Here is a 72,089-nt window from a genome sequence, read left to right on the forward strand (position 1 = left end):
CATCTGCTGTTCTGTTACTACCAAACCCAGTTAACCTGGGTAGATAGAGAGACTGTTTCTTCTTCCTCTGCTCCTAGATCCCATAAACCCAGACATCTTTTGTCACACAAACCTCCTTTACAGTAACAATTTATCCTTAGTGGCTTTCATAGGCAGGAATAGATCTCATGCAAACAGCCGACTGAACAAAATGAGAACATAATAATAATGCAGAAAAAAAGCACTAGTGAGGTTAATTTATTTCTATTTTATGTTGGAAGGGATATGCCATCTTGCAGTCTGCATTTCCATTTGCTGTCCATTCACTGTTCAATATAAATTCTGTTCAATTTCAGGCTTCATGTTTCACACAGCCTGTCATTCCTTATTCAGTCACTCTCTTCAACATCAGCATTGCCAGGCACATGAATAAGTAATCGCACATTTTAAGGCATGTCTGTGGGAGGGCATGAATGAGTTACGACCTTCTTTGATTTACAGTCAAGAGCCTCCAAAAATTCTGCTTTTAGAGCACAAATTCTCCCTGTTGCTAGGACCTAGCTCTGAGGTAGCAAACCTTAAGCCTCCAGTCTGAGCTTGGTTTACTTCCCTTAATCTAGATTTTTCATTATCTCCACACAGAAAGCTGTCTCCAAGCCCCAAATAAAATCTTTTCTTAAAATAATAACCCATTTTTCTTTACTAATAAATCAGATTACTTCTCTCTGTCTCCTTCAATCATAGCACATGTGGACAACAATTGCTCATTGTCTATTTTGTAGCAAATTTTTACAACCAGAATGCTGTCTTTGTATTTTTTCTCAGTTTTTTTTATAGATTAAATATATCCAATTCCTTTAAATCTTTCATTTAAGTCATGTTCTAATTGTTTAATTATTCTTGGAAAGAGTTCTGAGAGAAATTAGATTTTGTCTACATTTTACTTAAACATGGTGTTCAAACTCTATGCAGCATTTCAGTAAGGCTTAGTAAATGCTTAGCAGATGAGAAAAACCCCCAACTCTATCATATAATTTCCTCTTCTATTAATTCACAATACAGCTTGTATCTCTGGAAAAAAAAACATTGCACTGTTCCTCAATTTCTTTGAGATGGTAACCTGTTGGGTTGGTTTCCGATTTATTGCGCCCCTAAATCCTTTTTCAGCTTCTCTTCAGCTGGGTTACTCACCATTTTTAAGTTTGTGCATTTGATTTCTTCTTCCTAACAGTCATTCTCCATGATTACCTGCATTGAATTTAATCTTGTTGATTTTAAATTTCGTTCTCTCCAGTTTGCTGGCATCCCCTCACTTACAGAAACCCTTGTAGGCAATTTTTAATGGTGAAGTTCTTTAATGACTGTAGAGCGAACTTCAGTAAGTCTGAACAAATTGTATCCATCTAACTTATCTAAATGCCTTTAATCTTTCTCTACTCTATCTGGCTCTGCACCTCTATATTGTCATTAAAACTAATTTAAGTAACTGGTGACGGCTGACATTGCCTTTTTGCATTGGCTCAAATGAAGCACTGCATACCTCCATCATTTGTAGCTATCACTCATATGCACCTCTTCAATGTTCCCTCTTTTTTCACTGCAACCATGGTGAAAATACACAATGAAAAAACACCTTTCAAAATGAAATTTAGCCCTGATATCACAATGAGACGTGAGCAAGCTGGAAAGCATTTCTTTATTCTAGTATGCTTAAAATGTAAGCAAGGTCAGACAAGAAGATATATAATGATGGCACTTTCTTACTTAGCATAGTTATTCCCCCTATTGAGATTAAAGGATCCTAACTGGGCAAAATATCTTCTTTTTCTAACTAAGCTGCATTAGTTCTGGTGTAGCAAGGAAGAGAGAAACACATTCAGCTCTCCTTGACTAAAACAAAATTCTAATTAAACTTTTTTTAAAATGCAGATAATGAAACAATAAGAAGGCAATCTCACTTTTTCTTTTTTGGAGATTTTGAGTTTGTTGCCGGCAATCAGACGCATCATTTGAAATCTGAAAAACATAGGAGAAGTATGAAACAGCACACAAGCATATTATATGTAAGGGCTCTTATGCCCATTACTGTCCTGATTCAGTAATGAATTAATCATGGGTGCATTTTTGTACTTGAAAAATTTACATTACTAGGAAAGTAGCTGTGGGCTAGAGCAACAAATCAGAGTACTAACTCCAGGACAGTACTTATTGTAGAAGATAAATGTATGAGAATCTCATGAACTCATAAAATAATTCAGGTTGAAAGGGACCTCAGAAGGCCTCTAGGCCAACCTCCTGCTCACAGAAGGATCAGACCATGTTATTCAGACTTTCATCTCACCAACTCTTGAAAACTTTTGATAAACCACATGCTTGAACTTCCCAACTTCTCTGGACAGCCTGTTCCAGTGCTGTCATCATCTCAGGGAAGTGTTTCCTGGTGTTCAGAAGGAATCTCCTATGTTTCTGTTTGTGTCCACTGCCTCTGGTCCTGGCACTGGACCAGAAAAGAGCCTGGATGCATCTTCCGAGGCATCACCTCCCTTCAGCTATTTATTGATATTGGTGAGATGCCTCTAAGACTTCTCTTCTTCTGAAGAGATGCTCATTCCTTCCTTATCCCTTGATTGGACTCTCTCCAGTGTGTCCATGTCTGTCCTGTACTGAGCAGCCCAGCACCCAACAGCACTCCAGACCTGGACTGATCAGCACCTAGGGAAAGGATCACCTTCCTCTCTCTGAGTTCACTCCCTAATGCAGCCCAGGATGCAGTTGGCTGTTTCTGCAGCAGAGGCCCATTGCTGGCCTACATTCAACCTGGTGTTCAACCTTTCTGCCTAGTTTTCTCCCGACTGGGTGGCCCCCAGTATATATTGGTGCCTGGGGTCATTCCTCATCAGGTGCGGGATTTTGCACTTCCTTTTACTGAACTTCACCAGGTTCCATTTCTCCAGACCATTCAGGTGCCTCTGGGTGGCAGCACAAGCCTCTAGCATATCAGACACTCCTCCCAGTTTAGTGTCATCAGTAAAATTTTAAAGGTACATTCTGTCCCAGCATCCAGTTAATTAACAAAATTGTTGAATAAAACTGGAACAGTGTTAACTCCCAGGGTACATCATTAATTAGTGGCCTTCAACTAAATTTCCTGCCATGATCACAGTCCTCTGAATTCAGCTGTTCAGCCAGTTTTCAATCTATTGTATTATCTGCTGGTCTATGCCCTCTCTATAAGAATGTTACAGAAGAGAGTATTGAAAGCCTTTCTTCAACAGAGCCATAGTTTCGCACCCTCTCCTCATGTTTCTCCTCCAGTGACTTCTCCTATTTTAATACACTGTCAGGTTACAGCCACTGCCCCTGAGGTTTTCTTGTGGATGGTTGGGGTGTTCGGTTGTTCATTGTCACTTTCTGTTTGTGGAACTGCACTACATTTGAGCTCCACCATGATTTTACTATGTAAGGTTTACTATGCAAATTTCTTCGGTTTCAGAGGAGTCACTCTTGTGGTGAGCCTGTGCACATTACAGCACTGGTTCAGACTCTATGCAACAAGTCTCTAGCTCTTTGCCTCATGTTGTCTGGACTGCACTTGTGTCAAGCCATCCAATCTTTTCTGCAGTCATGTTGAACTTTTGCCAGCTACCGGATTTGGAGGTGGAGACTTTTATAACCTCATGCCTTTCCAACCAGTGGCCTGTAAGTTTTATTGCAAGTGAGGTGTAAAAACTGCGTGTTGGCAAAGGAATGAGTGACAACAAACACTCTTGAAGGAAGACAGACTGGAAAAAGATTAGAGAGGATAAATACACTGACATGATCACAAATTGAGCTGGTACTAGCAGTATAGAAGATACCAAGGTACAGATGAAGAACTGCGTGGTTTGGTGACCAAAATATGTTGAATCGTGAACAATGGAATTCTGGGTACCAACCACCTAATGAGAATTTTGTCTGAAAGCTGGGAAGTCATCTACTGGAAGCAAATGAAAGAGATGAAACTGCTTATTCTTCAGGATACGCATAAGCCATCAAAGTGAAAAAGAGCATCCTGCAGTAAATCAGTCCAGGAGTTTCCCATATGGAGCATGAAGCATTGCATAAGATGTGACTCACGCAGAATGCTCCCTATTCATGTCCAAACATGAATTTGAATTTGAAAAGCTGTAATGAAAAGTTAGGACAGTGGAGGAAATATGAGTACTCTTAAAAGTGGGTGTTGTGTGTGACATGAGGTATTGAAATGTGATTGGAGTGATATAAAAATTAGATTATTTTGGTACAACTTTGGGGACTTTCCTACTTTCATTTTCAGTATTATCACATTCCCAGAATTATCAATTATTAGCATTTTTAATTTTCCAATAATCTTTGGAAAATTCCATGGAAAGAAATAAATCTCTGAGAAGTAATCTTAACTATTCCTTTAAAGAGATAAAAGGTTAGGCAATAAGGAAAGGGAGACATATATGCTAGGAGAAAAATTGCTACTTTTTTTTTGCATGTTTAAATCTTTTAATTATGTGGAGTGACTGTCTAGTATCTCCTACTCAGTGGTAGTTGTTTGACTTTTTGTAAGAATGGAAGTAACTTTTAGGGAAGTACTTGAATGAAAAGAGATGTGTATACTGTTAGGTAAGTTCAGAAAAGCATTCCTAGGGCAGTAGATAGAACTTTCCAAACAGCTCTGTTATGCAACTAGCAAAGGAAAAACTTAACAACTGAGGAGATGAAATATCCAGAAGTGACAACATGATGCAAAATCCTAAAGGTGTAAGTAGAATGACAAACTCCATGAAATAAAAGGGAAGAAAGATAAAACGGGATTTTGCAGATAACAAGGCAGGGCTATTTTATAAGTTAAAATATGACTTCTGTAACTACCAACAACCACAGATCAGGAATCCAGATATCACTCTTGCTCTCTATTCCTGTTCTCATTTTATCAGCACTGAAGATTCAATAACTAAAATCCCATCATTTCCTCACTGACTGATGAGGACAATGAGACTCCAGCTCAGTCTTCCAAAGCACTGAAGAGTCCGTATAGTAAAAGTTGCTAGCTTGCTGCCAGAAGAAAACAAAACTGGTCCCAAAAAAAAACGTATGGTGGGTGTTAAAAAGAACATTTGTAAAGTCAACTTTTTGGTCCTGTTGCAGTCTTGAATTATTTTCATGTGCTTCCTTGTTGGCTACTTTTTCTGACACCTCTCATCACTCTTGCTTTCTCATGTAAATTGCACCAATTCATTAGACTCCAATTTTCTGTCATGTAAAAAAGCTCACTAGCTTCAACAGCACCTCTGAACTTAATTCTGCCTGACAAGAAAAAGTCACAGGCACATTGCGTGTGGTGGAGACAGAAAATATAAATGCCCAAAGCAGCGTGATATATCACGTGGTGATAAAGCAGAGTTAACAGCTGCTTGAACCCTCAGCAATGAAAGCACAGCTATGGCCTATCAATTTTCAGAAGACCTTGGGAGCGCTTTTATGTCCACAACCAGCAGTCCTACAGAGGGGAAATTTTTATCTATTTGGTTTCACAGTTTTTGGAAAACCTTGAAGCAGTATTGTGTACACTAAGGAAACTTGCAAAACCATATTAAATGGTAGACTTTTTGTACTGTTGTGTGCTGCAATGCTGGGAGCAGATCAGAATGACAGAACTCAGAGCTCAGAGCAGAGGGAGTTGTGTGCCTCTTCACAGAGAGAATTTAGCACAGTAAGCCCCACAATACCCTTGTGATCTTTCTATTGTATGCTCAAAAAATTAAAGCTGGAGAAGAGTCAACAAGCAGTAATAAACTCCCACTCTGTAGTACCCTTTAAAAAACAGAGTTTTCTAATAAAAAAATAATAGCCTTTCAGGATCCATCCTAATAGCCATTTTGGTGAAAGGAAGAGATGCTCTTGAAGAAACAGGAATTCAATTTTTTTTTTCTGATCCAGCTGCTGTCTAAACTCTGCAGCTAATATATAGGTACTGTACTCCCTATGCACCTACTACATGTAGGGGCATCAGTTTGTGAAAATGGTTTGTGACTAAACAGATTAATTGCATGAATTCTGCCAGTGAAAATACTGATCTCTTGTCTAAAGGTGATTCCTTAATTTAAAAAAAAAATCTTTTTAGCTTATTAAAGCATATACGAAAGAGCAAACTAGGGTATGTAATTTGGACATCATGTCTCTGCTCTGAGGGATTAAGGTCACTAGAAAGAGGACCATTTACTTCTTGTCAAGGTATTCAGTCACAGTCAAACTAAATCATATTCAAACACAAATACTTCTTTGCTGCATTAGAGCTGGTGCTAAATTAAGTATTAAGAAATCTGCAATGTGACAGAAGTTCTCTTTCATTTTCTCTTTCAGTTAGTGCTTAGTTCCAGCCTTTAAAAACTATGGGATTTTTTTAACTGAAAATCCTGTTTATACAACAGGGGTTCTGGAAATCAAAGTGAGGTTTGTCCCAGCTAATCACAGTCTGAAATAATTTCAGAAATGCCTTTATGGGAAGACAGGGGACTGTCAGAGCAATTTTAGATGTAGTGAAAAGAACACAGTGTGGTAATGATAATTTCAAAGAGTTTTCTGTATTAGCAGTGCTGATAATTATATAGTCAAGAGCCCCATTGACTATGAGAGACAAAATCTAGCTTGCAGGACTAAAAATCAGATTTTTTGTTTGTGAATTCAGTAGATCTGCTGCTGAGTCACTGAGACACAGAAATATGGCACCTCTTGGTATTTTTCTCATAGTCATTTTTTCAGCCTGAGCATTGTAAGCACTTAATGGATTTGATATAATGGCACTTGGAAAGGGAACATAGATCAAAACTGTGTTACAATCTGTATATATCCTACCATTATGTCACCAGAGTAAGTTTTGCTTCTAGAATAGTCAGAAAGTAACACATGAGAGCAATTGTACCATGCAACAAGACAGGTGTGACTATTATTAGCATGGTCAGAATCAAAGCTAAAACATTCTTAGTGATGGTTCAAGCCCATTAGGGGTAATATGATCTCATTTAATAATTAATAGCATGGTAACCAGTATCACTAAAATCTGTCTGCAATAGTCTGTGAAACTGATGAAGGAATTAATGTACCTTCAGCCATTGTCTTGGTTTGGGAAGACAGGTATCTACCAGGGAAAAACTGGAGTTCCCTTGGAATGGAGAATGCAAACCACCACCCCCCCCCCTTTTTTTCCAATTATAAATTTGCAGTTAAAAGCTTTTAGGCAAAAGATTTGGGAAATAGAAATAGCAGTTCTTTACTAGTATGTATAACAAAGCAAACAAAAACACTACAGCATTGATAACAAAACAGTACCAAAGACCTCGGGGACTTTGCTTCACAAAAACCCAGGGCAGTTTGGTCTTGGAGCCTTTGTAGGATCCTCAGAGCACCAAGCTGGAAACAGTGGAAAAGTCCCAGGCTGGCAGTTGGGATGGCAGGATGACCCAGCAGGCAGGGGCAGGGTGTCCCAGCAGGGCAGGGTGTCCCAGCAGGGGCAGGGTGTCCCAGCAGGGGCAGGGTGTCCTGGCAGGCAGAGTGTCCCGGCAGGGCAGGGTGTCCCGGCAGGGCAGGGTGTCCCAGCAGGGGCAGGGTGTCCTGGCAGGCAGGGTGTCCCAGCAGGGGCAGGGTGTCCCAGCAGACAGGGGGTGCAGGGTCACACCGTGGCAAGAGCAGCAGTGCTGACCCAACCGCGAGGCAGGGCTGGCCCAGCTCCTACAGGGTGGCAGAGAAGCTCAGAATTCCAGAGAGAGCAGATGATGGTAGATTTTCCAGCGCTGGACTCCTCCAGAGAGAGTGAACTCTTCAAGCAATGAGCAGAAATCCAGCCGTTCTCTCTCCCCAAATGCTGAAAACCAGAGCACCAAACTGCCTCAAGCTCTGTCCTTTACCTGCCCCAAAACTTACTTATCTCTCCCCCTGAGCTTTGACCACCCCTTTGTGTTTTGTTAAATAGTCTTAAGTACAACACTTGGTTTCCTTGGTAACTTATGGGGAAAAAATTCTTTAGAGTAAAAAGGAACAAACCTATCCCCCAACAGCCATTCATGGAAACTTACAGATTTTTTATGTGGATACTCCCTGAATACTGATCGAAAAACAAAAAAAAAATCACTTTTTCACATTGGTTATGAAGTCTCACACCTCTTCAGATTTGTATTGCACTAAAATACAACTTAATCTGAAATTAACCTTCCTTTGCTGTTTGTGGACATGCTGCATAAATAATGTGTGAAAGCATGCCATTTATAACCAATCAGTTACACTCCCAAAACTTGGGAATCGCTACCCCAGCCTACATCACTTCTGACAGCCCACTCCTGATCACACTGACAGGAGGGAAGCAGGTCAGCAACCTGCTGAAGACAGAAACAGCCCTTTGGTCATATTTTATTCCCTTCTCTGAGATCAGACTCTAGGGCCTCTTTGCAGACCTTCTGCCACTCAGCCTGATTCTGCTGGGATGTATTTTTCAAGGCAAAAAGTGACTGAGAAGACATCAGTGGCAAAGAGTAGCATCTGCCAGTCCTAGCTGTGAGACAGTGTCCAGGCAGGACCAAACATTTGCTTGAAGCTGCTGCACAACTCAGTGTTGCAGGTTTAGGTTTGAGAGCATCCCTGTAGTGCTGTTGGACTGGAACATGATGAGCCTCATTGTGAGGATACCAACACTTCCCAGATGCTTCGAGGCAAATGCTCAAGTGTACTCAAATCACCTTGATCTGAGGGTAGGAGTCCCCTGGGTTGGATTGGATGATCTTGGAGATCTCTTCCAACCTAGTGATCCTGTGAGGAGCCATTTTAGAACAACAGGCTTAAATTTGGAAGAATTTACCAAAGAAGCGTCAGATTTGGCAGATAGGAATGTGGCTGTGAAAAGCAGGAGGCTGTTTCTTTACCCTGTAAGCTTAGATGGTGTAAGGTGGCTAAGTAAATCTCCTGGAATGTTCAGTGAGAGGTAGCAGAATGAGAGAAAACCAGAAGACAGTACCAGAGATGCAGGTTTCAATTCTAGAATCAGAGAAGCTGCTGACCCCCACCTTTCTTCTGCCAGGGCTGATTTAAAGGACAAGTGAAACACATAGCGGCCCTGTAAGCAGAGTTTCAAAGTCAGAACAGGTTTGCTACAGCTCTTTGGAACACCTGAAACACCAGGATGAAGAGAGACATAGTGATGCAGACCAGTCCAGAGTAGGCACTGATGATAATAACTGTGCTGGGAAAGCTGGAGAGGAACTCACCACAGCTGTATTGTTATTCACCACACTGTGCATTATTCCAACCCCAGCTCTGACAGACTTGCAGAGGAAACCAATAGCTCTTTTAAGCAACAATACTGTAGTAAATGAGAGGGGATGGAGATGAGAAAGTGAATTGCTATCACAAAGAGCTGAAATTCCAAGCAAATTAAACCAGTTAGAAAAACGGCAGTGCTCTTAAACAGGCATACCTTCATGGAATAATGGGTTGAATGGGGGAAACTCATTAGGGTAGCAGCAAGGGAACAGACTTAGAGCAGCAGCAACCACTGAATCACTCTAGGAACCACTTCTTTGGCTGATTTAACACGGAGGTTCCAATAAGCAAGGAAAATTTTGAGAGATGAACAAAAGGCTCAAAGAGATAAAAAGCACAGGAATGAGCCAGAGCTTTAACATTTGTTGACGATGACCTGCAGCAATCGGACTTAAGAAAGAGGGATAAGAGTGAAGCATTTTATAGGAGTGCCAAATACAGTACAAATCCCAGAAGCAGAACAAAGGGGAAGGGGAAGGGGAAGGGGAAGGGGAAGGGAAGGGGAAGGGGAAGGGGAAGGGGAAAGGGGAAGGGGAAGGGGAAGGGGAAGGGGAAGGGGAAGGGGAAGGGGAAGAGGGGAAGGGGAAGGGGAAGGGAAGGGGAAGGGGAAGGGGAAGGGGAAGGGGAAGGGGGAAGGGGAAGGGGAAGGGAAGGAAAGGGAAGGAAAGGGAAGGAAAGGGAAAGAAAGGGAAGGGAAGGAAAGGAAAAGGGAAGGAAAGGGAAGGAAAGGGAAAGAAAGGAAAGGAAAGGATAGGAAAGGGAAGGAAAGGGAAGGAAAGGAAAGGAAAGGAAAGGAAAGGAAAGGAAAGGAAAAGGAAAGGAAAAGGGAAAGGAAAGGAAAGGAAAGGAAAGGAAAGGAAAGGAAAGGAAAAGGAAAGGAAAGGAAAAGGAAAGGAAAGGAAAGGAAAGGAAAGGAAAGGAAAGGAAAGAAAGGAAAGGAAAGGAAAGGAAAGGAAAGGAAAAGGAAAGGAAAGGAAAAGGAAAGGAAAGGAAAGAAAGGAAAGGAAGGAAGGAAGGAAGGAAAGGAAAGGAAAGGAAAGGAAAGGAAAGGAAAGGAAAAGGAAAGGAAAGGAAAGGAAAAGGAAAGGGAAGGAAAGGGAAGGAAAGGGAAGGAAAGGGAAGGAAAGGGAAGGAAAGGATAGGAAAGGATAGGAAAGGTAAGGAAAGGCAAGGAAAGGGCAGCATCAGCTCCGAGACTCCTCCAACCCTCATTCTGAAAAGTTTTGAAAAAAAAAAGAGAACCACATAGAAAAGAATATCCAACTGCTAGAATAGCTAAAATGTTTAAAACTGCAGAACCAGACAACCAAATGCAATACAATTAGAATGAAAATGAGCCATTCAAATTCACAAAGAGTATTGTTAAATTCAGTGAGGCATGCGAGGAGGTGCATGAAAAAAACCTGGGGGAGGGGAGTCCATTGTCTACAAAACCAACAGAAAAATAAAAAGGACAAACACCAACAAAGTGCTACGTAGCACATGTAAGTAATTAGCAGTTGAAAGGATGGTGGATTAGGTGTGATCCTTCAATGGGAGAGAGAGAGGTATTAGCTGTTTCATAGAACTTAGAGAGATCTAGCTCTTGAATACTGAAGTTAACACTATAATGTCTGATTTTAAGTAACATGTGAAAAACAGTACTTTTCTCAGAGTACAACTAAGGAAATGAAAATAAAACAAAACAAAATGTGCCAAAAAACCAACAAAACAAAAGGAAAAGAAAGGTTGTAGAAGCCTATGCATATATAAAAACTACTAATTTAAGATAAAACAAACCTATCAGTTATAAATAATACATAAGAAATAGATATTAAAAGTTAATTAAGTACATATAAAAATAGTATAGCCATATTACCTGATGAATTGTGAGAAATAAAAAAGCAAACCTGCAGGTTATCAGGCCTTTAAGATCACTAGGAAATCCGATGGAGAGAGATACTTAAACTGGAGTAACATGGATAACTATTAATAACAACCCTTAAGCTGGAGTAACTCAGATAACTATTAATAACAACCTTTAAGCTGGAGTAACTTGGATAACTATTAATAACAATCCTTTCTGTTTTATCTGCCAGACATAGAACAGAAAAGGAATCTATTCAAACACTACGAACATATTTAATTATAAGTTGCTTGACTTCATTTCACTTGATTTTCATTTCATTTTATTATAATATCTGAAATGGGGTAGATGTTACACTTTTGTAGGTCAGTTGTCTTGTCTGGTGTTATCACTGATGAAGGATACATCTTATTCTATTAACAGGAATATGATTAAGAGATCATCATCTCATAAAGATGTGTATGTAATATAAAAATGCACATTATACGATTTTGTCTTTTATAGGACTTAATTTTCTGAGTGTTGAAAAGCAAAGGTGATTCAGTCAGATACACAATACTTGTGTTTTAAAAGACTGTATGTTTATGTAGTGCTACAGCCAAGACTTTAAAACAGTTATGAATAAAATCATGGACCTGGGGTAGAACAAAAGACGGGATTTTCTGGGTAGCCTCTACAGAAGAAAGACAGCAAACACCAGGGCAAGGCAGGCATTCCATTCAGGAAGATAACAGCTTTCTGCACCAAAAGTGATCAAGAGTGCCTCTGGAACTGTCCCATCCATATCCAATCAATCTGTAACTGCCTATGCAGGCTGCAGTGGTCTTTGTGTGTGTTTTGTGCCCAGACTACCATAAGCTAATCTATAATATGTATGTATGTGAATATTTACTGTAAACTCTGTGGAAGGATATTATTTCTTAATATATTTTTAAATAACACTTATAAATGAAATTACTGCAAATGTGTGTTATAATGGGCCAGTAAATTTTTGGGGTGAATTTTAATCAATTGCAATAAGTGCTAAGTGTATTTAGAATGTGAGCTGAGTCGGACTCGATGCCTGAAGAATGATCAGGGTGACTTTGGTGATTGTGCAAATTGTGTGGACTACAGCAATTCAAAGCTTAGCAGGCTGGTACACAACCAGTGCTAGAAGGTATCAATGGGCTGTCTTTGGACTTCTGCAAGTTCTCACATCACAAATACAATAGGAAAATGTGAAAGCCTTGAAGAAGATCCATTGCCCTGTCCTGATTCTGACCTCAAGTGCAATGATTTAGAGTCTCAATATTAAAAACTATTGGTGGGAACTTTGTCTCAGTAAAATGTTTACTTTATATAAATATGAATTTCAGAAAGACTTTGCTAACACAAACAAAAATTTTAGAGGCACATCCTTTATTTTAGTCTAGCATTTGAATCTTTTTTCCCCAAACAATTAACATTCCTAACAATTCTGCTTTAAACTTGTTATGTGATATGAGGTAGCAGTAGCAGAAGTATAAATAGTATAGAACTAGCAAAATTTAGATTAAGGCTCATAGGCACTATTACTCATGTGCCAAAACCTCACAACACAGGAGTATTGGTGTACTCCTGCAGGCATTACAAATGTCAGTATTTCGGTAGGAGACTGAAAAATACTGACTCCAAATCCTGGAGACTCCTATAAAACAGCAGTGTTAGGCTATTTTTTCCTTTCTTTTGAAGCCTTTCCAGTCTCATGGAAGACAAGAAGATTTTATATCAGTGAATAAGAGCATATCTTAGACTTAGGGGTGTTGGTGGATGGCAGGCTGGACATGAGCTGGCAACACAGAGAGCCAATCACATCTTGGGCTGTATCAAAGCAGGGTGGGCAGCAAGGCAAGGGAGGGGGCTGTGACCCTCTGCTCTGTCCCCATGAGACCCCACCTGCAGTGCTGTGTCCCACTCTGGGGTCCCAACACAACAAGGACATGTAGGAGAGCCATGAAGATGATCAGTGGCCTGGAGTACTTCACCTCTTATGAATACAGGCTGAGAGAGATGAAATGGTTTAGCCAGGAGAAGAGAATGCTCCAAAGAGACCTTACTGTGGTCTTTCAATATTTAAAGTGGTCCTACAAGGAAGATGGGGACAGACATTCTAAGCCCAAACCATGAAATCCTGACAACTGCATAACAAAAGACATGGGGGCCTGTGACCCATCCAGATGACCAGACACTTAGAAACACATCAGGATCTGAAGGATCTGGAGGAAGAGCTGAGACTTGGACTGTGAGGGTGTAACAGCCCCAGGAGTTCCTTTGTTCAGGGCCCCTTCTCGAAGGCACCGGCTCAGGTTGTTTCTGTGTCACTGCACCATGAATAAATTGTTTTATGGAGTAAAGCAATTTATGGGACTCTGCTGTGGAAAACCTGGGGTCAATTCTGGGGTTGAAATCTGTGGTAAGGAAACCCGGTCTGCCTGTGTGTGAGTGTGAAGTATGTCTGGAGTCAAGCAGGGTCCCACTGGGCCACTGGAGCTGCCTGCTATGAAGGGGCTTCAGCCCCAGCCTCTGGTGTTGAGTGTGACTGCCAGAGAGTCTCAGGAATGGCCAGACTGGGAAGTTTACCACCATCCAACCCAAACTGTTGTATGGTCTTCCAGCATGCTCCTTAACCTTTCCAATTAGTTTTACTTTTCAGTGCTTGGTTATGTTTCAGTGACACAATTTTAGTTTGGACTGCACAAAGTAGCGTAAGTGCTGCCATTCCTACTAGACCTATTAGACTATCCTCCTCCAGCTTCACCTACTTGGTCCCATGGTCTCTGAAAAAATGCAGCCTCCACAATCATAAAGGCAAAACTGAAACAGGGAACTTATATAAGAGTGTGAGCCATCATATTTCAAACACAGGGGAAAAGACAGGAAAATGTTTGTAATTTCAAGGGTCTCTGAGGAAGTCTTTAGAACAGCTTTCTAAAATTATGCCAGTGTGGAATCAGAAAAAAAAATAAAACAAGATTGGAAAGTTTTTAATAAAGGAAATTCCTGTAAAATTATGAAAGCTTCTTCAAACATTGAGACACAAATTCGGGAATGAAGAAACTCTACTATAAATATAGAGGCAGAAGGACTGTGGTGCCAAGAAATTGTAATCATAGCTACTAAAAAAACTGACTGAAAGAAAAGGTCCAGTTTGTCCCAAAGGGTGGCCAAAAAAGAAAGAAAGAAAAAAGCTTTTAAATGGCAAAGCAGAAAGACATATACATATATGGATCTAAGACTGAAGATCACGGACATGGTTAGGCAGACACTTGGGAGAGAATGCTCTGGAGCTGCTATTCTCTTCTACTTCCTTTTCCCAGAAGATGCAGTAAGTAATCTAAAAACTCACCAACCCTTCTGCTACAGAACCTCAAGAAGATATCCAAATCCCACCATGCCCCCTGTTGCTGACACATCCTGTGGAACTGAGCTGCTTGGACTCAAATTTCAGGCTAAAGTCATGTTGTCTCCAAAGTTACAGGGCAATCCCATCCATAGCTTCTATTCTCCCTTGATATGTATGAGCTTTTGTCAAGTTTTAATGCTGACTAAAATGGGGGAATCCTATTTGCGGGAATCCCCCCCCAAACCTGCAGAGATTTTTCTCTCCACTAGAGAGAAAATATCACCTTAGCAGAGTGGTTGAATGTATTTCATTCCCTTCATACAGCTCACATTGACCTGACAAGGTTCAGTCAAAAGCTGCTTCCCAAAGTCCTCTGTCCTGAGAGTGACTGGACCAGGTTTATGACTGGGAATGGGAAAAAAAGACCCCTAAGTTCTCATTTTCCTTAAACCGTGTGAGGACCCTTACAACACACAAAATAATTTTCCTTTGCTTAGTCTGGAGAGGACAAAAATCTGTCCAATGCAAGTCAAAAGTAGGACATAGCAAGAGGAGCCAGTCAGGTAGGACAATCTGCCTGGCAAAGCTGGTAGAGGGCCCAGCCTGCTCAAGAAGCCTAGGCTAGACTTTCAGAAATGAAAAGCAAACAAAGCAGTAAGACAAGACAACATGAGGTACAGATAGGTACCTGGGGAGAGAAAAACAGAGCAGCAGCAAGGGAGAAAGAAAATGCAGGACTGATTGATATTAAAGCAGGAAAAGGGTGGTGAGATTGGGAAGACATAGGAGTTGGGGAAAGGGTGAAACAAAACTTCCACGGTTTTGAAAGGAGAACCAAGCTTTTTTTAGGCATGGAGACTGCCTGAACATCAGGAAAGGGAAGTCCTGGGATCTCAAAGAAGCTTGCAAAGGGGATACAAGGACTGTCTGAGAAAGCAAATAGGAATGAAGCAATGAGGGGGTAGAAAAAGAGATCAAAGTAGGAATAAGGTGTGATACACTCAAAGGGAGAAGGTGTGGAGGAACTTGATAGGCAAGTTTCCTTGATTTCCTTTCCCAGATTCCTGAGCTTCTTCTATCTTCTGCTGAAATCAAATGGCCATGAAATTCAATAGCTTCAGATTAATTTAATGCTGATGAACAAAAAGAGAATGACAACAAATTGTGATGTCATCAATTTGAAGAGAGCTGTAGAGAAGATTTAAATACATAATGTTCACTATCAGTGACAGCCCACAGGAAGGTCAGTAATTCTGAATGACAATGTTCAATTTTGGGGTTTTTTCAAAAAAAAAAAAAAAGAAAATCTAGGACATGACAAAAGAAGAATTCCAGGAAACTGCAGCTTAATGTTGCTAAGTCATGCGTCAGACAAATAGTAAAATCAATGTTGGTACAGTCTGAATTCAACATTTTTTGTGTCACCCTATGTCACAGTTGCGGATGACGACTTACTATCTCTAATGGACAGATGTGTTCCATAAGTGGATCAAGTTTTGCCTACACCAGTGGGTGGTGAAATGATTATTAGGTTTCTCCTGACAAAAGAATGGCGTATTGTCAATTCACATATCTCAGTGGTGTACTGGTGGAGTTTTTAATGTGGCCCCTTTGAAATTTTGAGTGGAAAAGACTATATATTCTATTGTTCTTCATATTCTTCTTTAGAGACCTTAACTTCAAAAACTGGAACTGGTATTAGTTTTCCTTCCCTTCTGCAAAAGCTTAAAAGTAGGATTGTGTGAATTGACTAACCCCTTGTGATAGAGGTGCATTTTTCAAGTACCCTGTGTTCAGTAATTTACTAATTAAAATTCAAAAGTAGGAAAAAGAGGCTATTTTTGTTATGTCTTCCTTTCCAAATTTTCATCCGTGACCCATACCATTTCTCCATAACCCATGCAGCCCTCATCTACTGCCAGCCAAGATTCACTTTGTAAAGCAGATACACTCCTTTCCTTTATGTTAGTTTTAAACATAATGATGTCACAGCATGTTCCAAATTGCTTCCTGAATTCTTCCTTTGTTGTTCTGCTTTCAGTCATATCCTGCATGCCAGCCATACCAACCCTGACACTATTTACTTTCTTATTGTTTGAGCTAATAATCACACTGAGGTAAAAAACAATTCAGAGCTACTTCCACAAACATACCTCCAGGCATTTTGTACAGTTAATGAATTCCAGTCAATGCATGAATAATTAACATTTACCATAAATGTAGCTTTGTCCTATATGATTTTGTCCTTTGTGCTAGGAGAAAGACAGAAGAAAAGCATGGTTATTAATGCACACAGATGAAAAAGTAGTTGGAAATTCTTTTGAACTTGACGCAATAAAATCCTAAACTAGACGCATATTTTCAACATTAAGAAGAAGACTAGTTCAGTGAATGACTTAATACACATAAAACCATCTCAATAACTTTAATAGATGAAGCTCACCTGGAATGAAGGCCATCACAAGAGCGTTGCAGCTCTTAATGTATTACAATAGTGTTTTCCTCTTATAAACTACTAGAGTAACTGAAGTGATGTTTAGCCTTTATGCTGTTTGCCACTGAAGACAGACACATGCTTTGCCCCTGAACAGCAGCCATATCTCAGGTGGTAGATCATTCACTGGGTCAGTTTTTTTTTATTCAGGCAAAGCAATGAATCAAGACAGTAAGTTTCAGTTTACACAATGACCTATTGGCCTCCCAACCCTGAGAAACAGGACCCATCTTACATTGCAACTGGATGGCACCCCTAAATCAGCTACTGCTGACTTGCTGGTGGTCCAGTTGATTTTCAAAGTCAAAGGGCCAGACTGTTGCTACATCCGGCTTGCATGGCCACGTCTTGGTAGCAGGGGGTGACAGGGTGGCTTCTGTGAGAAGCTGCTGTAAGTTCCCTCCATACCCAGCAGAGCAATTGCCAGCCAACTCTCCAAGATGGATGTGCCACTGGCCAGGACTTGGTCAATTAGAAATTATGGTAACACCTCTATGATAATATATTTAAGATTTAAAAAAAAAAAAATGGTATTGCACAGAGATAATTGTGGCCAGAAAAGAGTGGAAGGGTGAAGCAAGAATATGTGAGAGGAACAGCCCTGCAGACATCAAGGTCGGTGGAAAAGGAGGGGAGGAGGTGCTCCAGGCACCAGAGATGAGATTCCCTTGCAGCCCATGGTGGGGCAGCTGTGACCCTGCAGCTCATGGAGGTCCACAGGGATGCAGAGATCCATCTGCAGCCCTGGAGGAGCTGGACCCCAGACTGGAGCAGGTGGATCCCTGAGACAAGTCTGTGAACCCATGGAAGACCTGTGGTGGAGCAGGCTGCTGGCAGGGACCCGCAGACCCATGGAGCAAGGAGCCCATGCTGGAGCAGGTTTCCTGGTAGGACTTGTACCCTGTGGGGGACCAACACTGGAGCAACCTGTCCTTGAAGGGCTGTACCGCATGGGAGAGTGACCCACATCACAACAGTCTGTAGAGAACTGTTGCCTCCTGGGTGGACTCACAGTGGAGAAGCTCATGTAGAGCTGTCTCCTGTGTGAGACATTCTATGCTGATCAGGGGAAAGACTCCTCTTCCTGAGCAGGGGCAAGAACAATGTGTGATGAAATGACCATAACCCCATTCCCTGTCTCCCTCAGCTGCTGGAGTGCAGAAGGTAGAGCTAGGAAGGAGGGAGGGATGGGGAGATGGTGTTTTAAGGTCTATTTTTACTTCTCATTATTCTGCTCTGATTTTGTTAGCAATAAATTCAGATAATATCCCAAATTTGAGTCTGTCTTTGCTGTGATGGTAGCTGGTGAGTGATTGCTCTTGGTTCTTACCTGATCTCATGAACCTTTCATTATATTTTCTCTACCCTGTCCAGCTGTGGAGAGAAATGGTAGAAAAGCTTTGGTGGGTGTCTGGCATCCAGCCAGGGTCAACCCACTACCTATGAATCATAGGTAATAGTGGGAAAACAAATTCAGCTCAGGATGTAATTTGGTTGGTTTGATGGTGGTTATCAAAAAATTATATATTCTAATCAAGCAATCACCAGGTCTGACTCATATTTTATTTCCATAGGTCTATCATGTTCCAGTTCCAGTCCCAGTTATTTCCCTGGCAGAGAAGAACATATGTGAGAAGAGCAACAGGTGGATACAGCTCGTGGAAGTCTTGATGGAAATGTCCTATTACAGAGTAACTGTAACCTAAACTTCCCATGAAAATTGGACTTAAGATAATCGGACCCTCTATTAATGCATCTGGCCTGTTCTTAGCCCCTCTCAGCAACTTCTAAACTTGCTGAATTGCACCAGATTTGAGGCCTTTCCCTCATGCTTTGAGGTTGTTATACTTCTAGACATTTTTTGAAAATTGAAAGCTGGGAAGAGGAGCCAGACTTCCACTCCTTTGAGAAAAAAGCAGCTGTGTTTTGTGTATCAGCCTCCTGACTGGTCCCAGGTGATCCCTCACATTTCAGTTGTTACCTACATACCATGAGAAAGCCTAAGACAGCACAGTTCATATTGTCTTGGGGACAACACTGGTGGGAACTGGTAGGGAAGAATGAAACATGACCTCTATCCTTATAAAAAGAATCGTATGTAAGTTTTGAACTCATTTGATTCACCAAACTAAATTATTCCTTGGTTCCAAATTTCAGCTCATGCCGATGCATGGCCAACCCTGGGAAGCAGACCATCCGTTACTGCTGGTATTGGCAGAGAGCTGTGGCCTTGTTTTTATGCAGCTTAGACCATTTGTGACAGCTTTGCACTAACTTTAAAAAAAGACAATAAGCTGCATAGCAAAATTAAATTTATTTTAAACATTAACAAATCCACTCTCAATTCCATTCCAAGAAGTACATAACAGACTTTCCTTAGCCTCATTTTAATGCGACAAAAGAGACAAAGGAACAAAATTAGTTAGTGAGCCCCAGTCCCGTGATAGATTCATGGGACAGTCACCACCAGGACTTCAGAGCCTCCTGATTGCCAGTGCATCGCTCCCTCCCCAGCTTGTCTAGGCCTTCTGGCTGTGACAAAACTAGCAGCTGCTTGCAAAAAACAAGCTGAAGGACAGAGATAACAGCACCTGAATGCTACATAAACATAGGGATTGTGGTAGCTCTCTCTAATAATATAAACCAATTATGTTCTTCTGGCTCTGGTTTCCATCTTAGAAAGGATTAGTCATAGGGTTATGCAGAATAAGGGAATTAGCCTTTCACCTCTGAAAAATGTAAGTTCAAATATTAGCTGAGGTCATGAATCAGAATCAGTTTCTTCCACTCTAGCTTGTAGTCATATATTAGGAAAGCACAACACAAATTGGCAGAATAGTCCCAGGAGAGGAATAGCAACAGCAGCTTGTGGAATACACAGGGTGTGTGCACATATATTGTATACAAAGTACATATACACATACATCCACTTACACTAAAGAATAGGGAAGGTGGAATAGGAGAGCATGTTTACACATAGGACGGCTTTGAAATGCTTTGAAATTTAACACTGAGTCCAAGTCAAGAGATCTGACGTGTAGTTTTAGTCCCGCGTCCTGCAATGACCCTTGGAGTAATCTTCCCCAAGCCAGAGTCCCCTTTAATCACCTCACAGTGCAGTACCTGCTCTAAGCTAGTCCTCAAGGCTCCTCTTCAGTTTTGGCAGAAAGACATGCACAAGGTTTTCTATTCCTCCTACTTCCCACAACCATCCAATTATCACAGGGCAGTAAATGTCCACAATCCTTTGGAAGCTGATCTCAATTTCTGTCTCTCCCTTAGGTTGAGATGTACTCAAACTAAATTCCTTCCCACTCCACATCTCTGTTTTGTCCAATCTATTGACTGAAGCTTCACAAATGGGTGACTCTTTTCACTGAAAATTCACAGCAAAAGGATCCTCTTACGTGCCATGGAAATTCAGTGTGACTAAATCATCAATAAATTATTGAGACTGGGATGGCAGATCTCATTTGATGGGCAATTTCCAGCAGGTAAAAAAGGGGTTGGAAAATTATGGACCACAAAATAACCTTCCTCTAACTAAGGCTTCGATTTCTACATTAAAATAATTAACATTGCATGGAAAAAGATGAAACCCAGACCAGAAAATGTTAGTAAGTGAATCCTCTATTCCTACAGAAAAGAAAGACCTTTCTTAATCAGAAAAGATACACCATTTTGTAGATACAGTCATTTTGCTCATGACTGCAGAAGACAAGAAAAGAGACTTTCATTTAAACAGTGGGCTCAGGTTGACTTAAAAATATAGACATATATAAAAAAACCCAAATTGTATAGAAATGGAAGAAGTGTAAAATGTATGAGACTCCAGCCCCTGCCATGGTGTCAACAGTCAACTCAAACTGAGTTAAAAGTAGGAACACTCTTTGGAAACTATGCATTTTAGTTCTAAGTGCCACTTAAGGTTTTCTAGAAATGTGTGCTGAAATAACTAACATAGGGGAGGTATAATTTCCTCTTCTGTGGAATACCAGAAATTCAAGAGATTTTGCCAAAGGGATCCTCTGTCCTGAAATTTCATTTGTGCTCATTAAAAGTTTTGACTTCTGTGATGAGTTACAGATTCAAAAAGTCAAATCAACAAATCACAGAAGGCAAAGTGCTTGAATGTATCTCCAGGAAGCAGTCATTTGTCTTCAGAATAAAAAAAAAAAAAAAAAAAAAAAGACACTAGAGTTTAGCCTCAGGCAGCAGAGCAATGCATGGAATATTTGATTGCTCCACCATTCAGGCAATTCCTGGCCTTACTCTACAACATGAGTAGAGTTTGCCTTTAGAAAACTTTAGATTGCTTTCAAAATGAAACACAAGACACAGTTAATTTTCCTAGACATAGAAGAAAATTTCCCCAAATTTAAAAATATAAAGGTTGTAACAATCCAGCTGTGAAGAATGTATCTCTTTCTTTGAGATGGAGAGCTTTCTGCAACAGTGAGTTATTTCATATTAACTACAACAATCAATAGGCCTAAATATCCATTTCACTTTCAAAAAGAATTTGGTTAATTTGAAATAAATTAAAAAAAATTTATTTGAAATAAATTAAAAAAGCTGATCTTACTCAGCTACTAAAAAGCTGAGTAAGATCATCCACAGATGGTTTAATGCAGCTTAATCAATAATTTTACAAAGCAAATAAGATTAGCATTTATAATTTATCATTTTACAAACATCTCTAAATAATAATTCCAATCTATGTTACTGATACTAATGAAGAGAGTGGAAATTCAGAGCAGATAAAGAACATGCTCTTTACAGGATGCTGAGGCAGGAAAGGCAGGAGTTTTATTCCTACCTGCTTGTTTTTCTACTGTCAAATGCAAGTGCATCCACAAAAGTCAGACTCCTGTTCCAAAGCCAGAACGCTCACTGTGTTTCACATCTTGTGGCAGGTTCCAACTTCAGGCCAAGCTCAGCCCATAGCTTTCTAATTTTTCTCTAAATCACTTGGCACACTTCTGGGAGTTATAAAACAAAGTGAGCAATGATACATAACAATTGTGTGTGACAGGTAGAAATACACTGTCCCTCTTTTGGGGACAAACTGCAAACTTGGATGATGCCAGGAGCAAAGCCTACCTTGAAAAGCCACATTTATGCTCAGGGGCAGTTTAAGCTTTTGACAAACAGTTAAAGATAACTCCTACAGTAATGACAGACAACAAAATGGTACAGTACTCCTGAAAGCACTTACACAGATTCTGGAAAGATGCCCAGAAAGAGCCTGCGGCATGAAAATAAATGATAATATGTGTAAGTTTTCCATAACAAGTCTATAAGTCTAGAGTAGTACATAGATAATGGCTAGTGAGAATAACAACTTTCTGAAAGGGGAAATTGGAACAGAGGCAGATAAAGGGAAACACTGTAACACAAAAGTTATTCTCCAGATATTCTTACAGATCATTATTCATTACTGAAAAATCCTCCTTTGCACTGATGAATACAGAAAATAGGCATTTCCTTGGATCAGCTACTTTTTCGAATTCTGGAGAAAGAAAAAGAAAAATTAAGTGAACTTTCACTTCTATCAAGAATGAGCCTGTCCTGTCAAGTGTGCAACTATTACTTTCCTATGTCAGAACTGCAAAATAACTATTTAAGAGTGGTAATTTTCAGAAGAGGGTTTTTCTTTGGTTCAAGCCATGAAGCCATGATAACTCCAGCTGTAGTTTGAAAAGGATCATGATGCCTAAAAGCATCTGAAGTAGGGTTGTTTTCTTTTTTAAAGAATCGGTGTATTTTTGTGCCAGTGTAAATAAGACTGGCACAAAAATACATATGCACGATTCTGTGTTCATTCCAATCAGGCAGTTTATCTAAAATTGACTAGGAATTTTTGACCCTCCCCAAAAAAGCCCACAAAGTAATTTTTAGCATTTTGATTACACGTCAAGTCTCAAAGAAGCAATGTGCCACAGTAAGTTATTTGCCGTTAGACAAGACAGAAACTTGTCCTAGCTATCCAAACTAACTCCACATGGCAGGTTACCTCAGGATCTAATTCTTGAAAACCTGAGGGGCGTACCTTCCTCTGAAAGCAGGACAACGATACAGTGTGACCTGGATGGCCTGAAAACAACGTGAAGTAGGGCAAAAAACCCAGAGTTACGTCTGCCGAGAGCAGCCCTAATTGCGGGCACCCGCCGTGTGAGCCCGGTGTCACACTGCCGGCGACACGGCGACACGCGGGCCGTGTCCTCCTCTGCCGCACGCGTCTCGCTTGATTATCTAATGCAAATGAGCATATGGTAGCTGTCGCTTTGAGGGCACAAAGGAAACGATATGTTTCAAGCGTAATTGCACACTGAAGCCCGTCGGTGCCCTTCTGCCTGCCGTGCAGCTTGGAAGGAAAATCCCCCGAAACGCGCCCAGCGTCCGAAGCCGACACCGGCGCGGGCACGTCCCGTCCGTGGCGCTCGCAGTTATCACCCCACGGGCGCTGCCCTTAGTTTCGACCTGACCGCTGCGTTCAAACACGCGGCACAAGGCCACGGCGAAGGCAGCGTACAACCCCTTCAGATCTGCTGCCAGGCCGACGGGAGGAATGTGCCAGGAACACCCGTCTGGGCGCACCGTGTGCCTGGCGGCGGGAGAGGCGGGGGGAGCGGTGGCCTTGCGCTGCCGGGAACACCGCGGTCCGAGCCGCGGGGCAGGGAAAAAACAACCGAACCAACTCCCCAGAACCAAAACACGAACAACCGCCAAACAAGCGCTCTCCGGATAGGTGGATAAGCCCCGGGGCAGGAGCAGCGCTTTGGGACACTGGCTTCTCCGCCGCCCTCCTCGCCTGTCTCCGCGGCTCTCCGGCCACGCAAGCTGTCACCGCGGATGGCCGAGGGCGGCCGCCGCCACTACCCGCGGATGCTGCCCCCGCCCCGGCAGCCGCCACCGCCGCCCGCTCCGCGCCGCGCCGCCGCTTCCACCGGCCGCCCCCTCCCTCCCTCGGCAGGCGGGGCCGTGCCCGCCCCCGGGCTTCCCCCAGCGCCCGGGAAAAGGGAGGGGGCTCTGGCCCCGCCTCATCCCCGCCCCTCCCGGTGGAGCGGCGCCCGGCGCGCCCCTTAAAGCCGTTCCCGCCCGCCCGCGCGGTCAGTCCGCGGGGCCGCCGCCGGTCACCGCGGGGAGGCGCCGGGACGGGGTGGCCGCGATGCTGGAGAACGGCTCCCTGAGGAACTGCTGTGACCCGGGCGGGCGCGGCCGCCTCGGCTTGGCGGAGCGGGAGGCGGCGGCGGCGGGCGCCCCGCGGCCCGCCTGGGTGGTGCCGGTGCTGTCCAGCGTGCTGATCTTCACCACCGTGGTGGACATCCTGGGCAACCTCCTGGTCATCCTCTCCGTCTTCAAGAACCGCAAGCTTCGGAACTCAGGTAAGGGCTTGACCCCCGCACCCTGCCCCGGACAGGGAGTAGCGAGTGCCCGGAGTCCCGCCGCTATCCTGATCCTCGCTTCCTGCTGTCCGGAGGAGTCCAGCCCGCTTGTCGAGTCCGTGCGGGCCGTCGGCTGAAGGCGCGGGACCAGAGCCCCTATCCAATGGCTGCTGCCCGGCAGTGTGTGCAGGGACCCCCAGGCGCTCCGTCAGCCTTCCCTGCGCTCCCCTGGCGCTGCGTCCTGCTCTCCGTCCGGTAATGCAGGTCGTTCAGTGGTTCCTAATGAGGCATTATGTTGTCTCTATGGAGCTCCCGAGGCCGCGAATCAGTGACATCCGCTTAAAATACCGGCGAAAAAAAGCGTGCCCAAAGCGGTCGGAGGAATGAAGGAGGAGCTTTTAAAACTTGCTCGGGAGTCCTAAAGATACGGTGCTGTGCATGCGTGGGGAAGCGGCTCAGCCCGCTCTCTGAAGCCGGCATCAGAGTCCACGATAGTCCTTCACGAAATCGCCTTCTTGTCTCCTCATCGCATATCCTTCAACCAGAACGCAACAAATAAAGCGGGTATTGTCTTCGAATCGTGTCTATAGTTTCTCCTTGTGTGTGTGCTGGGCTGTTGCTCTGCGGCTTTTACTTGCTAAACTTTCTGGCTTTATCTCCTCATCTCTGCCGGGCTGGTTACACGTGTTATAAAACTACAAAACTGTAGTCTCACCGACTACTGTGATTTGCCTCCTTGCCAACCTCCCCGAGTCGCGCACGTCCCGCTGCGTGCGGATCCTACACCCCCTCCGGCTCCCCGCGTCGGCGGAGCCCATTGCTGCCTGATGCACGGAGCTGGGCACACCTGAGCTCAGCTGGATGCTGGGTGTCGGCGCAATGTAAAGCGCTACCCCCGAGACTGTGGTGTATCTACTGCAGTTCTTATGGTACTTAGCTGTTCGCGGAACTCCTCATTCCTTCGAGACTCGAGCTCCCTCGTTTTGCCATGCGCACGCAGGTCGGGGTGACCAAACTTTTCTGGGGGCTGGCAGAAGTCCCAAGCACTCCGCTCCCCGCCCTCGGAGGCAGAGGGCTCTGCCATCGGTCCTCTGTGTCAGCGGGTGCTCCCTGGCCACGGGGAAGGAGGGACAGCTGCTGGCTTGTTTCTCCTGGGGCTGGAGGGGGTGTTGGTTAGGGGTTTTTTAACCAGTGTCGCTTCCCAAGCGCTGTCGTGTCTCACGTGCGGTGACTAGAGCCCCTGCTAACGAGGAGTAGGCGCTCGTTCCCCCTTCCTTTAAGTTAAATCGCACTTAGGGGCAAAAGCAGTTTATGGAGGGGTAAGTCCTGCGCTCCCCAAACGCTGCACGTCCAGCTGCAAGGGGGGATCGCCGGCAAGTCCCGTTTACATGGGGCCGAGGGGTCACACCCCACGGAGCAGCACCGAACCTGGCAACGTCTGGGAGGGTGGTTTGACTGGGCGAGGGAAGACGCGGGGAGACAGCTGCTGGTCCATGCGCTTGTGCTGTCGGTCCCAGGGAGCCAAGCCGAGAGAAGCAGAGCCGTGCCCAGGCCGGTAGTGCCCCGGAGCCCTGCGCGCCCCGAGCGGGACCGCGGCCGCCGAACAGCGCCGGGCGCTGCCCCGGGAGAGCGGAGCAGGGCTGGGCTGGGGCACGGAGCCCCGCGGGACCCGCCGTGACTCACCGGCGCTCTCCCGGCCCCCTCGGCGCCGGAGGAAGGCGAGTTCCCGAGGGATTCGCGCCTGGACTCCGGGGCGAGAAAGCGCCCAAGGAACAGGCTCTCGCTGGAGAGGGCGGCCGGCCCGAGGCACCAGATCCCGTCCAGGGAGAGGAAGAGAGGGGCTCTCTTCTGAAACGTTCCCTTCTCCCAAACAACAGCAAAGGGAGGGTTTGGACTGGAAGAGAGTGATGCCTGGAAGAGTAAGTTTCAAGATAGGCATCAAAGTACTCTGTAGGATCCTGGAAGTACTGGAGGAAAAAAAACAACAACAAACAAACCAACAAAAAGACCCCACAACACAAAAAATCAAACCAAGCTTTTCTAGTTCAAATACTTATTAATTGATCTCCTTCTAGGATCATCCTTAATCTGATGTGGCTGACCCTGTCTCCTAAAGATCTCTTTATCTTTGATAAGTACTGTGAAGAACAGCAGGGAATTCTTTCTGCATATCTTCATACGGTTAAATACCTTTTAAATTTCCAGTTCTTAGTTTTACATCAGGGAGACAGGACTCTTGGAGGTGAAACTGAATGGGCATATTTTGGTAAATGTCCACAGAAGTCTTTTTTAGGTAAAATTTCTTAGGGAGGAAGCAGAGTGGAAGAGGACTGGAAACTGATGTGGGTGGAGTGATAGAGGGGATGGGAAAGTGGTGGAGAGCTAAGGCAGCCCTTAGCCTCTGACAAGAAGACGGAAAAGCAGGTGGACTTGCAGGTTTCCTTTCTGAGCAAACAAGAAATGATATATTTGTACTTGCAAGGGGAGTGAATGCAGTAGAAAGTGAAATGGTGAGGGAAAACGACATGAAAGGAGTTAGACCTTGTCAGAGAAGAAAAAGATGAAGTTAGAGGAATGGTTATAACAGGAAGTCATCTAGACGATCGAAGGAAAAAGGAAGAGCTACAGCATCACGAGCATTCGGTTCCCTTTGAAGAACTAATGAGAGATTTTTCTTGGATAATAGTTTAGGACTTGAAGTAAGTCACAGGTGTATAAGGAATAAATTATCCACCTCTGTCTACTTCTCTGGCACAAGTAATCCTACCTTCAGAAAGCTATACAGGACTTTAGCAGTTTTTCCAGGATTTATCAACACTCTTCTGTCCTAGACATCACAGAGAGATCTGATAACTGCAAACAATGTAATTATGCATGCACTCTCCTAGTTTAACCTTCATGCACTCTGCTTAAAATTAAAGCATGACCAAAAGTAAATCTATCCTAATGCTGTTATTTAATAGAAGGTGCAAGAATGGAGTGAAATAAAAAGACTTTTTAGCCTTTGGGCTTGTACCTATTATGTTAAGCAGGAGAGAAATAAAGAATGGGTAGGATTGGTGTTTCTGGACATTGCTCATTCAGTCTTCAAACACGGGAATTTTGCCAGTCTTACAACAGAATAATTGTTTCAGATCATACAGAAGCCTCTTTCCTACATTTAAAATTAGTTTTGGGGAAAATCTGTGAAGACTCTTCCAAGTAATGCATAGCATAATTGGTATGAATCAACATGCTTGTCTTACATAACTGCACCCAGACTTTCTGTGAGAGGCTCAGCAACTTCTCAAAGTGATTTAATTAACAGAAATTAATGCTTTTATCAGTTCTAATTTGGGAAGAGAGTAATTTCATCTAACACACTACAAAATTAAATAAAACTTGCTATGTGGAAATAATAAAATTAAACCAGCTTGTCTTTCTATTTGAAATGTCAAATGTGTTCTGAATTTTCAAAAAAAAAAAAAATTGATTTTACATTAAATCAATGCCCAGTTGAAGACAGCTTTTACATTGCTGAACTTTTGACATGTTAAAGTTTACATGAGCTCAACAACCACTGCTGTATGATCAAGTATCCTGAAGGTGCATCAAGTAAATCAAAGCCACTCGATGCTTTTAAGAACTTTGAAATTGCTTTTATACAGCCATAGCTATAAATGTAACATCATGGGCTGGGGTAAGAACCTGGTAGGGAGCACTCTACAAGGTGGGAACCTGCAAGGCATCTCCCAGAGGACAGAGATAAAGCAAACCCTTTATACTTCATCGGCCCTAAAGCCAGCCCAAAATTAGTGAGAAGTGAGAATTAGGCACATTAACTCAATATCATTTCAAATAGTAATGAGGACTCGGGACCCTTTGACTTTTGGCAGAATATTAATATTAACCTTGGTACATTGCCAAAGAATGCATTAGTGGAAAGTGGTATTTTTAGTGCATTTTGTCAGCCCTCCTCACCCTCTCAACTATTTTCTTTTCTATATATATCAGCTAACACAGCACAATGAGACTCTGATTTCCATTTGAATAGTAAGGTGCTGTTGCAACACAAATTAAATCAAAATTCATGTTTCTTTTACCCGTAAGAACATGGGTGTATTTGCATGTTTAGTTGTGTCTAATGTGTATGTGGCTCTAGAGATGGACAATGCTTCTCATATGTACATCTGTACAAAATAAACATGTAGAGTTCTAATATTGGGACTTAACCGTCTACTAAATAAGCATGTTCAGCAATATAAGCAAGCCTTGTAGTCTTTTTCCAGCCTCTTTCCCTTCTCATAGCCTTCACTCCACACCTCTATGATATAGCTGAAGGTAAGTTATCCTCATTGTTAAATGCTGTTTTCAGTTATTCTTCATCTCTTTGGCCACACCAGTTTTCTTTCCTTCCTTTATTCCTCCCCTGTTATTTTTCCTGTCCACTGGGGTACAGGATAGTTGTTTCCTGTTATGGACTCCATCTCTTACAAAACTGCAGTGGAGAAACCTGTTTCTGGAACCACTTGGAAAAATTATCCTTTAATACCAGCACTGATCCTGACGAGAACATATTTTGACGAGCAGATCATGAGATCCCACTCTGATGGTTTCAGCTTTTGTACTCCTGACTTCTTGAACCCTGGATCCTTGGAATTCTTAGCTCCAGGACTGGGTGTGTTTGGCTTTCATATTCTCTCTCACATTCAGCTTGAAGGTGCTCGAAGCTAAGAAATTGATGAGAACGTAGCTTCAACATTCACAAAAGTTCATTGAACCCAACACTTAGAATAAAGCTCTTCTATCTCTTACCATGATTCAAATTCATAATGGTAAAATTTTTACTTTATTTTAACTTTGTGATTATTACTTGCTTACTTAGAGTGGATATCTTTATTTGTAGAATTGCAATTCTCATTCAATTTGAATGGATCATTTTTCCACCTGTTGAGAACTTTTGTGCAATATTAATGGGGAGTAAACACATGTTTAGTCCTCAACTTTTTTTTTTTTTTTTTTTTCCCCCGTAGTAAACAAGTAAAATATTTTTAGTATCCTCTAAGTAGTGGCACTCTTCATTTCCCTAGGATTTTTAGCCCTTTCAGATCATTTATCCAAACTTAATGAATCTGTCTTAAACAGAAAACTGACCTGTTCACAGTAATGCAGATGAAGCACCACCAATACCCTCAAGAAAATACTAACATTTTATTCTGGTCTGTCCTTTCCTGGATAGACAAAATGGACCTGGTATGCCTTGAAGCCACATTTTGCTTTTATGTGCTAGCATCCTATAGGTTACTGTTCTTGGTGCAGTCACTTGCTGATGCAGCTCTTCTTTTTCTTTTGTTACACAATTATTCCTTCAGTACCTGACCTCATATCTCATGTTATAATACCCAATCCACTTTCTGGTATTTTAGTCCTCAAGCAGAAAAAGATCTTGACATTTCTATGTATCAGTGTAGGCTCTCAACTTTGTATTATCACAAAATTTCATTAGTTCTCTTTGTGTTTTGTGATGTAATACTTCTGAAACAGACAAATTTAGTTCAATGTAGGTTATCTCCCTCCGGTCCAACAATTTTCTTTCATCATTGTCCAGGCAGTGGTAGCAACAGAATGTAAGTGGTACCCTGGTGATTCCAAGGCTAGATCTTGAATCCAGCTCCAGAAAGTCCAAGTCCAGCTTTTATTAAATAAAGATGATCAGATTAGTTGGTATAGCCATTTTGCAAAAGTCATATTGACTTTTATTCCATTCGTCTGTATATGCATCTTTAATTTTCCTATCCCTCCAGGTTTGTCTCTCCAGCCTTGGCTACAATTAAGAGCCCAAAGATTTCTCAATTCATTCTTCCTTTTCAACAATTTCCCACCTTGAATACAGGTGCCATGTTAGCACACACTCTATGGTAGACAAATAAATCTTCCAGAGGTGGCAACACTGTTTTACTGTTCTTTTTACTCTCTAACTAATTGCTTTTCCGACTGCGGGCACCATTCATGCAAGAAGAAACAGCATTTGTGCAGCACCATAGCAAAGGAGGAGGAAATGGGTAGTAAAGTGTGAGAGCACCACAGCTGCAAGTGAGTCATGGCAACACTGCTCTTTGGGATGCATGTGGGAGCCAAGCTCTGAGAGAAATCAAATCACTCAAGCCTGAGAGAAATCTGCACTTCCCTACTGGCAGTGAGGACTAGAGAACATTTCAGCCCCTTTTTACAGGTCCCACATGTAGCTCTTGATACTTTCAGAACACAACACTATCTCTGAGATAACAGATGTTAAAAAATTCCTGCCATCAAGTATATTCAGTATATTCTTGCTGATATTTTTGCTTTACTATAGATATGCTAATTCTTCACCTGTCAGCCTGCCTTGTCCCCAAGACCACCATTATTGTTCTTATTAAAGGTCTAGCAAAATTTTTCTTCAAACCAGGAGCCATTTTAACTTGGTTTTCAGGGTACTCCTTCACCAGTAACTTGTTTTTCCTTTCCTCTTTTTTATGTGCCGAAAGGGCATTTTATAATTTTGGAAGTCTTTGCAAAGTCAAAGAAGTTTAGGGGGTTTATCGGTTTCTATTTAATTCATTTTTGCTCTCTCTACCAGTTTTCTTTGGCAGACATATCTTATACTTCTAGCCTCATTTCTTGCCCCCAGTGTCCTTGCTGAGACAACTCCTTCTCCATCTAGATCTGGAACTTTTTCCTATATTTTTTCCCCTTTTGGTTGCATGTTACAGAGAATATTTTTGTACCTTTAATATGAAGAAATGCCAACCTTCCTCCACATTCAAGTCCCTGTGCGCCTCAATACAGCTGATTTCACTTTGCTAATTAGCTTCTTTTATTTATCAAAATGTGCAAGTCTCCTTCTTAGTTATGTCTGCTTTGTTTGTTCTTTATTTAATTCAACTGAAAGAATCTCATCTGCTTCCAATACAACCTTATTTTCTATGGCAGGCTCTTCAGGGATGTCTTTGTTCTTTATGAAAACAAAGGCTGGGGTATATTGGCAAATAGACTCTAAATTGAAGAAATCTGCTGGCTGTATGTTCAGAACTCAGCTGCCATTTTTGGCCTTATTTTCCCCTTTACCTATGAGGACTTGCATTGTCCTGGTGTTAAATTGGCTCCATTAGTGTTTTTCTGCTAAAAGGGAGGTGTTCTCATCCTATTTCTGGTTTCTGCATTCTATGTTGCACACTGTCTTTACAACTCTTTCCCAATGTAATTTTGGTTTTTAACAGGATATTCACTCTTTCTCTTTCTCTCAATTTCTCTCTTCATTCCTCTTCTTTTATGAAGACAATAGACCTTTTGGTTAGTATTCCTCTTCCCTGATTACTGGTGCAATTCCATTCTAACAGAATTGTTTCCATAAAGTTTTATTTTTATTTCTCACTGGGTTTGGATCCCCTGTTTTATTGCATAGGTTCCTGGCACCCTTTAACTGACTCTACTGCTTTTTATATTACCACTTCAGTTGAACTCCACAATGTTTGAGCTCCTATTTTCTATACTTTTTGCCACCATCTTCCTGAAGCCAAAATTCCCTTGCCCTGGGTGTTAAATCAAGGAACTACATGGTTTCTTCTCAAGCTCTCTTCCCATCTCTCAACTTCAAGGTTTTTTTATTCATTCTGCCAGCTTGGTTTGCAAGCTGGTATCCCATATGCTTAGGTGAAGTCTGTCCATGAAGATATGAAACCTCTTCCCCGAAAATACCTCCAAATGATCAATACTCCCAATGTTTCTATATAACTTCTAGAACTATTCAGTCATGTGCCCATGACTCATCTCATACTTCTAATTACGCTTCTATTCTCTTCTTGCAGAGAAAAGAGAATAAGTTCATCACCAATTCCATCCTCTTTTCCGAGATTTGGTTCAAACAGTAATAAAATGAGAAAAAAAATCTTCAAAGTTACTTATTAAACGATAACTCTAAACTTTGTTAACCTGTAAATAATTCCAAAAGTAAAAGAACAAATTGAAAAGCCAGTATTATTAGTTTGCAAAATAAGAAAATTTCTTTAACAAAAGAGGTGGATTTTGCAGGTAAATTTAGAAAAAAAGTGAAAAGTAGAAACCTAAGATTATTCTTGAAGAGAAAAAATAATCTAAAGGATACAGAACTTTAAAGTATTTCAGAAATAGAAAATTTGTAAGGTAATTATGAGCCTAGAGAGACTGAAAGAAGTATTTATTTAGGAATACAGAAACTCCATAAAGTAGAAAAATAATTTTTCTATCAATCTGTATCACAGGGAATCCTGTTTAGGGTAAAATTGTGACCTGAGGCAGGTTATTCTGCAGCCATAGGGTATTTTGAATCCTCCTTTGAAGCACTTGGTAATACATTATTGCCAAGTTATCATTGTTCTAAATTATTGTTTACTTTTATCCTGTACAGTATGTATTCCATTTATTGATAAGCAAATAGGAAATTTATTGCCAAGATAAATCCAATATACTTTTATTTTAGAATACAATATTAAGTCCTATTACACATACTATGGGGAGCAATTGGTATGCTTATCTTTAGAGGAAATAGAATTATAACAATTTATTTGAGTTGCAGAAGTATGTTTACTTGAACTTGTAAAGAAGAATCTAAAGGTGTATTTATGTTGTATATTTAGTTTGGCACAAGTCCACTCTACCCATGTTTCAAAGGAAGGAAAACCGAAGGGTGCTGTTAGTGTGATGCTTTTCCTGCAACATTATATTCAGGCTCTCCTAAGGCCTAGTCTAACACAGTCACATGGCTGTTTGTTGCTTCGTTTGTTATTTCTTGGGGGTGTTTTTCAGCTCAGAGTATGAATTCATTTCCATTCATCTTCTTGAAATAACCAGTGCAAACATACTCTCAGACACAGGAAATTAGAAGGAGCTCTTAGCAGTTGTATTATGGCAGTGTCTTAGGAGCACTCCCTTTCCTGCCAGCTCTCTCCTGGACTCTGGACTGACGTTCCTTTTGCAAGACTCACTGACTGCATGAGGAATGACCTCGGCATTAGAGTAAAGCTCTATTCTTGGATGGACCAGCAGAAGGAGTTCAAGGATTCATGGAGCTCTTTGGCACAATCACCAGAGCTAAGAGACCAAACCTCCCCACAGAGCACTAGGAAAACTCATTTTAAAACACTCATTTTTTTATTTTTTTTATTTACTCTTAGCAGATATGTATTCACCAGGCGACTTGAATCATTGTGTTGAGGATGTTATAGGAGACAACTCTCATTCTATTAAATTTGTGACAGCTTGGTCTCTGCCTCTAGGAGTAAATTCTACTCCTACTCCAATTCAGATCTATTATGATACCACTACCTGCAGATATGCTTCAGATTTTAGCTTCTTAGAATTTATCCTTTACAAGTGCATGTTGGTACCTTGACACAGACTGGCAAGTACATTGCCTTGTTCCCAAGAATACATATAAAAAAGCCAGGTTAAAACAATTTTTTTCAAAGGAATGCTAACACTATGGCAATTTTAATCTTCCTAAAAATCAATGCAAACAGTTGTTCTGCTTTTTAACCTTCCACCTTGATATGGGCATAAAACAGATATCCTGACTGCAAAATCCCACAGAAACATATCAAAATCACTTGGGTGCAGCACTGTGGTGTGTCCTCCCTAACAGCAGTAGCTGCCTTAGAATCTTCTGTTTTACTTCTGATCTCCATACTGATACAGACTGAGCTATATCAGAGTCAGCATTTTCCTGACATTTCAGCTGCATATGGAGCAGATGTCTTGCAATGAAAACAGATAAAACACCTTAAACACATTCATCAAATAACTACAATCTTGATTGTTGGGATTAATTTTAAAATTATTTGTTAATTGTAGAGGTATTTGATTACACTGTTTAATAAATACTGCTTAAATTATGTCTGCAGAAAAAAACATAACCCTTCTGACATGCTAATTTTTTCATCTGTTTTTTATGAACTTGGGTCTGTTTTGATGTTTAAATATCTTATGAAGATGATAATAATTTATATGATAGTTTCATAAATACTGTCCTCTTTTTGCTTATAGAACAACATCTGCTTACCTGTTGGTTTAAATTGCCATATTTGCACAATGCAGGCAACAATTGTTGTCAGAAGATATCACATTAAGCTACTGGAACTAACAGTCTGACTAACAGGAAAAATATCCGCTTGGTATCTCAGCCCTTGCAAATATAATTATGTTAACTAATTGTGAGTTTAGAACTAGCAGCAAATTGTAAACTATATCACTGCAAAGAAGACAGGAACCAGTAAGTGGCATCCTCATGTCTCTATGATTTGCTCCAGTACTGCCTGAAATTCTCAGTGCCCTCTCATTCTAAAGCCAGTCCCATTTTTCCAAATAATTTGAGTATACACAGCATTTCATTGGAGTGCAAATAGGGAAAAGAACCTTTTGTGAGATGGCTGTCACCTATGAATATATGTAATAATAATCAATCTAGATATTTTTATGTCCTACTTTTTATTCAAGTAAAAATAACTTACTTATTGAATATTATCTACATAGTTTAATGAAAAAAGTGTCTATTCAAGATGCCCATTCTGTGCAGATCCTGTCCATGGTGAAATTCATTGGAGTTGTGATCCTTAGGACTTTTAAAATACAATTTTAGAAGTAGTCAACTCTAATCAGATTTTCTACTGAAAAATAAAAGGCTGCTACATTAAAACATGCTGCTTTTCTTCAAGACAAGTAGAGACATTCAAGTGGCATAGTCAATACATGCCTACTGGGAGTTGTCCATCCCTCCTTTATGGGAACTGTCACTTAAGGTTCTTTAGAGTCTTGGGAATATATTCAAGAGACTAAATATTCCAACCAGTTTGCTTGAAATCAGTTGTTACTCACTGGAATGTACAGGGTGTAATTTTTTGATTTTTACAGAGCAAAAAAATTTGATTAATAGGGGATTAATATCTTCGTATGACTTTGTCTTGTTATGTTAGAGGTCATGACAGAAAGAACATTTAAAATTCAAACCTCCCTGCCACAAGTCAGATAGTACACCATTGTACTACAGGTATTTTACTGGCATAAAATGTAGTGTCAGAAAATGAGTGTTGTGCTGTGGAAATTCAGAGCACTCCAACTCAAGGACAAGAAGCCTCCCTGCGGTATTTTTTAAGTGACTGCAAAAGTACTTGTTATTAGATTCAAAGGTGGGCTTAGAGCCCATGGACAAAAGATTACTTTCTGAATCAGTTTTCATGTTAAGCAAAACTTTCTTTTTTTTACTCTTCCCCTTGCAGTCATTAGAAGCAAAATGCGTAAAATATTAATCAGATGTTGAGGCAGGCCTTGTAAATATTGATTTGCTGAGAAAAAATTATCTTCTGGTAAGTGAGTTGAAAGAGTTTATGAGATTTTATGTATGATCATGGCGCTGGGTATGAAACCTCAACTACACAATCCAGAGTCCAGTTGCAGCACTGGACATCTGTTGTTTCAAACTAGAAGAAAAATAAACTAATTTGAGGCCCTGTAATTATGCCTTTGGTTAGATAATCTGAAAACAGTACAATCATCTTTAGTCACTCTTATGAAACACCTGGAAGCTAGGACCATAAAGACTGTAAAACTTGCTGTACAGTCAGCTTCCTGGTTAAAGATGAGGCAAGAATATCTGCTCTGCTTATGGAGAGCAAACAAAATAGTGAAGTAGGTGACCTTCAAACATCCTCAAATATTCTCATGTAGTATATATATAGTGATTTCCATTTGAGCCTGACTCAGTAAAAATTATATTGGTTAGGCGCAGTTTGCAAGTGTATTCATGGAGTAAAAGAGGTGTGACTCAGTAGGTTAGTCAGACAGAAGTCACCCACAGCTCTATTTCTGGATCACAGGCCACCAGGCCACTCACTGGGGTATCAGCTAGAACTGCCACAAGGGGTTAGTCTGAAGGGCTGGTTGCAGTCAGCTCTCAGTGCTCAAAAGTCATCAAAGTAGCACGTGGAACAGGATTCTGCAGCCAGGGTAAGCTGAACCTGGTATGTGAGTATCTAGATAAGAAGGAACACTCTCTCCTTGCTAAAGCCAGTGGGAATGGCTTTCTGAAAATTATTTTGCTAGCAGTTGGTGCCTCCTTCCTCTTTCTGTGCAGCCCTTACCACGCTCCACACTCTACCCCCCAGAGTTCTATACCTTTACTGGTCTGTAAATTTACTGGTCTGGAAACGTTTCTTGGCCCAGGTTCTCTGTTTGGCTCAGATTATTTTGTCCAGCCAAAGATTGTCCAAAAAGTTCTGCTGTCACAAAAAATTCAAAGACAGAAGTTCAAGAAAAACAAAGTCCCATCTATTCTAATCTACACTGAGGCCTCTTCTTCTGACCAAGCAAAAGTCTAGGTCACTGTTAATGACCTTGTCTGGTCTCTGCATGCAGAGTAACAGGTATGATCTTAAGTACCCTCTGCTATTTAGTAGATTATGTAGACCCCTCATCTGTTGCAAAATTGACAGCATCTTGCCACTATTCCCTAGTGAAAACAGTAAATATCCTGTACACTGATTCCTTACTGGAACAGGTCACCCTGAGAGGTTGTTGAGTCTCTGTGGCTGTAGACAGTGAAAGGCTGACTGGACGTGGCCCTGAACCCACTACAGTTTATTCCTCTTTCAGTGGGAGGGTTGGACTAGGTGATCTCCAGATATCAATTCCAACTTTCATGATTCTGTGGCTATATTGGTTGCATGCCTACCACCCCTCATTTACCTGTCTCAACAATATCATGACTTGCAGGCCCAGCCACAGCTGAGTTCTCATCTTGTCATTTTTCAAGGCTTCTATTGGCTCTCAGAAAAGACCTTGATTCAGCAAATATATACACACTTTATAGAGTCTGTATAGAGTTGGAACAAAAAGCAGCTAATACTTCAGAAGAGAATACACAATCATCTTCTGTAAAGGCATTTTATTTATTCATCTGTTCACATGCTGTTTACAAACCTATGAGTATCATTATAAGATGAATCTTATGACTGTACTTTGCTTCAAGACCTTGTTTCCAAAAGAAGCAGATGGCAGAGACTGGCAACAGCTTCTGAAGACATTCATCTCCCTATGCATGTACACTAATGAGGCCTTCCAAAAACTCAGAACAGAAAGGGTAAGATTTTTCCTTACTGAAAGGTTATAATGGCCATTTTTGTCAAGTATCATCTATTTTCTTCCTTGGTGAAACAGGAAACAAGAGAAGAAAAGAGGATTGTAATGAAGGAACTCCATAGGTTGTTAAAAGGTTTGGCAATTTGTCAACATAAGTGTTTTCCAATTAGATGTTCCCGTGTACTCAATTTACTGCAGTGTTTCAGATCCTATTTCATAAAAATCCAGGATCCTCCACCGTGTTCTCCTTGAACACATGAACACCCCAAAGTACACAGCAGCAATAATGGGCTTAGATTTGGCATCGTTTTGCAGAGGGAACCAGTTGACATGTACATGCTTTGCACATATTTGTCTCAGTAGCAGGCACAGGCTGAGTCCTTCACCCTGTGGAGCAGTTCAGCAATCCACTGAGGAAATTGCCACTTGCATGACTTTGGTTCTGTAAGTGGAGATCCCAACATCTACACTGGTCAAAAAGTTCTGGGCTGTTTCAATTGGTCTGCAGGGCTGAACAACAAGATGCACCTAATCTTGGCTAATCAAATCTCTTGGAAACTTGGTCATGAGTATGTCCCATAATCTCCAATAGTCCTCAATTTCATTCACTTCATATACTAGCTTGACAGCCTGAGTATCTTCAGTAATATCTTAAGCCTTATCATTTAAAATAGGACTATTGAATGGCTGAGATTTGTTTGCTTGCTTGTTTGTTTTAAATCAACTAATCTGCTAGCAAATATTAAAATAAAACACAAACCAAACATCTTAACAAAACAAAACATGGGTTTGGATTGAACAAAATTATTTTTATTTTTCAGTTTCCTGCCTTTTTTCTAGAAGAAGGTGGAAGTTAAGATATTCTAAGGACTCTTGAGCGATGTTTTGTTCTAGTAACAAAGAAAAAACCAACATAATTTCCTTTGACACAAATACAGTTTAGAGACAGTAGCAAAGATGAAAGTAATAAGGAAGGTGATGGAATGAACTAGCATTTCACACAATATAAATTAAAACCTGTCAGGGCATAATAAAGTTTTTTCCAGATATTTTGGAAGTGAAATATCCTTGCTTTGTTTGCTTCTACACTTCAGTCTTTTATAGTTGATCTGGAACAAGTTTTGGGGTAGGATTTTTGTTTGTTTCTTTAACAAAGCAACATCCTATAAAATGCTACATATTTCACCTATTTTTCTATGACATGCATCATAGTGCTGAGACACTGAAAAAGAAAGTTATTAAAAATTATAGGTTGCCCAGCTCTTTATAGGATCTAACTAGATTGCACCTGTTGTATTTTACAGCTTTTCGTATTAGCCCCTTTGTCAGCAGTAAATGAGTTTTCATACTTGCAGTTATACAAGTAGGTTTCTTATTCTTTCTTGGTTGAAGCAATCAACAGCTGTGATTTACTTCAAGAGAAGAAAATGAAGCTGATATGTACTGGCAGATACAAAAAGCATGACTTCTTTCATGAACCAGTGAAAAAACACTCTGTTTTTGTTGTTAGTGATTGTGCTCAGCAGCCGGGGGTTCTGAGGCTGGGCTGCCTCTGGTGCCTGTAGTGCTAAACCCTCAGAGTGAATGTCTTGGCTGTGGCTCCCCCGTGTGACATCTAAACTGAAAAAGGGGAGTTTTTAATTGGAGAGGATAGACTTAGATTAGATATTAGTAAGAGATCCTTTACTGTGAGGGTGGTGAGGCACTAGCACGGGTTGCCCAGAGAAAATGGGGATGCTCAAAGCCTGGAAGTGTTCAGGGGCAGGCTGGAGCACTGGGTGGAGCACTGAGCAGTCTGATCCAGTGGAAGGTGTCCCTGCCCATGGTGGGGGTGTTAGAACAAGATGATGCTTAAGGTCTCTTCCAACCCAAACCATTCTGTGGTTCTAAAAGTCTATGATTCTCTCAGCAACCACATGGGCCTCTTCCATCCTAGACTATCCTCAAGACTAGAGCCTGATTTCACTGTTAGGGAATGGATATAAGGGATCTTCTCCCCTGAGCCTGCTGAAAAATGCAGCTCAGTTTCAGATGGCTGGACCCACAGAACGAGGCTTAGGTAGACTGTCTTTAACAATAGATGAAAGCAGGCACTAAGGAGAAAAAGAGAACAGAGCAACCCGGCATGATGCTTCTGTATTATTACAACTTGTGACTCCTTCCATCTCACAGGATTTCTTAAACCTAGTATAGTGTGTCTGTTAAGTAACCCTCAAATGTAGTACTTAAAATAAGTACTATTACAAGTGCTTTTCTAGTCTTCCCATGAACACAAGTAAAACTTTTACATCTGCAAAATCTGATAAGTATTTACTACCTAGTGCAGCAACCACTCCCTTGTCTGCTTTTAAAATAACTAGCCTTATTTAATAGCTCTAGCTTTTCTCTTGGCTCCATGCCTCAGCATCAGTATGCCACTATGATGTCATTTGGGAGAAGAAAGCTGGACCGGTGCTGCCACTTTTCCCAGAATGTTCCTAACAGAGGTGGTATTATCTAACAGAGAAAACTAAGAGCAAGGTTCTTGAACCTGGAGTGTTCTTCCTAATTAATGTCTTGGAGAGTTCCTGCACCTGTCTATCTCAGTTTTCCAGCTGTTAAATCATGAGAAGGATTTTTTACCTTTTTTTTTTTTTTTTTAATGAGAATACTGATAAAGACCACTCTATAATACAAGTGATAACCTGTGCATTCTGATTCTAGGCTGAAATTCTTGAACATAACCTAGAAAGAGACAAGCACGCTAACCCCAGAAGAGCAGCAGGGCTGGTGAGTAGGGCACTCTCTGGGGACTACGGGAGACATAAACTCAAGTCTTTTTCAAAGAAGGGCTCTTCTGTCATGGAAGTGTCCTAATCACCAGGCAACTGTGAAATTTCTAGTAGTACAGCCTGTCCTGCTTCTTCTCTTTCCCCTTTACTGTGTGAAAACACCCAGTACTGGGAAAGTTCCTGCAATCTTAGAAAGTATCAGAAGCCCAGGAAAGTATTTCTCACCCTGTAAATGTATATTATCTGATTAACGATCAGCGTTTTGCTTTGCAGAACCAGCCCCTGGCGTTTTCCTCCTGCCCTGCTAGGTGATGCTATGTGTTGTTTCTGCTGTGGCTCCCGCACTAGGTGGCAACAGAGAGTCACCACCGTCCCCACCAGCAGCAGGGAAAACCACAGGGGAGCGGAACTCTACACGCAGGGGTTACAAACCTCAGGCCTTTTTATTCAGCTTTTAACAGCACAGCACTTTTGCACCTGTAGTCTATCGGCAAACTCAAGGCAGCAAACTCGCCAAGGAATGGTGTTCCCATTTTTAACCAGAGGGAGAAAAAGAGTGAGCATGCAGAAAAAGTGGATGTTTTGTTTTGGGTTACATACATGTCAAGTGTGCCAAACTCATGATCTCAAAAATAACAGTGCAACTTAGGTACCTCTTTTCAGTAAATCTGTGTTGAAAACTGAGAGATCTGCCTAATAAGCCTAAAATTCACCTCCTGCAAATGTAGCTTCCAGCACTAACTCATAGTTGCACATGTAGGGGCAAGAACACAATTCTGTTCTGGATCAGGAGTCTGCAAGTCCCTTAGCCACAATCTCAAGGTCCTTTTTTTACATGCCAAGGTTTTGCCCTCATGAGTCCAGTATTCTTCTTCATTCCAGCCCTATTTAATATCTTTATCAGTGGTCTGGACAAGGGGATCAAGTGCCCCCTGAGTCAGTTTGCAGACAACACCAAGTTGGATGTGAGTGTTGATCTACTGGAGGGCAGAAAGGCTCTGCAAAGGAGTCTGGACAGGCTGAATTGATGGACTGAAGCCAACTGAAGTATGAAGTCGAACAACCAAATGTTGGGCCCTGCACTTGGGGTCACCACAACCCCAAGCAGACCCAGAGGTTGGTGGCAAGGGCTGGGAAGCTGCCCAGTGGAAAAGGATCTGGCACTACTGGTCCACGGTGGCTGACCATAACCCAGTGTGTGTTCCCAGGTGGCCAAGAAGGGATGCTGGCCTGTATCAGCAATGGCATGGCGAGCAGGGCCAGGGCAGTGACTGTGCCCCTGTACTCAGCACTGGTGAATCCCACGTTCTGGGGCCCCCTCTACAAGAAAGACACTGCGGTGCTGGAGCATGTCCAGAGAAGGGTACCAGAGCTAGGGAAAGAAGGCAGCTGGGGGAGCTGGGGGTGTTTAACCTGGAGAAAACTAGGCTCAGGGGACACCTTATTACTCTCTAAAACTATCTGAAAGGAGGTTTTAGCCAGGCAGGGGTTGGTCTCTCCTGCCAGGTAACAAGTGAAGGGACAACAGTAAAAAGGGCTCAAGTTGCACTGAGGCAGGTTTAGATTAAATATCAGGAAACATTTTTTCATTGAAAGGGCTGTCAAGCACTGGAACAGGCTGCCCAGGGAAGTGGTGGAATCATTATCCCTCAAGTTTTAGCTTTCATGTTTTCCAGATTCTGTGCTGCCTAAGGATGTAGTTCTGAGGCTCATATTAAGTGTTAGTAAGCTCTCTGCACAGAGTAGGTAGACAAAATAATCCTTTTCCAGATGGAGACCAAGGACAATTGTTACAAATTTTCAGGCCCAAAAGCATAAACAACAGTGGACTGAAGAGAGAAAACAAGAAAGATAGGACTTCATAATCTGAAGCTGTAATTGGACAATTAAACCCCAATATGCAAATGGACCAAAACTTATAAAAGTGTGAGACCTTGTGACCAGTTGTCCATTTTGTGACCATTTTGGGTCCACCTTGGGTGTAGCCCTGGCCAGGCTCTTGTACTGCCCAAGGTGTGTCTCTAAAGGCCTTTTAATAAATATCTACTTTATTCTCTTAGCTCTGTCCAGTCTCTGTTCCAGGTCAGCCTTCCCAAGGCATCAGTGGTATTTAAAAGGGGTGTAGATGTGGTACTGAGGAATGTGGGTTAGTGGTGGACCTTGGCATTGCTGGCTTAACAATTGGACTTAATGGTCTTGAAGGTCCTTTACATGATTTTGTTATTCTACTCCCAGAGGTGGGTTTTTTGTACATATAAAAGGATAATTACAGCGACCAAGAATTCTGAACAGTTTCATAGAACATGTTTCCTAAAAAAGAAATAATCTGGATGTTCCATAAACTGAAGACCAGCTTTGATTCCTTGTTTATGATATATTTTGTTGGCTAGTCTCTAAAATATGCTGTTCTATTGGATATCTATTCCCTGACCCTTTCCCTTCTATCAAAGTCTGTAGCATACTTCACTAATGTCTGAAAGCATCAAACATAACTACAAAAGAGCATATCACTGCCTTTAAACTGTCATATGCAAAGAAAACAAACACCCATCTGGCATTTGTTTGGAGCATTATGTTACACCTTCTGTTAGCAACACACTGTTGAGCATTATACCAAATTAACATGCCTCAGTAAATCAAAGCTTACCCTAGGTCTTGGCTTGCACTGTCACAGAGAATTCAAATGTCAGTGTGTGAAAGACTTAATTCTCTGCCCCACCTGCTGCTGATGCCATAGACCAAAGAGGGTGGTGTCTGTATGCAACATACAAAAACTTGGTAAACAAATGTGTAACTACCAAAACACTACCTAAAAAAATCTCCAAGCAATACCATGATAAGTAATTAAGCATTTTCATCAGTTTAAAACCAAAGACAGAAGAAAAATCTTTAAAAATAGTTGCTCATTGCAATTGCTTCTGGTTTCAGTAGAGACATTAAACATCAGTTGTCTTTTCAGAAGGCAGATGCTTAGCCCTTAAAAGCTTTGGCCTTACCAAAAATGTTGTTCCATGAGTGAATTCCTACAACATCAAGTCATATCAAGATTACAAGAGAGTGTGACAGTTCTCTCTCTCTCCTGTTAGCTGTAGTAAGAAAACCAATATGCAGGAATGCTTCATGAAATACCAGTCTAGTCCTGTTGCACCCAAAGTCAATATCAGAACTTATTTTCTTTCTTATGCATACAACTATCAGTGTTTAGAAGAGCACAATTTTGTGTCTTTTTGAATATCTGGCAAGACATTTGCCTTTCAGTAGCTACTGCTTGTAATTAAGAGGTCTTTCCATTCCAGAGAAAAAATTAATATACCTCTGTCTCTCATGAAACTGAAATCTAAGAACAAAGTTTATCAAGTAAATTCCAGATGCAATGATAATAATTCCAGCAGGATGAAAATTCTGTGCTTTCTATTTTGTTACAAACAGCAAAAAATTACCTCTTTAGTTACATTATGAATGTAATTTAGGCCACTCTAAAAGCCCTCGGTTAGGTGTATCAAGGAACATTTACTTTCTCCAAGCACATAAATAATGTCTAAGACCTTTGATTTCTCAAAATGTTAGTTATTTATGTTTTATGAATTAGGAAAGATTCTGTCTACTTCTGTAGATTATTCATTGCAGTAGTAAACATTAAACTTAATTCTCCAGTCATCCACAAAGACAGAAAAATACCATTGGCCCTTACTTTGCAGTGCACAGTGGGAACATTCAACCCTGTAAAAAGCCATAGAAGTGACAAATCACCTGAGGCCTTTATAGATATTGCACCATTTTTCTTCTGAGTTGTAAACTAGTAAATTAAGTTTTTGACAAGTTACTTGCTCACTCTATTTATTCACTGCACCTGGAATTTTCAAGAAGTCCTAAATTGCACTCAAAACTTTGAAAATATCTTGCTAAATGTACTTTAGAGTAAACTTCCAAGTGTGATTGAAAGAGCTAGATGCCCACTCTATTTCAACTGAACAATTACATTTTGGGTAGAAGCTGATGCTGGGAGGCCTTAGAGTTTAGATTAATCTTAGTGCACACACTAGACTAAATCCTCTCTCTCTCTCCAAAAGACACTTTAAAACAGAAAAAAAGACTCTTTCTTTCTTCCTTCTTTCCATCCTTTTTTCCTTCTTTCCTTCCTTTCTTTCTTCTGACTTCCAACTTCTGACTTCTCTATCTTCTAAAGTCAGATATCTTGATAAAAAACATAAGAGAAATTCTTGCTGCCATTATGTAAATGCATTCTGATAAAGATGCACCTGTTCTTTCCTTAGTTTTGGTTAGTTTTGGTCCTGTTTACCACATGGTTACAAGAAGCCTTCACAGTCATCTCATCCTTCCTGCACAAAGGCATCAGCTTTATCTAGGCCAGTAATGAAAAATACTTGTTTTATTTTTTCTTACAATCTTCAATGGAAGACTCGAAGCAAGGTGTTCCCACACTTCCTTCTTCTTGCCATTAATTTTTTTTTTTCTCTGTGTCTACTTTGAAACTTCCTTGTTGTGACTGAAACTTGCTTGGATTCACAACAATCACAGGAACAAGTTATATCCTTCCTGCTTTTTTTTGGAGCAGATAGAGTAGATGCGAAATTCTGTTATTTTTGGTGAGCATATTTCTACATGGTTGTTGCTTTTATGACTTCCAGTTAATGCCATTCTTAACATGACATGGATAACTGCTTTGTTAGTTGAGGACTAGTAAGCTCAGAATTTGTAGAATGGAGCATCTAACATCTCAAAAAATTATTATGTTCCATGCACAATTTTTAAAATTGCTTGGATTTTTTCCATATCAGTTCATGCTGAGGTACTTCCAAGAAAGATAAAAGAGTATGCAAGCCACATAAAAAAACTGTACAAACCATATACATTTTCTGTTACTTAAATGCCAAGAATTCAAAGTTAGTACCTCTACCTTAAGTTTGCTATCTCACTATTTTATAAAAATACCCTTAGGTACAATGTTAGAAATTTCAAACTGATGAAAAGGGCATTGGTTAAAGAGAGATGATAGGGTTCAACCATATCACCCATATTCCCTTAATATCATCAGCAGAAAATATGAATACTTCCTCTTGCATGCATGGAACTTTTCTTTGTATAATTAAATATGCCTTTCTGCAGAGGGTGATGAAGACAATTCACTCTTCCTTAGACAATCCAATGGTAAAATAACTGCAGTATGGGTAGGCTATTCATGCAGAAAATATCTATTCTAGAGGGTATTGTGTAGCAATTTAGAGTATACATAAAACAACATATCTTTCCAATAGCTATAGACCTAGTCTCTGTATATCCTTCTTCTTTATGCTTGCCAAGGATGTTAGCATTCCAGTGATATGTTAGAATGGCATAATGGCTTACCTACCTAGCACCGTTTAGACTTTTTTTCTTTTTCATTTTCTCAATCCAGCCGTGGAGTTACTTACACTTAAACAACTCAGCGTGTGCTTATGCAATGGCTCGCTGATGGCTATGTTTATTAAAGATAAAAAGAGCAAGGAGGATATAATCCAGTCACCAACAGATTTGAAACATCATGTAGCTGCAGATATTTCCGTGGTGTTGCAAGTTACACTGCAAAATCATTTTCCTATTGGTCCTATATACCAGCTGATTGCTGGCATCACCAATAATTTAGGATTGCAGACATCCAAAATAATGTAATGTTTTTTTTCTTCTTCGGAGTTATGCTTGCTTTCAGACTTATGCCTTATGTGTTTTTCTTTCCTTCCAGGTAACGCATTTGTGGTGAGCCTAGCTTTGGCTGATCTGGTGGTGGCCTTATATCCATACCCACTGGTGCTCTTAGCTATTTTCCACAACGGGTGGACACTGGGTGAAACGCACTGTAAAGCGAGTGGCTTTGTGATGGGACTAAGTGTAATAGGCTCTATTTTCAACATCACTGCAATTGCAATAAACAGATATTGCTACATATGTCATAGTTTTGCCTATGACAAAGTGTACAGCTGCTGGAATACAATGTTGTATGTCTCCTTAGTCTGGATATTAACAGTAATTGCAACTGTGCCAAATTTTTTTGTTGGCTCTTTGAAGTACGACCCACGCATCTATTCATGCACGTTTGTCCAGACTGCGAGCTCCTACTATACAATAGCTGTTGTGGTCATTCACTTCATCGTCCCAATCACCATTGTCAGCTTCTGCTACCTTCGAATTTGGGTTTTAGTGCTTCAAGTTCGAAGACGAGTCAAGTCAGAAACAAAGCCAAGATTGAAGCCAAGTGACTTCAGAAATTTTCTTACCATGTTTGTTGTTTTTGTGATCTTTGCCTTTTGCTGGGCACCTCTAAACTTCATTGGACTGGCTGTAGCCATTGATCCTACAGAAATGGCACCAAAAGTTCCTGAATGGTTATTCATTATAAGCTACTTAATGGCCTATTTCAACAGCTGCCTTAACGCAATAATATATGGTCTTCTTAACCAGAATTTTCGGAATGAATATAAACGAATTTTAATGTCACTGTGGATGCCAAGGCTTTTCTTCCAGGACACATCCAAAGGAGGAACTGATGGCCAGAAGAGCAAACCTTCTCCTGCTTTAAACAACAATAACCAAATGAAAACTGAAACCTTGTAAATGTGTAATAGTCAATGCAAGTCATGGAGAAAACCAAGATCATAGTTGTAATGTTCTGGTCATTCCTGATTAATTTTGAGGAGTTTCCACTTGGATCACACTTTATGACTGGAATACTGTGTTCATAGTAAAGCACATTGCTGTGGATTCATGGTTTATACAAGATATTAATTTAAAATGTGTTTCAGAATTAAAGCAGCAGGTGGGTGCAAGCTGTTTTAGTTCTGAGAGCTGAATCCTGCTCCCAGACATATGAATGAGGTATTTTTTTACTTCAGCAGGAGTTTTGCATTCTTTATACAAGATCAGGATTCATTTCTTAGAAGATGTAGTGAGTCTATGTGCAGCAGCTCATCAAGGCTCTGGAGTGGTGTTCTCCTCCTTCTGTACCAGAACAGAGGATGAGACAGACACTCTATTTTCCACACAGGAGCCAAACATTGCATTTCTGTGCATGTACTGGTGGCAGTAATGGTGTCTTTGAATCTAATTTGTAAACTGGAGAGAAGAGTATTTGTGTAAAAGCAAACATTAACATTAGAGACTTTCATCACAGGTTTTTCACACTTACATACCTTGAGAATAGGAATACAGTGTGTCTACTCTGTTCATCTTTTGTGAGTAATTTTATGGTAGATAATGTAATTGGTTGATTTCTCAGAGATTTACAATATTCTTCCTTTAGAAAAAATTGAATTTTCATTGAACTTCATTTATTTACCAAAGTATCTATATAAAATGTCATGTGATGCACTTTAGCACACCTTATACGTTTGCAACAGACTGGAAATTATAGCATATGACCTGTGATTATCTGGAGTGGCAACTGGACACCGGGCAGGGTATCCCAGATCATCTCAAATGATGCTAGTCCAAAAGAAGAAGCCCTTTTGATAATGGTAGCTGATATACTTGACTCACATGTTTGCATCTAATCTCGAACAAAACCCACTCTGCTGGTGTCTAACCTAAGACAACCTTCAAGTTTCCCTATAGCTGAGATATGTTTCCTTCCATCTGTGATGATAAACACACATCCAAGGATAAGATTAATTGCTTTGTGGAGTGCTGGTCTCCTTTCACTGACTTTAAAGGCGGCTTTGATTAGTAGTTCAAACACTTAATTTTGGACAGCTAGAGAGGGATTTATCTGGCTTAATTTGTGATGAACCCAATTCAGATGTTTGCACACAATCCATTTTTAAATACTCACAGTAGTCCTTAGAGTTCTAGGAAATCATTCCTTTTTTTTTGAAACAGATATCTTCATTGATTAGGAAAGCTGATCAGCAGAACTCAGTAACTGTACATTCACTGGCTGTAACAAAGATCAGGTAGCTCAAACACGTATTTCAGGAAAAGATAGGTCATCTTAATTCTATAAATAGTTTACCTACACTTCATATTTGCAGTTCATAAAATAAAAATATTATTTTCCACTTTATTTTTAAACTCAGCTCAAATTCCAACTGGATTTCTGCTTTTCCAGGTAACACATTTTAACAGTGACTGTGCAGATCAGATTACAAGCTGGGTTATACTCCAGAGCATTATAGTAATTTAGACAATGTGGTTGTACTCTCTCTAAATCAGACTAGGGATCTGTGCACAAGCACACAATCAATGAGCTAATTTTATCATTAGGCTTGAAATGCACACTACTCTTAGCCTTTCTTAGCAGTGTGGTTCAGGGTGGAGGAGCTAGGTCTGTGGTAAATCCATGTCAGGTATTGAAATGGGACAATGAAGAATTCAGGTTGCTCTTACATTCCAGTCTGGGTTTCTTGATTTGGCTATTATGAAAAATATTTCTGCGGTAATATTAATTTGTACAGCAAATATAGTCCCTCTGAAGCCATAAAGATGTATTAAACATCACTCTTATGTTGCTAAAGTGATTGAAAAATATCAAAGAACCGCAGTATTTTAAATGTTCTGTTTGCTTGCCAAAAACCTATGTAAAGTACAGCAAAGTAACAAATGTGATTATTATTTTGGCTGCTTTCATGTTCTTCACATGATTTCTGATAATCTCAGAATTTCAGTACCCTCAGACTCATACAGTAGTAGGCTAATAAGAAGCTGAAAATTTTGTGCATAGGGGGTAATAAAGAGATGGGACAAATATAACCTCGTGGCAGAAAATAAAAATATTGTGGCTAAAGTAGCAATCAATGATAAGTAGGTTTTACCTGAAACATAGTTTTGTACATCTGAAACAATTTTGATATGTATTGTCTTTCTTCCACAGCAAGATACAGAACACAAAATCAATATACATGCATATACACATGTAAAATTTCCCCCAGAGTAAATAAGGAGTTTCAAGAGTTTCTGAAACTTGTAGGAAAGGATATAAAATTTGATTCCTGAAAATCCTGCTTTTTCCTGACTTCTCTGAGTACTCAAAATCGTGACTCAAAATTGTGAAAGTCAAAATTGGTTGTCTGACTTATAGGTGAACTATTATTAGAAGTAAATTGATAGACCTTGGTTTGTCTCTCACTGGAATGATTCAGAATAGAGTCCAAAAACTATTGATTTAACTCCATAAAATAAATTTAAATGTTGGAATGATTTCTTTGGCCATAAAAATGAGCCACTATCACTCTCAGATACTCATGAGGAGAAGACTTCAAATTTGTACAAAATAATTTTACAAATTATATCTACTCTTAAAAAATTAAATATCAGTTTCAGAGTCCTTGTTCTGATATGTTCCCAGTTATCCTAAATGAAGCTCGCACAAGTCATTGAATTAGAATCACTGAGTCATAGAATGGCCTGGGTTGGAAGGGACTAGAAAGATCATTTCGTTTCAGCCACTCTGACCTGGTCAGGGACACCTTCCACTAGAGCAGGTTGCTCAAAACCCCATCCAGGCTGGGCTTGAAAAATTCCAGGGATGGAGCATCCACAACATCTCCAGGCAACCTGTGCCAGTGTTTCACCACCGTCACAGAGAAAGTGTTCCAAAACTGGATCCTTCCTCACAAGTGATGGAAAATTTTTGGACCAGTGCTAAATTATTAGGTGTGGATTTTACCACCACAACATTACGTGGAAAGGGCCCTGCACTGCATAGTAGTTGCAAAGCCAACTTTGCCATTATTGTGCCAGGTACTGCAACTTGTTGAGTCCTCATGTATGGATAATAACTCACAGCTGTTAAAACAAGTTTATACCACATATTACTACAAAGGGTTGCATTTCAGTTGACCTGGAAATCAATTAAATCCATAAAACTTAAATTTTCCTGTAAGTCAATCAAATGCATAAAAATTATTTTTAGATGACTGAATGCTGCTCTCAATGGTGAAAATCTCTGTGTAGTAATGTATGTTTCTACCTACATCAAAGCCTTAAATTAATTTTATCCCTTTTCTTATTTTAATTCAAAATTCATTTCCCCAAAGTTAAGTTTGAAGAAAAACTTTCTAAATGCACTGTCAAGAGAGTTGATATGTTTATAGCATGATTTGAAAGTATAGTCAGGAAGAACATATCAGCTCTGAATAGATTTATGCATCTTTGAGGAAATTAATACTTTTGTTATATAAAAGTATTTACACCAGCATATCTGATATAGGCACTTTAAGAAAAAACAGGAAAAAAGTCAGGTAGACCCTGTGTCCTGCACAAGGCAACTAGGGAAGGAAAAACTAGGGCCTCAGGGAAAAAGTTTGTTTCCAGAAAATGTGGAGTGTTTTCAAACTTTTAGTGTTACCTTGATTAAAAATTGTGGTATTTCCTGTTAATTAAAAGACGTAAATGTAGTCCAGGATTGTTCTTACAGTAAATTTCAGATTAGAAAAAAGCTTACTCTTGTGTAGATGGGTGAAGACCAGTTGTAAATTCTGTTTCAGTAAAGAGAGAAGTGGAGGTGTAGTAAAGTCTAAATGAGACTGAAACAATGCATTTATCTTATCCTGTCTCTGTGCAAGTGAAAATTTCACTCTCAAGGAATAATTAAAAATAAGGCACAGTCCTATTACTGTTGACTTTGGTGAGATTTCTCACTAAATTATTGACTGAATTCTGCCTGGCTCATTTGCAGGGGCAGAAAAGTGTTTCTGTCTCTCCACTTCTTCCTTTAAGAACATACTTAGAAAACATTTTTGCTTTAATTTCCCAATTGTATTTTAATGAATTGCAGCAGTCTGGGAATTTGCCAACGAATAAATATATATGGAAGATTGTATATATTTCTTAATATGTATATAAAACAGTTTTCGTCATCTGAACAATTTGTGGCACTTAAAGATGTTTACAGATTTAATGGAAAATGAGGAAGACAATTTATTTTCAGTCATCCATTGATATGTTGCAAGTTCAACTGGATCTTGAACATCATTACCTATAATAATAAATCAATATTTTACCTCAAGTTACAATGAGCATGCAGTGACACCACTATGAATGTCAGCTGCAGAACACACAACTGATTCCTGTTCCTCGTCTCGTTAGTAATACCTTCATCTGACCAATAAGATTATTTTTTCAGTCGATATTTATAAATATTTTTGTGGCATAAAATTACTGTAGGTTAAGAATGTGAAGGAGCTGTATAAAATTGGATACTCCTAATTTAACAACTGGAGTTGGAGGTTGAACCTGGAGGTGATGCACTGTGTGACCCCCCTGGACTCAGTCACAGAGGTGGAACTGTCCCATTCACTAACTGTAGAGACTCTTGTTTTCAGCCCGGGGGTTTTACTTCTTGTGGATAGCTGGGAAGGTCCTATGGAATGTTGCTGTGATTCACTCACAGAACAAGGTAATGTCATGGCATTGCACAGGCAAAACTCTGAATAGTTCAGTGGCTACAGAAGGAAGCCCTTGAAATTGCTGGATAAAGGGAGAATTCTTCTTTGGGAGAAAAAAAAGTAAGGCTGGTCACAATAACAGCATTTAAGGAAAAAATATTTTATTTCTGAAATACATAGCAATTAATTTTACTCTTCTGTAAACCTATCGAGGCTCCCTTTACCTACAGTCATGAAAAAAGCAACTAAATGCATGTGAACTGATAGTACAGGCAATCATAAGTGAGGTCTGTTGATGCCAGATGTGTTTTATTCACAAACTAATGAACAATGAGGTTTTGTACAAAGAAGAAAAACAACAACAGCAACAACAACAACAAAGCCTGTGAATGCAATTCATGTGACTATAGTTTTAAATTGCTTGTGGCAAATAACCAGTTTGCCTGTATTTAGTGTTTAATCATTACATCCTGAGAAAAATATCCAAAAGGCTTTGAAAAACTAAATTATATGTTCTGTTTCAAGGCAAAAGATACTCTACTCTAGAAACAGGGACTTCCTAATTCTTAATTTTCAGAAGTCTCCATAGGACACTGAAGATATACATAGAATGGTGTGAGGGCAAAACATGGAAGATTGCACAATTGTGAATTTATAATGCTTTTAATTTTGCCCACAAAACAGAGCTTGCCTGACTACTCCGGAAACACACTCAAAACTGTTGATAAGGGACTTTTAAATAAAGACTACCTCTGGCTTGAAATGTTCATATCTCTCTGGCAATGAGTGTATGAGCAGATAAAATTATTTTTCCCTCACAATCTCAAGAATACTGTCAGAATTCCAGAATTGTGTCTTAGGCTGGGAGGAGCCTCCAGAATTCCGATTGTCCTATGCCCTGCTCAAAAACAGATCTAAACTGATCAAGTTTTCCAGGTCTGTGCGCAGTCAATTTTGTACACGTCCAAGGGTGGAGACTACGTAACGTCTCTGGACATCCTGCATCAGTATTTGATCATCCTCATGGGATTTTTTTTCCCCCCTAATATCTATTTGGAATCTCCCACCATGCAACTTTCTCCCTTTGCCTCCCATCCTATCACTGTGTGCCCTCAAGAAGACTCTAGCTCTGTCATTTTCTGATCAGCTAGTCATGGACAGCAGCACGGTCTGCCCTTCAGCTTCTCTTCTCCAAGCTGAACAAATCCATCTTTCTCAGCCTTTTTCTCATATGGCCTGTGCTCCATGTCCTTTATCAGCTTTATGATCTCTGCTGGACTCATTCCAGTAGATTAATACCAATCTTGGATTTTAGAGTCCAAAAGAGGATACACTGTCCTAGATGTGGTCTTAAAATTACTGAGCAACATGGATCACTTCCCTTGCACTGCTGGTGACCCTTTTCCTAATGCAGCCCCCTGCTGCAGACACATGCTGCTAGCTTATGATGATCTTCTTGTCCACAAAGTAGTCTCACAAGTCTCACATCCCTTCATCCAGAGCTGCTTCCCAGATGGTTGAGCCCCAGCCTGTAGTGTTACACACTGCTATTCCATCCACATGGAGTATCTTGCTCTTATGGGACTTCATGATGTTCCTGGTAACCTACAACTTGTCCAGGTCCCTCTGAGTGGGAGCTCTGCCCTTCACAATATTGACTGCTTTCTCCAACTTGTTGTCTACAGACTTACTGAGGATGCACTCTGTCCCATCACCTGGGTTGTTACTGAAGACTTTTATCAGAATTGGTTTTGTTATTGATCACTGAGGGACCCCATTAGTTACTGACCATCAGCTGGACTTGGCACCACTAATCACAGCTCTTCAGGTCCACCAGCTGAGCCAGTTCCTCACCCAACATTTTGTCTGCTTATAAAAACAACCCTTATCTTCCAAATCCAACAATAAGGAGACCATGGGAGATTGTGTCAAAGACCTCATTAAAACCAATGTCTTGATTTTAATGACATCTTTGATTTACAACATTCACTTGCTTTGTCTTGGCCACAGCACCCATCACCTCTTTGCAGAAGGCAGTGAGGAAAGTCAGGTATGATTTCCACTTGCTAAACCTGGAAAAAGAGGTAAAGCCTGGAAAAGAGAAGGCTTTAGGATGTTCTCACTGTGGCTTTACGGTGCCCTCCTGTATGTTGAGGGAACTTACAAAAAAGATGGGGCAAGACTATTTACGAGGGCATGTAGTGACAACACTAGGGGATGTATGGGTTCAAATTGAAAGAGACTAGGTTTGGATTAGATTATACGAAAAATAATTTTTACTGTGAGAGTGGTGAGGCACCAGAACAGGTTGCCCAGAGAAGCTGTAGATGTCCTTTGCCTGGAGATGTTCAAGGCCAGGTTGGACAGGACTTTGAGCAAGATGATCCAGTGAAAGTTGTCCCAGTGGAGTGAAACTAGATGATCTTTAAGGATCCTTCTGACCCAGGACACTCTATGGTGCTGTGATTCTATGATAAACTTGTGCCAGCTGCTCTTAATCTATTAATCTATTTTTGAGTTTAGAAATGAATTATGAGTCTATTTGCCCGTCATCTTCCTAGAGACTGAGGTGAGACAGACTAGTCTGTAGTCCAATGAATACACCTCCTTGCCCTTCTTGAAAACAATGCAACATCCACCTTTTCCAATTCTGAGGAGTGTCCATAGTTGCCATGACATCTCACAAATGATGCAGTGAAGCAACACAATGTCATTAGCAAGCTTAGATGCATCCTATCCAGTTCTATGGACTCATGTATGCACAAGAAGCTTAAATGATGCCTAACTTTCATCCTCTGCAGTGGGTACTGGTTGGCTCCCATGAATCTTGCTAGAAGGCTCAGGGACCTGGAAGCCCTGAGGACAAGCCTTCCAATGAAAAAACTGAGATGAAAGCTGCAATGAGTACATCCGTCTTTTCCTTGTAGCTTCTTACGAATTTCCCTGCCCCACTGATAAGCGGGCACCCAGAGTTCTTACCCTTCCTTTAACACCAAAGTGTTCACAGATACTGTCCTAGTTGCCCTTCACCTTGGTCACTCCAGGTCTTTATGTGCTGTGTGAAGGTGATTACTGCACAAATTCAAATTCAATCTCTGTACTCCAGAGCCTGAAAAAGCCTTTCCCTTTCCATTCCATTTGCAGCAGCCTGAGATTGTGGCTGGGAGAAGGAGGTGCTATGTTGTGCAACTTAAGGTGAGCTGGCGCAAGCTCATCTTGATGATCCAAACTGAATTCACAGCCCAGGGTGAGAGAGACCATGCTGGCAAGTCATTTAACATTCCTCAACAATTACATTTTGATCAAATACTAGAGCAAGTTGAGAAGGACATATTTTTGTGAAAGAATCAATCAATCAAAAAGAACAGGCTTTGGGATTCTTTTCCTCCTGTATTTCAGTAGCAATCTAGGGACTTCTAAAGGATATTTTTGACATGGAAAATGTTATTATCATATTCTGCTCATTTTCACTACTACTCTGCTCTTTTTCACCACTCTCAAGCAGAATTTCACTGAAAGTTCATTTCATCAGTCTAGTTCAAGCAGTTGTGTCTCTCTTAGTGTTATAACATCCTTGTCAAAAGTTGCATAGCTAGAGTAATTACTGCAAAACTGTTTTCTCTTTCCTTTATAATTCACTTTGTTTAAAAGCCAATGAACCAGAAATATTTGAAAGAAGTGTAGATCATGTATATAACTTTCAAAATTTAACATAGATTTTTTCACACTTTAATGTATTCACCAATCCCACATGCCTTAATTTATAAATTGTAATCCATAAAGTCAAGAGCTAGTGATCCCAATACTTCCCAAATAGTAAACCCTAATTCAGTATTTAATCAACTACAGCCTTTTTGTCATGCTTCAATTACTATGTCACTGGAAACTAATGCAAATTTTATAATCATAGAACTAAATTCCTGCAAGGGTTAATTAGTTTAGGTCTAAGCACTTTACACAATAGCACAGCAGGAAATTGGAATTTCAAGCAAGATTACATCATTAAACATAGTACCTCAAAGATTTTTCCTTTTGCCCTGAAGTAGCACTGTTCTTAAATTGGGTGTCACTGCAACACCATGAAAGCCTTCTGCTGCTAGATTTCAAGCAGATATTCAGCATTTTAGAGTATTTTATACAATTAGCAGATAAAACTATCAAAAAATCTACTTCAGGGATTGACTCGATACTCTTGTGTTACTCTTATTTTATTCTAAAATAAGTGAATACAGTGGCTCTCATAGCCTATTCTGGTATAGATCATAAATTAGTAGGGCCTTCAAGTCACCTGTATTAAAGAGCTTTCTGCATATAGGGTTTGTGTGGAGAACAATTAAAAAATAAAGCTACAAAAAATCCTCTAACAACATGATCATGTCACATGTACAGTGACCACCTCTCAAACGGATTACATGCAAGGAACTAGGTAGTCACAAGTATCAATTTTTTGGGGGAAAAGCATATAGATTCTAGAGTTTAATGCTTTGTCTTGTTCTCTGAGTGACCTTCCAAAACATACACTTACTTCTTGAACAACTACTGCTATCATCTTAACTTTTCCAATGCAAAAAAAGTGCATTAATTTAACTGAAACTTTTGAATGAAAAATAGTATTATTTGAAAGGATTTGATGTGCTACTGATGCATTTAATTCTGTGCCCCTCCCCTATGCCACCTCAGAGGCCTTTGCTACAGCAAGGCTATGATCCCATATCCTTTTTATCCTGATAGATTCTTCCTTATCTGCTCATTTTCTTGGGACTAGGAAGGAATTTTACAGTAAATTTGAATGCGACTCTCTCAACTACATATAATTATTTTAAAAAAAGATATCAGAAACAGTGAGGTCTTCTTCATAGTTTCTTAATTAATGGCATCTGAAGTTGCAGGAATTGCCAAAGAATAGGCATGCAAATCAGGATCCATTGTGTCTGTCCTTAGGCCAGTGTGCAGTAAATGGGACAATATGCAGACACCACATTGCATTTTTCATTGTTAATCTTCTTGAATAATATGTCTTTGCTACTCAAATTCATTAAAAAAAAAAGGCTGTCTCTAATGATAAGAGATTTTAAACATCTCATACTTTTTATTGATTGAATGAATATGAATAAAAATCATGAAAGGCATCTCTACAGTCATAAAATTCAATCCACAGTATGAGAACCTCCTAAATGTCACACACCATTCATGTGATTACTTGTCTACACTGAACATTCTCCAGAGCAGAAGGAATCCCATATAACATGTCCTACATGGCTTCCTGAAAATGAAACCCAGGTAAGCATATTTTCTACTTTGTCTTTTTTCCCTTGATCCAACAGATTTGCTGACACTACAAATCATACTGCCTTAAAAAATAGAGATCCGGCTAAAATGCCAGACTATACTGGTTGTAAGGATGGATTTGTTGTGTGCTGCTGTGATGCAAAGGGTCCAACAAAGGAAGTATTTCTGCTTCTCAGAATTATCACCTCTGGAAAGAACCTCAGTTCCCAACACATATGCAAATACACACTGATTAACTTGTCACACCCTCCTCTGGGACACAGGCAGATGCCTGCAAAACCAAGTTCTCTGAAAGTGGTTCATAGGCTCAGGATTCCTCGATGACTCTGTCAGCAATATTTGCTCTCCTCCGGCTCTAATGCTGCCACTAGCACTTGTATCACAAGACTAGATACTAAAGAAAACACCCAGTTATTATGAGACTAGTGATAAAACCACAGGGGTCAGACACTGAAGCAGAAGAAAATGGGAGTATTTTGGAATTAGATGATGTTTACGGTCACTTTCACTTCACAGACTATTCTATGATTCTACACTGTTTCTCTCTTTTTTTCCTAGATGATATTTCTTGTAAGTAGTTTGAATGGGATGCCTTACAGTTCAATGATGCAAAGCTAAAACATGGAGTATTTTCATGGCTCCATGGAACACTCAAAGTAGAGAGGTTTAGTCTGATGTTTTGCAATTATTAGTATTCCAAGTTTAGAACACACCACCTCACGACCTCAAGGTAAGGACAAGAAGCCAGCACTTCTGTCAGCTTTTGGTTCTGGCTTCCTGGATTTGCGCCACTGAGGTCCCGGGCTTTGCTCCCACCCAAACCCTAGGGGCAGCCCATAGCCTCAGCATTTGTGGGCCATGCTGAAGCAGCTGAAGAGAGGATGGTGGCTCCAGCATGTGTGCTCCATCTAATTCCTTATGATTCCAAGGAACCTGAATCCTTCTGTGATCTGTGCTCCTTACCAGTTCTGTACTGCCCATACGTGTGGGTGAAGGAAGACCCAGCCTGCCCAGCTGCTGGGAGAGTTTGGTACGGTGTCAGCATATTTTTAAGAATAGGTAAAAAATGCTGCTATATATTTGTGTGAACATGTAATACCACACATACACATACAAACTCCCTGGAGTAGTTATGCCATAAAACACTGCACAAGCAGGATGGGATTAAACTGTTATTTATTAAGTTGCAAACGCACTGTGAGCCTTTAGGAGGGATATATTTAAGGAATCAAGATGTACCAGTCTTCAGTTTGTTCCATGAACTGGGAAAACTTACTTGAAATTTCCCACTCCATCCTATAATCCCATTTTCTTAAATTTATGGTAGAATATTTACTTAAATTGGCAGAAATGGGATGCAGGGGTGAACAGTTCTGTGACACAAATGACATTTTAAACTATTTTATCTCTCATCAGAAGTACATGGAAAAAACTTTATTTTTTTCTTCCTCCAACATCACCGCCTATTTATACTTTAAAAACCAGCATATGTATTTAAAATATATTCCTTTAATTTTAAAAGCCTTTTTTGTATTTAGAGACTCATTTCATTGGGATTTCTGTATTGTAAAAGGTGCATGTACTTTTGGAGGGTGAGCAGTAAGCACAATCTCTCATTAGGCCACAAGTAGTTAATACATTCCTATTTCCCAAGTGTCTGACAGCTCACTTGTCTGTTGCATTGAAGCAGTGTCTTCACAGTTTTAATTGAATAAATTGCAAAAAAAAGTATTTAAAAATTAAGAAAATTAATTTTTGAGAATCTCTTAGGAGAAAACACTTGGCAGGCAGGTTTTTTACCACCTCATATTTTATGTCTGGTTCTTCTGCCTTTAGACATACTGGTAGACCTCTTTATTTACAGTGTGAAGAACTGGGGAAAAAAATAGAAGCAGGCACCCAAGTGCTCTTTAGGAAAACTTGATAAAATATTGCTCGTAGCATCCACATTTCTCCTCTCCTATATGAGATGTGACAGCAGTAAGGGCTGAATCATTTCCTATGGCTCTTCAGAGACAGTAGCTGATGGAAGGATAACGACTCTCTCTTCATGTAGAAACAGATGCCTCAGATTTTACTGAGGCTTCCCTGGTCACCCAAGTGTTAAATTAGCTGATTTTGAAAGGATGAGTAAACTACGCCTAAGAGACTTTTTTTTTTTATGCTCTCATTCCAGGCAACATTGCACAGCTTGCTATGGAACCTCTGCATTTCTTCTCATAGCCCTTTTCATTTATGTTTACTGGATTGGCACTGGCTGCAAGATTTAACTTAGGGTTTTCAAAAGCCAGCGATTCTTTCTTTGAAGATGCAAAGTGCCCTTTGTAAAAAATTCACATCCTCAGCTTTGAACTTCAGCAGCAGCCTATTATTTTAATGCTTCATTTAAATGTTAATGTGCTGTTTTCTAAACTTCAAACTGCTAAACTGCTGCATGATTTCCAGACTCCACAATGAAGGTTTTCGTGTTGGAATGACATTTCTTCTAGATTACATAGATACAAGTCTCCATAATTACAGAGAGAAAAGAGCAAGGCAAGGGTTCTGACAGAAAAAAGCATACCTGAGTTGTTAACTGAATAGCTGCACTGTAATAAAGGACAGTCATTCTCAGGCTGCATAGCATTGAAAGACACTTGGAAAAGACCATTTAAATCCCCCGTTCAGCCACAAAACAAGAGAGAAGCCTCATCCCATGCTGCAGTAGCCATCTATCTGTACAATTGATGCAAGACATACATACATGTACAGTCCCAGTTAAGTCCAAACTGCTAATGAAAATAGGGATGCTGCCTTTTGGTGTAGGAGGGGGTCTTCACATTATGAATTTAATTTTTCGTCATAGGTGGCTGCTATATGGAATCTGATCTGCAACAAGTTTATATGTTAAGTAAATAAAAGATAAGTAAAAACATCCTGAGATTTCATGTCTTGGTGAAAGAAGGAATTCTCTTGTCCAGAGTGAAATCAAGCAAAAAAATCCAAGAGATCAAAGAAAACATTAAAAAAAAAAAAAAAAAAAAAAAAAAAAAAAATCAGCTGCCAATTCTGTCCATTATTTGCTATTTCCTTCGCTCAGTGCAGACACAAAATTTCAACCCTCTTTTCCTGGAGTAGGAAGAAACAAGCAAGAGAAGTATAGAATATCTAAATATACTCTGCGTTTCTCCTTCTATCCAGGGATCAGTTACAAGAGCATGATTGTTACACATACTACTACTTAGTTCTTTATGGAACTATCTGGGTTCTGGAACATCCAAGAACACAGTGTGGGTTTAGATTTGCCCGTCTCCTGTGCATAAAACTGTCATGTCAATGCCTTTTTGGATTAGGCTACATATCAGGCGTATTAAACCACCTAGCACTCACACATGGGTGTGGAGGGTCTTACAGAGTCCTGGGGGAACCTCCTAGTTGCTCTGGGGCCACATTTTTAAGGTGCATGCTGAGTTTCTGGACTCAGGTCTTCAAGATACAGAGAGTAGATTCACTAATTTTAGCTTAATATTTGTTCTCCTATAGTCCTTCATTTTAACAGGCTCTCAGTGTACTGGCTATGGAATATCAGGTTCAATTTTCCTCCACAGATGAGTAGAAATTTCAAGCAAAAAGATAAATCTAAAATCATATTACTATAAATCCATAACATACAAACAGTAGTGGGATCAAACCTGAGATATCTGAGGCTATATTTTAAGGCATGAATAACCAAGGACCTGTGGGAAATGTGCAGATTTCTGGAGAAACCCAAGGGCATTTTAAACAATTTAAAATGCCTTTGCAACAGCCTGGTCAGTTGGACCTCTTGTGACTGGCCAGACAATTTGCTTTCAGTGCCATGTGGGTTCTGTGAGTGGATCTGTCATAGACAAGAGCTTAGACACTTGGCTCATAAATTTTAACTTTCATTTTGATGTCTTAATTTATGACTTAAATCTATTGCTAATGACTTCAGCTGATGTCAGATCTGATCCCACTGCAGTGTAAGCACCACACCTAGCCCTGAAAACAAGGAGTTAAGGAACAGCAAATTTTCTGGTCAGCAAGAAGGACTGGTGGACAGCAATACTCCTCCTAGAGTGGTTTGCTTCTTTTATCAAAATCAGAAACAAAACCAAGATGAAAACTCATCAGAAGGGTAGATTTTGCACAGGAATAATAGGCAGGTGTAGTCAATATAAGCAGAGTCACAGAATCCTCAGGAAGGTAATTAAATGTTTTCTGACATACTCTGCAGTCCTAATTGAGGTCTGCTGGAGCAAAAGGGCTTTGAGAAATTACTATTTACTCAGTAATTCAGAAAGGTCTTTTTTATTTACAGCCATTTGGGTTTATTGAGTAACTACATAGAATATTTATAGTAGCTGCAGTCTGTTCACTATTCGTTTGGAAACAAATAGAGCACATCCACAGCTGGTAAGTTAAAACCCTGTATTATGTCATCATGATGAAGGCAAGAGCCTTTTACACAGCATTTAGAGACACCCCCACAAAGATCTGAATCATACTGTGTGTGGAGTTGTGGGCAGCTCTCCCTGTTGCCTGTACCTACTGACTCAGAGGGGCTGCTCTACCACAGAATAAGGAGGATTTTCTGTGGGGAATCTAGCCAGGAATCAAGCTAAATCAGGTAGGCATTTGACATGCAAAAAATCAAGAAAAATGTTTAGGATTTTAAAGCTTTGCAACATTAATAACTAAAGATTGCCTTTCATTAATTAACAACATTCATATATATTTGCACCTCATTAAGAAAAACTGACACCAAAGAGCAAACCCCCACATTTATACTGCCGTGTTGTAGTGGTTCCTGGAGATTTGGAAATCAAAGGGTAATTCCACAGGCCACATGAGAGTTAGTTTTGAGTGTGGTCTCTACATGCCTCAAAACTAAAGATCTCTTTGACATCGTTTTCAACTTCTTCCATATTCCCAAAATACCACTTTTCTTGCAAAAAGCAGCTCAGATAATGAGTGCTTTGTCAGCTTTATTTTACACAAACATCTTTAAGACAAACACTTAGCAGTCCAGGAACTACATTAAATAAGAGAATTACTTAAAGCAACTAAAGACATTAATTAAATTAATTTACAATAATAATTGTCTACTGTAACTTAAAGCATGTCAGTGGGTTTTCTTTTTCCTGCTATAGAATCTCAAACATCAAAACATATTCCAACAAGATTATGGACTTGGCTCAGCTAAGTCAGAACTGACTTGCTTTTTTGGCCCATTTAGAAGCCTTTAGGATCCAGTGATGCAGATACCTCTGGTTGAAAACTTACACCCAAAAGACAATTTCCAAGGCTGAGAAACACAACACAGGCTAAAAGCTTAATAAATTCTACTTGGTTGTCAATGGTGGGCAGAGCTATCTGTGGAGGACTTGACACATAATTTAATACAATATCAGCTCTTTAAAGAAGAAAAAAGAATGGTCCCCAAAATAACTAAGGGAAATATCTCCACTCTTATCAAGAAAAGAACTATCTTTAAGTTGGGCATGAAACTTTTATCAGTCATCTTCTCCCTTTCAACTCCCTGTTAGGCTAGATCAAATCCCAACAACCGCTCATTCCTGACTTGTCAGTATTTATAGCTCAAAGTTAATTTGAAACTGCTGTGCACTCAATAGTAGGCTCTTTTCCATAAAAGGTCTAGATTTATGAGTTGTATTCAAAATACCACAAGATCGGTGCCACATATCCTGTCTTTGGTTAAGCCTGACTTGGATGAAGATTTTTCTGTCCCTAGCCTATGCCCAAAGGCTGGTCATTCCTCTTCACACATGATGGCATAACTGTCCATGTAACTGCTCCCTGGCAGAATTAATTCAACAAAACTAAGACTAAAAGAGATCTACTACCAAAGAGAAGGTAGATCATGGCTAATCAATTATATTAGACAGTAGTTCCACAACCACTTCTGCTGGCAAATAAAGGTTCAGAGTTAGCATCAGTAGCTCAGCAAAGAATGACTCCAGCAAAGCTCTGCAAAGCTCTGGACACACACATGTAACTGATGTGGAATGAAATCACACAGAGCAATTTGCTTTTAGTCTCCTTTTTCAGAGGTAAGAACTTGAAAAAGGATAGTTGGAGTTTGGATTCATAGCAAGAATAATAAAACCCTCCTAGGTGCCTTCCAGGCAGACTGGAGTCTTCTGGTTTGTGGCAACTTGTCCTCCAACCAGGCACTTCTGTGTGATTACAGGGAGTGCAAAAGTAGGTAAATATAATTATATGCTGTTGGAACATCTTCAACCGTTTCCAAATGTCTTGGACTCAGGCTCGAGTAAAGGTACAAGTACAATTTCCATTTAATTTAAATAATTTCAGGAAAAGAAAGAAAAAAGGGTTTTATGTAAGAAAAAGTCAGCTTAGAGTACAGTCCAGGCCATGGGTGATCATTAAATGTGTCCCTCGTCTTTTTCAGTTGGTTTTCAGTCAAGAAACTTTTGGTATAGCAATAAAATACAGCAATTTCAATACACCACTGAAACTCATGGAAATTATCTCTAATGCTTCAGTTTCTAGACTTTACTAATGACCAATTTACTCCATAATGCCTCTGATAGAACAACATCCTTGTTCGGTGGAGCACTACCTGGGTACTTCTGTTCTGCCTTGTTTGGATGTTAAATATTAAATATCAGTCAGACTTTCAAACTATCTTCCAGGATAAAAAGTCTAATTTTACCCTAATTGTCTAAGGATACTCTCAGTAAGGAGGTAACAGATCACTGTCGTTGAAGCAAATTAGGTCAACTCAGCTTCTCAGCTGCAGTTATTCACCAGCTGAAAAAAGTGTGGGCTGAGATCTTCCATCTACGTTGAATATTTCTCTTTTTCATAGCACCTTTTTATGGGAGAGGTTGGGCTATAAATCATGATTGTTGTGATTTGGTTCAGACTAGAGTATACATAAAGCTTCGGGAACATTGTAAAACAAGTCTTGGCTCACAAATGAGCACACAGTATACAAAGCAGGTTATTATACAAAGCACTTTATTACCAAGTGATGTACTTTCAGAATGAACTGTTAGTGGTGCAATTGAAAAGAAACGAGTCACAGCTCTTGTGTACCTCTCTGGCACCAGGCTAAAGACAAAGCTCTGATATTGAACCAGGTTCTAAGAGTAAATGTATAGTTGATCAGAAGGCCCAATCTTGCTGAGACACCAGGTTGCAAAGCTGCAAGATGCCACAGCTCTGAACTTCCCAGCCTGGGGGAATTGGCACATACAGGTAACCAAGGACAGCAATCAAACCACAGCTGAAATGCAAAGAGTAGACTTATTTCATTACCTCACTGATCCTTTATTCTGTGATGGAACTAAAATCTTCCAGTCCCTGAGGAACTAAAGACTGTCAGCTCAATTCAGCAAGCTTCATGTTGCAGAGACAGTCCATAAACTGTGAATAAGAGTTCAAAGTTTAACTAGCAAGAAAGCTAAAACGAAAAAACTTTGCATTCTGCTTAGTCCTCCCGTGCAAGAGTTAATATCTTCATTAGTCATAATATGTCACTTGATCTTACTTCTGTTCAAAAACAATTGCTTAATTTCCTTATCACAGGCAGCAAGGGATAAGGGCTGGCAGAGACAGCTCTCTTTGTGTAAGAATGGGCAGCACATACAGTGAGTAAAGATAGTTCTTGATTACTTTGACCTTTCATCATTATAACTTTGCTTAATATTGTAATTAGAAAATGTGCTTCATTTAGCCAAGAATATGATAAAAAAGTAATTCTTTCTGGGGTATTTTTATATACAAGAGATGATTAAGAACTCAGCCTATGTGTGATTTTCCATTTTCTTTCCTATATCCCCTTTTTAACTTGAACTCATGAGAACTACTAAGTTAGACCAAAACTTAATTTTTGCATCCCTTTGCTTGACACATTGAACTATATCACTAGAATCATTTAGTCTAACACCCTGGAATCATCATTTGGAACAAGCAAGCCATTAGGAGTGAAAAAAGGTGTGAAGAAAGCAGATGAATCAGGGCATGTAAAAAGGCACTATGGTGGAGTAAGGACCATAACTGAAGGAGAGTGAGATATGCAAAGATAAATTTAGGAGTATCTTGCCCACTTCTGCAAAAATTTTGAAATCGCCTTCTGCAATAATCTTTTAACCAGGGCTTGAGATTTGCTTTTCAGTACATTCAGCTGGGCCAAGATTTGCCTGAATGTTCAGAAATTCTCTTGATTTCCTACCCAATATATTACATTACATCATGCATGCAAAAAAAGCTAAAGTCAGGAACTTACTGTTAACTGCTTAACCCAATCCATCTTTTCTAAACATAAACTTCCACAAAATTTTGGGGGATATGAAAATGTGAATTGGAGGCTTTCCTCTGTTCCTTTGTTGCATTGCTTTTTCCCACAAACAATGAATATTTTTTGACTTTGCAGGTGGAAAAATTTGCATTTGTTCTGGAAACAGTGTTGATAACAGAGATACTGCTTTTAGTTACTGCCCAGAACAACTGACACAGTTTTAGGGTCTCTTTTCTGCTTCTCACCCCACCCCACCAGTGAGGAGGGTGGGGTTGCACAAGTAGTTGGGTGAGGACACAGCTGGGACAGCTGATCCCAACTGACAGGGATATTCCTTATCATGTGGCATTACACACAGGATATAAAGCTGCAGGGGAGTGGGGGAAAAGAAGGAAGGAGAAAGCATTTGGAGTGATGGTGTTTGTCTTCCCAAGTCAATGTGCATGATGGAGCTCTGCTGTCCTGGAGATGGCTGAAAACCTGCCTGCCCTTAGGAATTTGTGAAAGAAATCCTCAATTTGCTTTGGTTGTGCGTGTAGCTTTTGCTTCACCTATTAAACCCCATCTCAAGTCAGGAGTTTTCTCACTTTTACTCTTCCCATTCTCTCCCACATATCAATGTGAGAAGTGTGAGTGAGAGGCTGTACAGGGTTTAGGTGTCACTTGGGGTTAAACCATAACAATTGAAAAGAGAGGAAACCTGTTACGCCATGGTCTGAGTTAGTTGTACATATTTTCCAAATCAAAGTCAGACAAGGTCATGCTGGCTTCAGAAATCCTGTGGAGTTGAATAAGACTGTCTGTGTTCTAAGAAACTCCTGGAGATCCTTGAACTGATCTCATAAGTAGCTCAGGATTTCTTGAAGATCAAACCATTTGGTAAGAAATTAGATGCCACAATGAAGGCAGACTCCAGATCTTACAGTGATGAAAACTGCATGGTATGGAGGTGCTCACGATCAGCATATAGGGTAAGCAACACTTGGAGACTGTAAGAGAGCAATGCTGACCCATTCAGTGGTCCCAGAGCTGTTCTAGCACACAGCTGCCATGCAAAAGCCACTGTGGAGGTGGGTGAGTAGGGGCCATGCTCTTACAGAAATGGATATTGCCTGTATTGGGGGAGCATAAGCCTGATCCAAGGGGCATTAGTGGGAGCTAAGCCAATTTCCATTTATTTGAAATGAAGGCGATCGGCAGCTTACTTTGGAATTAGGTGTTCATATATACAGTGCATAATGGTACTCTGCAATGTGATTATATAAGACAATGCTCCCAAGCCTCTACGATTTTGATCATGCCTCAGTTTTCCTCAGTACCTAAATCCAAACTCCCCTCTAGTCTTCTTGGTTCCTTTATTTAGTTTCTTCATTTGTTCGTTCAGACTTACAGAAATATAATAAAAATGCCTTGCTGGTGCTCTATGCATTTTGATTGTACATTAAAAATATAGCATCTAACCAAAACCTTACCTGAAAAATTCCTATGTAACTTGGTTTTGAAGGACTCCACCTACATATGCTATCCCCAGGGTAAATAGCATGTGCTCTGCATTCCATGCCATGAAAGCACCAGACTGATGAGCTATAACATAGCCCTTGCATTATTTCACACATTGAATAGTAAAGGAAGATATAATAGAAAATCATGATTGTGCCCCAGGCCACAGGGGATCAGAGTAGACTCAGAACCAAGCACTGTAAAGAGCAATCGGTGTCCCTCTGCTCTAAATAAGGTTTATACTCCATAGAAAGGACGCAAACCCATGTGCATGCATGTGTGGACTTCAAACCCAGACATCAGTCCTTGTCATCCCCTGTTTAGCAGAAGAGGTGTAACTTCTGTGTTCCTTCATTTCTTACTGTGAAGAGCTGTTGACTCCCTTGAAGGCAGTGAGGTCCTGAAGAGGGGCCTTGGTAAATCAGAAGACAAGGCAATCACTACTCATATGAAGTTCTGCAAAGGGGAAGTCCCAGATTCTGCAGCTGGGATGGGTCAAACCTGGATGTACAGACAGCCTGGGGAATGAGGTGCTGCAGAGCAGTGCTGCACAAAGGGACCTGGGGGTCCTGGTCTGTGGCCAATTGAACATGAGTCAGCAGTGCCCTGGCAGCCAGGAGGGCCAACCCTGTCCTGGGGGGCATCAGGCACAGCATGGCCAGCTGGGCAAGGGAGGGGATTGTCCTGCTCTGCTCTGTACTGGGACAGCCTCATCTTGAATATTCTGTGCACAATTGGTCACCACAATGTAAGAAAGTCATTAAACTATTAAAGAGTGTCCAAAAGGGGCCAACAAATATGGTGAAGGGTCTTGAGGGGAAGCCATAGGAGCCAAGAAGTGGATGAGGTCACTTGGTCTGTTCAGCTTGGAGGAGACTGACAGGAGACCTAGTCACAGTTTATGACTTTGTGAAGGGAAGAGGAGGGGCAGGCCCTGCTCTCTTCCCTTTGGTGATGAGTGACAGGACCCAAGGAAATGGCCTGAAACTGTTCCGGTTGGATATCAGGAAAAGGTTTTTCACCCAGAGGATGGCTGGGCACTGGAATAGGCTCCCCAGGGAAACGGTTGCAGCACCAGCCTGAAGTTCATGAAGCATTTGGACAATGCTCTCAGGCACATGGTGTGATTCTCAGGGATGTCCTGGGTGGGACCAGGAGTTCAACTTGATGATCCTTTTGGGTACCTTCTAACTCAGCTTATTCTGTGATTTTCCCATTATCATAAGATTTATGGTTTGGTTGATTGCCTTTTTTCTCATAAAGTCTCATTCACACTCTTCATTTGGTGACCTACTTGTTCTGTATGGGTTTTTTTTCCCTTTCATCCCTACCCAGAGAGTTTCAGCATGACTCATTTCCTACTGCATTGGAGACCTCAGATCTAGCCTACATCTTTGATATGCAAGGAACACTTCCTTCCTTTTGTCCATGAACACATTATACCCTTTAAATTAATACCTTTAATCAATATGCCAATTATGTGAATTTTCTCTTCAAGTCTATTCTGTAAATTAAATCACATTCTGATCCTCTGCATGAATAATTTCAGGTTTACAGATGTATTCTTCATGGTTCTTGTCATATACAGAAACCTAAAATAGTCAGCAGGCTATTCTATGATCCCCTTTGATACTCCTAAACTCTGTAATGTGGGGGTGGGCGGAGCCCCGGCTGCTTTGCCCTGGAGGGAGCCAAGCTGAGGAGTCAAGGAAGAATTTCACAACTTCACCCTGAGCCCCTAGGACAAAAAGACAAACCTCCTAGCCATGGCGACCTGTCTGGAGACCCACAAGCCCCCTCGGGATTTTATGTAGATCTGTTACAATTGATTGATTCTGTACCCTTTTCCTCCCACCCTGGTGTCCCATAAAAACCCCTGGGTTTCCTCTGGTCGGCAGAGGTTCCTCGTTCCTGGACCCTTTCGCTGGTACCCTTGCAATAAAGTACCACCTGCGGAAATTCCACACGAAGCCTCTCTCTCTCTCGCCATGGCTGGCTAAAAGAGGGGCAAACTCACAAGGGCATGAGCTAAGAGCACTGAGCTGAAGTCACTGAGAGCTGAAATCACTGAGCTGAAAAATCACTGCTCTGCCCGATGCTGAGAAGCCCCTTTGCCAGCTGAGGAGCGCCCTGACCCCCCAAGGAGCTGTTTCTAGCGAGACATCCTTTGGGGTGGCTGTGGCTCTCTGGGTCCCAAGCGGCGGACCCCATCCACCAGCTGGCATACTGTAAAAGAAAATATCTCTTGTAGTTCCTTGGCCTTTGTCCAAGTCAGCAAGTCAGATTTGCCTATGCTCATCTGCAGTGCACTGTCCATTGCTACTCTTGGTCCTGGTTTAAAACTCTCCTCAAGAGGTTTACAAAAAATCCTCGAAGTTCCTCTTCCCCTTTCACGTGTTCTAAACTCTGCCATCAGTCAAAGAATGACTCATGAAATATCCTTGGATGAAGCAGTGAAAGCCCTCCTGACAGCACCATCTGCTTAGCCATGGCTTTGTCAATTGGATACATTTTTATGTGGATGCGCTTTGTCCCTTCACTGGAGGAACAGATGGAAGTCCCCAGCCCTTCAATTTTCCTTCCACTATCTCACAGTCAGTTTGGATCAGTGTAGAACACTAGCAGGGCTCATGAGAAAAAAACAGAATTATGCCTTGGCCAACTGTCTGGATGTACCTCAGCAACTTTCAGTAATATTTCACCTTCCAGGTACTCTCCAGTAATTCTCACGGAGTCTCTGGGAGTCCAGCCAGAACTTTTTCCCTACGATACTCACAATACTGACCTGCTGACTTAGAGAGAGGTTTAGAAACTGGAGGAGATATTTTCTTGAAGAGAAATTTAGTTATTATAGAAATTTACTCATACACACACCTAGTTCTCTGCTGCTTTGGCAGCATGGGTTGCCCAGCTGAGCTTACTTTCAACCTGTCATGCAAGCTGTCCATGAGCATACAATGGAACAGATGACATATAAATAGATATTTTCTCCTCTGTTACTATCTTGTTATTTTTTAAATGTCTCAATTTTGGGGAAAAAATCTATCCAAAACCTAAAAATTACACAGGATTTGCAAAATTTGGAAAATTTTGAAAGATGAAAGTGGAATTAAAAACAAAGAAACAGAATCATAGAATGGTTTGTGTTGGAAAGAACCTTAAATATCATCCCTCCTTGTTGGGCAGGGAATATTCCACTAGATCAGATTGCTCAGAAAGTAAGAAAAGAAAACACAGTATTTGCTGACTTACTTTATATATATTATATTTCAACCTCCTAACCTTTTTCCAGATTATATTTATAGAACAATATATTTAAAAGTCTGGAGTACTAAATTCTAATAAAGCAATCCAATAACTACTTCATCAGCCAAATCTTTATCACTGTCATCTGCTAAGACCATGACTTCATTACAAGATTAGCTTTGCTTTTTGTTTTGTTCCTAGCCAAAACAATTCCAATTAACAACTCCAGCTCAATTTTCACATGCAGTTAATATGCTCTGCTGCAGGAAGGTGCTACACTTCTGTGGATAACATGACAATTCCAGTGGATTGTGACAAGAATTCAGTTATATCAAGAAGACAGAGCATTAATGTAAGGGATTTTCAAAGTCAGCTTATTTTCTGTCTTCATTTCTGTTAGTCAAAAAAACATCTTTTTAAGGTTAATGCACCAAGCAACACATATTGAGAGCACCAGACTGCCTGCAGAACAAAACCACATAATCTGATTTCCATTATTTGGAAACTTTCATGTCTATGCAATTAATCAGAGGTAAAGGCATAAATTAAAGCTACATTATTCTTGCTGCTACAAAGTTCCTTATTTGCAATGTACTTCTTTTTACTCCTTCCTATAAATGGTAGAAGCCCACAGGCAGCCTTGCCCATGTGTGATTCCTGGCTATACTGAGCTCTTGCCAAAGAGGCAGTTTAATTACTGACAACAGACCTGCAAATTAATAGTGGTCACTCAGGACATGACCACGGTTACAGGAGGTGGTTTCCATGGGATATTCCTATCAGCAAGTGAAGAACCAGCAGTTTATAACCCGTCATACAAAACATGTAGCTTTATTCTTTTGTGTAGCAGAGATTTAATACACTCACGTGTCAATCCCTTGTGGTATTTTGGTGGTATCCACATGTATCCATGAAAACTAGGGTTTTCATGGCCTCATAACATATGCAGTACTGTACACACCTCTTTTTGTCTGAACCTTTAAGCATCATCACCTTTAAGCATCCAGCAAGAAAATATTTTTTTTTATGGTCCTCCAAACACAGTACTTGGTGTATCATGTTCTGGTTCAATGGGTGCTTTCCACTGATCACTGGTGTGCAATCGTTATTTTTGCAACTTAGTCAGAATTCTTGGATGCTTCCAGGGTCACTTTGAGTATACAGCATTGTTCCCATTGTTTTCAGTAATAGCAGTGTGATCTTTCCTGTAATTTCTGCAAAAGACCTAATTTGTCAAAGAATTCTAGGAATATCTAGATTGAAAGAGACCTCTGGGGTTCATCTGGAGTCACCCACAGTCATGTCAAATGAGTTTTGAATTTTTCCAGTGGCAGATGTTGCTTATCTCTCTCAGAACACATCCTAATGCCACACAACACTCATGCTGAGGATTTTTAACTTATACTGGTTCAGTTTCCCTTGTTACAACTTTTGCAACATTGCCTCCTCTCGTTTCACTGCAGATGTCCAAGGAAATGATGGTTTCATCTTCTCACATTTCTCATTATGACAGTGAACAACTGCAAGTAAATCAGCCTTCATCTTCCTTTGCTCTAAGCTAAACAGTTTTCATCAGTTGAGCACATCTCCATGCTAGTGGTCCTTCACTGTGTTCTCTCCGGTTTGCTGATCTCTGTTGTGCACCAGAGACCCCTAAACTGGACAGTGTAGCCCAGGTTCAGCTGTCTTCTTCCCTAGCATGAATGTCAGACCTCACAAGTTCAGTGCAGGGAATCACAACTTGTTTTTTGTACAACATTTGTAGAGCACTCAACACCATGGGGCTCTGCACCTGTGTGGATTTTGTCTAAAGAAGTCTAAAAAGGTTCAAGACAAAAAGGTTATGGCTTCAAGTCTATAAATGCTTAACATCATGTATGACAAGTATAGGGACAGATGCCTTCAGGACTAGTGCATCAGTCAAAGCAAAACAGGACTGAAACTGCTAGAAGAAATTTTGATAAAAGAAGAAAATAGAACATCATTATTACATTCAAATTGTGAAAAGTTTGTAAAACATGAAAGCCATGTCCACATGCTGACACCTGTCAAAAGCAAGAGGCCATAAGCTAAAAACTGTAAAAATAATCAAGATGTCTTT

General features: G+C 40.5%; 1 protein-coding gene across 1 annotated transcript; it reads left to right on the plus strand.

Moving 5' to 3' along the window:
- Positions 1 to 24,139: 24,139 nt before the first annotated feature.
- Positions 24,140 to 46,897, plus strand: MTNR1B (melatonin receptor 1B). Its single transcript, XM_066341306.1, has 2 exons — positions 24,140 to 24,392; positions 46,029 to 46,897. Exons 1-2 carry the CDS (start codon positions 24,176 to 24,178, stop codon positions 46,895 to 46,897), a joined length of 1,086 nt encoding a protein of 361 aa, XP_066197403.1. The 5' UTR covers positions 24,140 to 24,175.
- The last annotated feature ends 25,192 nt before the right edge of the window (positions 46,898 to 72,089 follow it).

Source organism: Sylvia atricapilla, chromosome 2 (assembly GCF_009819655.1).
Source record: "Sylvia atricapilla isolate bSylAtr1 chromosome 2, bSylAtr1.pri, whole genome shotgun sequence".
NCBI classification, from domain to species: domain Eukaryota; kingdom Metazoa; phylum Chordata; class Aves; order Passeriformes; family Sylviidae; genus Sylvia; species Sylvia atricapilla.

Bases quoted from the DNA above. Each gene is read 5' to 3' on its own strand.
- MTNR1B (XM_066341306.1), top strand. From the start codon at position 24,176: ATGCTGGAGAACGGCTCCCTGAGGAACTGCTGTGACCCGGGCGGGCGC. The intron at 24,393-46,028 runs GTAAGGGCTTGA...CTTTCCTTCCAG, and splicing joins CCGCAAGCTTCGGAACTCAG to GTAACGCATTTGTGGTGAGC.